Raw genomic sequence first — 72089 nt, 5'->3', positions numbered from 1 at the left:
GTCTGCATAAAAGCTTTTTAGATCTGATTTTTCACTTCGTGAAAACTCAGATCCGACAGTATATTCTAACACAGAGGCGTTCCCATGGTGATGGGGACGCTTCAGGTTAGAATATACTAAATGAACTGTGTACATGACTGCCCCCTCCCTCCCTTGTATTTAACACATTGGTGGCCAGTGCGGCCGGCCCCCCTCCCTCCCTTGTATTTAACACATTGGTGGCCAGAGCGGCCGGCCCCCCCTCCCTCCCTTGTATTTAACACATTGGTGGCCAGTGCGGCCAGCCCCCCCTTCCTCCCTCCCTTGTATTTAACACATTGGTGGTCAGTGCGGCCGCCACCCCCTAATTAAAATGACCGACCCCCCATCATTGGTGGCAGCAGAGAGTTCCGATCGGCGTCTCAGTTTATTCGCTGGGGCTCCGATCGGTTACCATGGCAGCCAATACGCTACTGCAGTCCTGGCTGCCATGGTTACTTAGCAATTTTAGAAGCATTATACTTACCTGCGATGTCTGTGACCGGCCGGGCGCTCCTCCTACTGGTAAGTGAAAGGTCAATGCGGCGCATTGCTTATAGCACAGACCTTTCACTTACCAGTAGGAGGAGCGCCCGACTTTACATTGAAAGTCAAAGGGGGACGGAGCCATTTGCAATTGCACCATATTGTGTCAACGTCAAACGGATCCGTCCCCATTGACTTGCATTGTAAGTCAGGACGGATCCGTTTGGCTCCGCACGGCCAGGCGGATACCAAAACGATTTTTTTTTCATGTCCGTGGATCCTCTAAAAAACAAGGAAGACCCACGGAAGAAAAAACGGTCACGGAACAACGGAAATCTGTTTTGTGGACCGCAAAAAAAACCGGTCGTGTGCATGAGGCCTTATTGAGAACACATGTAGAATGGGTTGTATCATTGCATAAAGTAATGTCTGAAAATCATCCTATGTATATTAATTCCTAAACTTCTTTTTCCATTACACATACAGTGTATACAGTTGCAAGAAAAAGTATGTGAACCCTTTGGAATGATATGGATTTCTACACAAATTGGTCATAAAATGTGATCTGAAGTCACAACAATAGACAATCACAGTCTGCTTAAACTAATAACACACAAAGAATTAAATGTTACCATGTTTTTATTGAACACACCATGTAAACATTCACAGTGCAGGTGGAAAAAGTATGTGAACCCTTGGATTTAATAGCTGGTTGAACCTTCTTTGGCAGCAATAACTTCAACCAAACGTTTCCTGTAGTTGCAGATCAGATGTGCAGAACGGTCAGGAGTGATTCTTCACCATTCCTCTTTACAGAACTGTTTCAGTTCAGCAATATTCTTGGGATGTCTGATGTGAATCTCTTTCTTGAATTCATGCCACAGCATCTCAATCGGGTTGAGGTCAGGACTCTGACTGGGCCACTGCAGAAGGCGTATTTTCTTCTGTTTAAGCCATTCTGTTGTTGATTTACTTCTATGCTTTTGGTCGTTGTCCTGTTGCAACACCCATCTTCTGTTCAACTTCAGCTGGTGGACAGATGGCCATAAGTTCTCCTGCAAAATGTCTTGATAAACTTGGGAATTCATTTTTCCTTCGATGATAGCAATCCGTCCAGGCCCTGACGCAGCAAAGAAGCCCCAAACCATGATGCCCCCACCACCATAATTCACAGTTGGGATGAGGTTTTGATGTTGGTGTTCTGTGCCTCTTTTTCTCCACACATAGTGTTGTGTGTTTCTTCCAAACAACTCAACTTTGGTTTCATCTGTCCACAGAATATTTTGCCAGTACTGCTGTGGAACATCCAGGTGCTCTTGTGCAAACTGTAAACGTGCAGCAATGTTTTTTTTGGACAGCAGTGGCTTTCTCTGTGGTATCCTCCCATGAAATCCATTCTTGTATAGTGTTTTACGTATCGTAGATTTTCTAACAGGGATGTTAGCATATGCCAGAGACTTTTTTAAGTCTTTAGCTGACACTCTAGGATTCTTTTTCACCTCATTGAGCAGTCTGCGCTGTGCTCTTGCAGTCATCTTTACAGGACAATAGACAATTTGTCTTACCGTGGACTGATGAACAGCAAGGCTTTTGGAGATACTTTTATAACCCTTTCCAGCTTTATGCAAGTCAACAATTCTTAATCGTAGGTCTTCTGACAGCTCTTTTGTGTGAGGCATCATTCACGTCAGGCAATGCTTCTTGTGAAAAGCAAACCCAGAACTGGTGTGTGTTTTTTATAGGGCAGGGCAGCTGTAACCAACACCTCCAATCTTATCTCATTGATTGGACTTCAGTTGGCTGACACCTCACTCCAATAAGCACTTGGAGATGTCATTAGTCTAGGGGTTCACATACTTTTTCCACCTGCACTGTGAATGTTTGCATGGTGTGTTTAATAAAAACATGGTAACATTTAATTATTTGTGTGTTATTAGTTTAAGCAGACTGTGATTGTCTATTGTTTTGACTTAGATGAAGATCAGATCACATTTTATGAACAATTTGTGCAGAAATCCATATCATTCCAAAGGGTTCACATACTTTTTCTTGCAACTGTATACTGCAAAAATTCAAGCTACAAAAGTTGGATGCATGCTCCAGTTCTCATGTGCTTCTCCACAGCCCTGTCACTAATTCTATCTACTCTACTCCTAATGACAGAGGAAATATATCTAAAATAATAGGAATGTGTCAATTTTCTCCATTATAACATTTGCCGGTTCAGCTGCACATGATATTCAGTGTGTACACACAATTACATTGCTCTGAAATAAATCAATTAGGGTCGAGCAGTAGCGGGCAAACCCTGTAAGCTGTGAAGTGGTTAGTGCAACAATCAATAAGGTGGAACATATTCATGAAACTGTGACAAGAGCGGGAGATACAGAGGTGATCATGACCAATTAGAATGCACTGTTAATCATTGTCCTTGGTGTCAATGCTTTACACTAGGGCAAATTGGCTGGAAAAAGATGACGTTTGCCAGAAAAACAAGGATTTTAGAATACCGAGGAAGCTGTGCAAGAATAAAAATAACAGCTTGGTGCTTTTTTTAAGCTTTTCTAACAGAAGGATGGGAAGTAATGGAGGGAATATTATTTGATTTTAATCATTTTCTCATCCATCACTTTACATTTTATTCAACTAAATGTTTTTGTATCTGCAAAATCTGCTTTGCGACACAATAAAACATCTTACAAGGGTGTATGTATCACAGAGGCAGCCCTAGGACAAAGGGGACCTATTCCAAGTTGGTCTTATTGGTAAGGTGAACTAGTGATGGACAAATGTTTGCGGCAGACTTCATTGACTTTAATGGCAGGCGAACCTGAAGAATCTTCAGGTCAAATTTGCAGCCACCAAATGCTTACTAGAAGTGCACAAATAGTCCCACAACATGGACGGTGACATACCAGAGGGTATTATTGGCAAAAATTCCCACAAAAAATATGCATTTTAATCAGGGGCCATTTTTATGCGTCTGAGAAACTCTCAAAAATGTGCCCTGCTGAAGTCTAGAAAAATTTGGTTTTAGGCCACGGGAGTACAGGCCCCAAAAAGACAGAAGAAGCCTTTTTTGCCGCTGTTTATATATAAGACAGAGACCATTCTTTGTTCTGTGTTGTGGCGGATATGTGTGGGCTGGCATGAGGAAATTCAATTACATGTGGTCATCACAGGTGTTTAATTCCTCCGAGATCCATGCCTAATTCATTTTTATAAATGTAAGGTAGTCCACACTGTCGTGAGCTAGGCAAGTGCGCTTATCGGTCACGATCCCCCCTGCTGTGCTAAATGTCCTTTCAGACAAGACACTTAATAAGGGGCAAGCCAAGAGTAAAATGGCAAATTTTGCCAGCTCTCCTAACAGGTCAAGCCTTCACACCCAGTAGTCCAGGGGTTCTTCGCTTCTCAGAGTGTCCACATCGGCCGTTAACCCGATGTAGTCCAACACCTGTCGGACTAGGCGTTCCCTGAAGCTGGATCCAGATCTCATATCCGAAGTGACCAACACATCTTCAAACCGCCCTCTTCTTGCAGGCGCGGAAAGATTGGTACCCGCGGAAGGGGGTCCCGCTTCAAACACTGGAGCATGAAGGTCCCCATTTGCACTAAATTGTAAGCGGTGGAGCGCCCTGGCTCCCTTAATCAGTATTTTGTGGAAGAAAGTGTATCGCAGGCCTCAATAAATATTTGGTGGAAACAGGTATATCATAGTGTTGAGCATGAATATTCGAAAATCAAAATTTTATTGCGAATATCAGCACTTAGAGAATTTGTGAATATTTTGAATTTAGTGCTATATATTCGTAATGATGAATATTCTTATTTTTTATTTTAATTTTTTTACATTGTACACATCAGGTGATCAGCCCTACCTTTTTCTAGCTTGTGGGACAATGAGAAGGCTTTGTCACAGCTTAGCAATATCCCTAGCACACAATAGAAAAGTTGCCTACCCCTTAGTTTAAAGGAACCTTCCCAGCAGCTATTTTCTAAAGTTTATTGCAGTTATGAAAGAGACAGCAGTGTCATTGCTGTGCTCTGTGCTTTGTTGAATTACATTAGACAGTTAACTTTTATACAGTATATATAATTCAGATAGTTAGGGGGAGATAGTCAGTGTAGGTTAGATTGATCTATAGCAGAGGTGCACAACCTGCGGCCCGGGGGCCACATGCGGCCCTTGATACCATTCTGTGTGGCCCCCAACCATCTGGTAACAGACATGTATGCCTATGTCTGGTGGCTGCTCACATGTATTTTTCATGTATTTCTCCCATTAGATGGAAGTCCAGGAAGTGTAACCAGACATTAATGGTATATAATGTGTGTTCAATATGCCATAAGTACAATATTTCAGTTGTTAATACACGTTTAAATTTTAATTTCGGCCCTCGTCATTGGTTCAGTCTGGCAATGTGGCCCCCAACCAGGAAACGTTGTGCACCCCTGATCTATAGTGTAGCTTATAGGTTCCAGTGCGGGGTGTTAGGCAGTGTAATAGGTTCATCTTGTACATCGTCTTATTATCTTTTGGGAGTCACCTATGTCATTTTCCCGTCAAAAAATGACTTGCTGGTTGATTAAAAGTAACTTTAAGTCAAAATTTGCCAGGGGTATGAATAATTATGGGCAGCACTGTATATGCACAGCTAGAGTCATGAGCTTAATACTTGTTCTCGATAAGTCAACTACACATTTCACTTAGATTTTCTGTTAAGAGTGGAGGAGGAGCTGAGCTTTGGGAACTTAAAATATGGTTTGTATCCCCCCCCTCCAATAAAATGTGAGTGATGTGGTGATTTGTAACATACAGGATGTCAACTGATGAATGGTGGCCTGCTTTTGGCCTGTATTGAGAGTCATGCTCTAGTTCAGAGTGAGTCGGCTGAGGGATTTATGAGATGCTCCATTGAAAGGGGTCAAGAAATTGTCACCTAAGAGAGAAGTTGCAGAGCATGCTTGAGAGAATGCCAGGAATTCTTACCACTGAGCCAAAACATCTGGTCCCATTTGAACCTGTTTGTATACAGCAGCCCAACGATCAGCTAGTCTGAGGAGTGAAACTGTGGGAAATCAGCTACTGAACTGTAATTTTATGTATTTTGTACCATACCTTCTGATTCTAGAGTGAATTGTAACTGGCATCCTGTATTTATGCACCCATATGGAGTAAAGCCTGCTTGTGTTTGCGGTATACTGACTTCTTATCTCCACACTGTTGCTGTACCTTAAATATATCTGCTATTTTGTGGAGAGAACCCCATACCCCATCCTGAAGGACCCCAAAAATTTCTATGCCACAGAGATACAGAAACTGGTGCCTGACAAGATCCAGTATAGAGGAATTGCATTGATATTGGTGCCCACAGGCATCTGTAGGACTCTATCCCATTATACTGAGTCAAAGCAGAACCCCAGTATTCACTTTAAAAAGCAGCAAGGGTGTATGGATATTGCTGCACAGGATCTGCAAGTCCCCTTCCTTTGTCCGTCAATGTAGAAGTTGAAAAGAACAAATAAAGCAGGCGGAAATGAGTATCAGACCGGGGAGGCAGAAACAGCAGCAGAGTCAGCAATATTAGACATTACTATAAGAGATAATGGATGTTATTCTGAAGTTAAGCAAGCTGGGTCAGTAATAGAGAATGTAAATCAATTAGCTCAGAACAAATGGGAGACAGAAAGCTGAATGAGAAAAAAGGGATAAAAGGGGTTATCTGGCAAGCACGAAAAAAACCAAAAACATGTGATTAGTAGTCTAAACTGACCCATTCCTGTTGCAGCCAGTTATGGATTATTTATCTTGTGTCATATAAACCCACTCTTCTTGCTTTCCTCAGCACCACAGCTATCTCCTTCCACACACATGCCTCCCTACTCTCATTGTCAGGACAGCCCCCTTGCAGTGAGGTGCCAACACAAGGAGGGTGGAGTAACTCTTGGTCCCTCAGTCATGTGATACGGGGCTGTGACTTTATGAGGTAGTAGGAAGGTACAACACTTACAGTGTTACGTGACAAAAGGCTGTTGTGTAGGGATGAGCGAACCCGAACTGTAAAGTTCGGGTTCGTACCGAACTTTAGGATTTTGGGACCCCGCCCCGAACTGAACATTTCAGTGAAAGCTCGGGTTCGGGTTCGGTGTTCGCCGCTTTCTTGGCGCTTTTTGAAAGGCTGCACAGCAGCCAATCAACAAGCGTCATACTACTTGCCCCAAGAGGCCATCACAACCATGCCTACTAATGGCATGGCTGTGATTGGCCAGAGCAGCATGTGACCCAGGCTCTATATAAGCTTGAGTCACGTAGTGCTGCACGTCACTCTGTTCTGATCAGTGTAGGGAGAGGATGCTGCTGGACTTGTGATTTCAGGGAGAGCATAGGAGAGAATCTAACTCAGCGATTTACAGACAAATAGTTGTGTGGGTGCAGGGCACTATCGTTTTACCCTGCCCTGAGCTCATTGACTAAAAAATACTTTTATAATTCTGTTAGTTAGGTGGGTGGTGGCGGCGGCCATTTTATGCATGCTCAGTGCACCAGCACTGCATCTGAGCTTTTGGGACATTGCAAATCACAATTTTTTGGGGGCAACTACAACATCCGGATTCGTCAGTGTGCAATTTAAGGTAGAAATACACTCATCATTTTGTGGGGTTTGAAAAACAGACTTTATTTTCAAAAAACTGTATTTTCCAGATCTGCAAGTGTTAAATTCAGGTTTAATATCTACAGCTTTCATATTCTGTTAGCAAAAAAAGACTTTTTTGGCAATCTACAACATCTGTATTAGTCAGTGTGTAATTTAACCACCTCCGGACCGCTGTACGCACAGACGCGTCCTGGAGGTGGTTGTTTCATTCCGAGTGGACGCGCCGGCGCGTCCTCTCGCGAGACGCGAGATTTCGGTCACAGCCGGCCCGCGCATGCGCATCGCGGGCCGGCAAATGTTCGAGGAGAATTGCATCAGCAACCTGCCAGCCAATTATCGTCGCTGGCAGGTTGCTGATTTTTAAAAATCGAATCACAAGCCATATAACAGATCATATTAGTAAATATGATCTGTTATATGGCTTGTCTGCTCCTGTGCTGGTCCTTTTCGTCGGTTGGATCCAGCACAGGAGAAGACTGAACTGTGAGTACACCAAACACTACACCTTAGCCCCAGATCACCCCCCTGCACCCCAATTAACCCTTTGATCACCCCTTTGATCGCCCCTGTCAATCACTAGTGAAAGGAAAAAAAGTGATCAGTGTAAACTGTCACTTTTTTATTTTCACTGGTATTGACTGTTAGGTTTTAGGGATAGTTTAGGCCCCTTGGTTAGGTAGTTAGCGTCAGTTAGCGCCCACCCCACCGCACCGCAGTCACTTTTATTCGCTGATTAGCGTATCGCTAATCAGCATTTGTACTTTTATAGTATCTGTAAGTGATCAAAACTGATCACGGTCAGATCTATAATAGTATTAGTGTCACTTTAGTTCGCCCTCCACCCAAAACGCAGTGTTTGCCCGATCAGGCCTGATCGGTCGCCCACATGTGCGTTCACCCACGCCCGCCCCTCCTCAGTGACAAAAAATTATTATTTTTTGATCACTGCACATTCACTTTACACGCACTGCGGAGATAAAAAAATCAGTTTTGATATTTTTTATCAACCGCAGCGGCCTCCGGTACTTCGCTAGCCTCCCCTTTGTAAGACAGGTTTGCTTTTTTTCTTGGGTAGTCTCAGGGAATACCCCTAAATTTAGTAGTCCAAAATGTCAAACAGGGGGTATTCTTCTGAAGAGGCCTACAGGATTCTGACCCAGTCGGATGAGGAGTGGGAACCCTCATCTGACGAATCTAGCGGGTCAGAATATGAACCTGTGGAAAGCAGTGGCTCTCTGACCCAAAGTTCGGACGAGAAGGTGGAGGTCCCTGGCAGCACCAGGCGTACCCGGCCCCGTGTCGCTAGACCACAGGTTACGCAGGATCCGCTTCAAGAGCAGCAGAGTGGGGCTGTCGCTGCCGGATCACGTGGTGAGGCATACACCAGCAGCGCAGCCCTTACTGGACCTAGTACCAGCACTGCCGTACAACCTGGTGAAGTAGCGAGCACCAGAAGGGCAGTTGAAGCTGGTACGGTGGCACGTGCAGTAGTTACCCCGTCACAGCCACCGCGCAGACAGGCCCGTAGAGCCCCTAGAATCCCTGAGGTGCTGGCAAACCCTGATTGGCAGTCACCAACTTCAGCCGCACCTGTAGTTCCCCCTTTCACCGCCCAGTCTGGAGTTCGGGTTGAGACGGCTCAAATCGGTTCGGCCCTGGGATTTTTTGAGCTGTTCTTGACTGCGGAGCTCTTGGACTTAGTCGTGGCAGAGACAAACCGGTATGCCACACAATTTATAACCGCAAACCCGGAAAGCTATTATGCCCAGCCTTTCCGGTGGAAACCAGTCCAAGTTTCCGAACTTAAAATTTTTCTGGGCCTTCTCCTCAACATGGGCCTGACAAAAAAGCATGAATTGCGGTCATATTGGTCCACGAACCCAATTCATCACATGCCCATGTTCTCTGCTGCTATGTCCAGGACACGATTTGAGACCATCCTGCGTTTTCTGCATTTTAGCGACAACACCACCTCCCGTCCCAGAGGCCACCCAGCTTTTGACCGGCTCCACAAAATTCGGCCCCTCATAGACCATTTCAACCAGAAATTTGCAGATTTGTATACCCCTGAGCAAAACATCTGCGTAGACGAGTCCCTAATACATTTTACCGGGCGCCTTGGCTTCAAACAATACATCCCAAGCAAGCGTGCCCGGTATGGGGTCAAATTGTATAAGCTCTGTGAAAGGGCCACAGGCTATACCCACAAATTTCGGATCTATGAGGGAAAAGATCAGACCCTGGAGCCGGTCGGTTGCCCTGACTACCTGGGGAGCAGTGGGAAGACAGTCTGGGACTTGGTGTCACCCTTATTCGGCAAGGGGTACCATCTTTATGTGGACAATTTTTACACAAGTGTGGCCCTCTTTAGGCATTTGTTTCTAGAACGGATTTGCGCCTGTGGCACCGCGCGAACTAGTCGCGTGGGCTTCCCCCAACGGCTTGTAACCACCCGTCTTGCAAGGGGGGAGAGGGCTGCCTTGTGTAACGAAGAACTGCTCGCGGTGAAATGGAGAGACAAGCGTGACGTTTACATGCTCTCCTCCATTCACGCAGACACAACAATCCAAATTGAAAGGGCAACCCGTGTCATTGAAAAGCCCCTCTCAGTCCACGACTATAATGCGCTCATGGGAGGGGTGGACTTCAATGACCAGATGTTGGCTCCCTATTTAGTTTCCCGCAGAACCAGACGCTGGTATAAGAAGGTGTCTGTATATTTAATTCAATTGGCGCTGTATAATAGTTTTGTTCTCTACAGTAAGGCTGGGAGAACAGGATCCTTCCTCAAATTCCAGGAAGAGATCATCGCGAACCTCCTTTACCCAGGAGGTTCCGTGGCCCCATTCACCAGTGTAGTTAGCCGTCTACACGAGCGACATTTCCCCAGTGTCGTTGCTGGTACCTCAACCCAACCGCCACCCCGAAAAAAATGTTGTGTCTGTAGCAGGAGTGGAATAAGGCGTGACACCCGCTATTTCTGTCCTGACTGCCCTGACCACCCTGCCCTATGCTTAGGTGAGTGTTTCCGGAAGTACCACACACAGGTACACCTAGCATAGGGATTGCATCTCACAGGACAGGCACACGGGGCTATTAGGGACCTTTTACTCACAGCTGCTGCAAACCTCTCCTTTCACCTGGGATAAAGTGCATAACGTACTTCGCCACATCTTTGGGCGATTTGCGCTTTGCACATTGTCCCATGGGGAAGGAGAGGTTTGTTCTATAAAGGTAAAAAAAACTAAACAAAAAAAAAATTACCGGTAAGTAAAAAAGTTTAAAAAGTTTAAAAAAAGTTAATATGTTCTGTTCTAAAGTTAATAAAGTTATTGCGTTGCGGCCTGGTTTTTTTTTTTTTTTTTTTTTTTTTTTTACCTTTTAGGTGGACCAACCGATCGACTAGCTGCAGCACTGATGTGCATTCTGACAGAAGCATTGCGCTGCTGTCAGATTACACGTAAGTCGGTGTATGCGGCGCTGCAAGACGAGATTTCTCCTCTGCAGTAAAAGATACGTTTGCCGAGGCATATGAGCTGAGGAGGTGGCGGTGTTCATATACTTTGGCAAACACTTTGTATATATATAAAAAAAAAAATCCCGGCAATGATTTATTCATCCACATCGATTGATGTGAATGGAGAAATCGGGTTTGCCAGGGCATACGAGCTAAGTGGGTATGGATGTTGGGCGGAGCTCCTATGTCCTGGCAGACGCCTTTCCCCTCCTTTTTCTTTTTTTGGCAGAGATTTTTTCATCCACATTGATCGATGCGAATGAAGAAATCTGTGCCGTTCATTTTTTTCTTTCAGCCCTGAGGCTGAACGGAAAAAAAAAATCTCATTACCTGTATGCTCAATATAAGGAGAATAGCAGAAACTCCTAATGCTGGGCATACATGTAATGATTGCGGAGACCCTCAAATGCCAGGGCAGTACAAACACCCCACAAATAACACCATTTTGGAAAGAAGACACCCCAAGGTATTCGCTGAGGGGCATATTGAGTCCATGAAAGATTGAAATTTTTGTCCCAAGTTAGCGGAAAGGGAGACTTTGTGAGAACAAAATCAAAAAAATCAATTTCCGCTAACTTGTGCCAAAAAATTTTTTTTTCTATGAACTCGCCATGCCCCTCATTGAATACCTTGGGGTGTCTTCTTTCAAAAATGGGGTCACATGTGGGGTATTTATACTGCCCTGGCATTTTAGGGGCCCCAAAGTGTGAGAAGAAGTCTGGTATCCAAATGTCTAAAAATGCCCTCCTAAAAGGAATTTGGGCACCTTTGCCCACCTAGGCTGCAAAAAAGTGTCACACATCTGGTATCTCTGTATTCAGGAGAAGTTGAGGAATGTGTTTTGGGGTGTCTTTTTACATATACCCATGCTGGGTGAGATAAATATCTTGGTCAAATGCCAACTTTGTATAAAAAAAATGGGAAAAGTTGTCTTTTGCCAAGATATTTCTCTCACCCAGCATGAGTATATGTAAAATGACACCACAAAACACATTCCCCACCTTCTCCTGAGTACGGAGATACCAGATGTGTGACACTTTTTTGCAGTCTAGGTGGGCAAAGGGGGCCACATTCCAAAGAACACCTTTCGGATTTCACAGGTCATTTACCTACTTACCACACATTAGGGCCCCTGGAAAATGCCAGGGCAGTATAACTACCCCAGAAATGACCCCATTTTGGAAAGAAGACACCCCAAGGTATTCCGTGAGGGGCATGGCAAGTTCCTAGAATTTTTTATTTTTTGTCACAAGTTATTGGAAAATGATGATTCTTTTTTTTTTTTTTCATACAAAGTCTCATATTCCACTAACTTGTGACAAAAAATAAAAACTTCCATGAACTCACTATGCCCATCAGCGAATACCTTGGGGTCTCTTCTTTCCAAAATGGGGTCACTTGTGGGGTAGTTATACTGCCCTGGCATTCTAGGGGCCCAAATGTGTGGTAAGGAGTTTGAAATCAAATTCTGTAAAAAATGACCTGTGAAATCCTAAAGGTGCTCTTTGGAATATGGGCCCCTTTGCCCACCTAGGCTGCAAAAAAGTGTCACACATCTGGTATCTCCGTACTCAGGAGAAGGTGGGGAATGTGTTTTGGGGTGTCATTTTACATATACCCATGCTGGGTGAGAGAAATATCTTGGCAAAAGACAACTTTGTATAAAAAAATGGGAAAAGTTGTCTTTTGCCAAGATATTTCTCTCACCCAGCATGGGTATATGTAAAAAGACACCCCAAAACACATTCCCCACCTTCTCCTGAGTACGGAGATACCAGATGTGTGACACTTTTTTGCAGCCTAGGTGGGCAAAGGGGCCCATATTCCAAAGAGCACCTTTCGGATTTCACAGGTCATTTTTTACAGAATTTGATTTCAAACTCCTTACCACACAAACTCCTTACCACTCCCTATAATGCCAGGGCAGTATAACTACCCCACAAGTGACCCCATTTTGGAAAGAAGAGACCCCAAGGTATTTCGTGATGGGCATAGTGAGTTCATAGAACTTTTTATTTTTTGTCCCAAGTTAGTGGAATATGAGACTTTGTAAGAAAAAAATAAATAAAAATAAAATCATCATTTTCCGCTAACTTGTGACAAAAAATAAAAAGTTCTATGAACTCACTATGCCCATCAGCGAATACCTTAGGGTGTGTACTTTCCGAAATGGGGTCATTTGTGGGGTGTTTGTACTGTCTGGGCATTGTAGAACCTCAGGAAACATGACAGGTGCTCAGAAAGTCAGAGCTGCTTCAAAAAGCGGAAATTCACATTTTTGTACCATAGTTTGTAAACGCTATAACTTTTACCCAAACCATTTTTTTTTTTTACCCAAACATTTTTTTTTTATCAAAGACATGTAGAACAATAAATTTAGAGCAAAATTTATATATGAATCTCGTTTTTTTTGCAAAATTTTACAACTGAAAGTGAAAAATGTCATTTTTTTGCAAAAAAATCGTTAAATTTCGATTAATAACAAAAAAATTAAAAATGTCAGCAGCAATGAAATACCACCAAATGAAAGCTCTATTAGTGAAAAGAAAAGGAGGTAAAATTCATTTGGGTGGTAAGTTGCATGACCGAGCAATAAACGGTGAAATTAGTGTAGGTCAGAAGTGTAAAAAGTGGCCTGGTCTTTCAGGGTGTTTAAGCACTGGGGGCTGAGGTGGTTAAGGTAGAAATACACCCATCATTTTCTGGGGTTTGAAAAACACACTTTCTTTTTTTTTTCTCAAAAAACAGTATTTTCCAGATCTGCAAGTGTTAAATTTAAGTTTAATATATACAGCTTTCATATTCTGTTAGCAAAAAAAAGACTTTTTTGGCAATCTACAACATCTGTATTAGTCAGTGTGCAATTTAAGGTAGAAATACACCCATTATTTTCTGGAGTTTGAAAAAAACACTTATTTTTTTTGCAAAAAACAGTATTTTCCAGATCTGCAAGTGTTGAATTCAAGTTTAATACAATTACAAAATATACAAATATAAAAAACACTATTTTCAGGCCTTGCAGCATCAGCACGTGTGAAATTACAGGCTTGAATACTGCTGTCAAATTCAGTTTTTAAACAAACACTCATTTGGGCGCAAAAAATTTAGTTGGCAGCCTTTGATGCAGATGTCATTGTGAGATACACCCTTAATACATTTGGGTTACATTCAGAGATTTTAAATACCGCCATTTTGTGCACCAATATTGAATTCAGGCCTACACTGGTTCAGTCCCTGTGAGATACCCCCTCTACATACATGGGTTTGAATTAGGCATTTGAAATACAGCCATTTGAAATACAGCCTTTTTGTGCAAAGATATATTTACTGCAGGCCTACACTAGTTCAGGGCATGTGTGATCCCCCCCTATACATACAGAGGTTTGAATTAGGCATTTGAAATACAGCCTTTTTTGCAAATAAATCTTTAATTGAGGCCTAGTCTGGTTCAGGTCGTGTGAGATACACCCTTTACATACTGTCGTTGTTTTCTACTATTAATTAAACACCCATTTAGGGCAAGATCCTAAATTCAAAAAATATGAGGAAAGCGTCAAATAAGGGACGTGGCCCAGGTCGTGGTGCTGCTGGTGGAGCTCCTGTTGCAGGGAGAGGACGTGGTCGATCTGTGCCAGCTACACGCACAAGTGAAAGCCCTTCCTCAGGTGCGAGTAGGCGACAAAACCTGCATTTGGTCAGGCCTAATGCTGCTCTATGAATGGTGAGGCATGAGCAAGTACAGGCGATAGTAGATTGGGTTGCTGACAGTGGATCCAGTTCCTTAACATTGTCTCCCACCCAGTCTCCTGCTGAAAGACCACAGTTGGCACCTGCAGCTGATGTCCATCAGTCTTTCACCTCACCCCCTTGCAAATCAGCCAAGCAGTCTGAGCCCCAAGTCATGCAGCAGTCTCTTTTGCTTTTTGATGACTCTGTTAGCAGGGTTTCCCAGGGCCATCCACCTAGCCCTGCCTCAGAAGTGGAAGAGATTGAGTTCACCAATGCCCAACCATTTATCTTTCAAGATGAGTACATAGGAGGACCATCACAGCACGTCTCGGATGATGACGAAACACAGGTGCCAACTGCTGGGGCTTTCAAAAGTTTGCAGACCGACAAGGAAGTCAGGGGTGAAGACTGGGTGGAAGATGAAGTGGAGGACGATGAGGTTCTCGACCCCACATGGAATCAAGGTCATGCAAGTGACTGATGTAGTTCGGAGGAAGAGGCAGTGGTCGCACAGAGCCACCAGCACAGTAGAAGAAGGAGCAGGGTGAAAAAGTGGAGTGGCCATACTCTAGACAGTACGCCTCCTACTGCCCACCGCAGCAAGGGACCGAGCACACCAAAGCCAGCTCCAAGGATTTTTCCGGCGTGGCAGTTCTTCAGACAATGTGCTGACGACAAGACACAAGTGGTTTGCACGCTGTGCAATCAGAGCCTGAAGCAAGGCATAAACGTTCTCAACCTGAGCACAACCTGCATGATCAGGCATTTAAGTGCAAAGCACAAGCTGCAGTGGAGTAGACACCTCAATAACCAAGAAAGGTCTCTGGCTCCTCCTGCTTCCTCTTCTGCTGCAGTCGCGGCCTCTTCATGCACCTCTGGAGTGACAGTGCCACCTGGAACCCCGAAAACAGAGGATCTGCCAGCAACACCAACACTTGGGTCACCAAGCATCTCCACAATGTCCCACGGAAGCGTTCAGCTGTCCGTATCCCAAACGCTGGAGAGGAAGAGGAAGTACCCCCCTACCCAACCGCAATACCTAGCCCTGAATGCCAGCATTTCTAAATTGCTTGCCTTTGGAATGCTGTCATTCCGTCTGGTGGAGACGGATAGTTTTAAAGGCATAATGGCGGTGGCTGTCCCACAGTACGTCGTGCCCAGCCGCCACTACACTGCACTGCGCAACGCCATCTGTAGCATGGTGCACCTGACTACGGATACGTGGACCAGTAAGCACGGTCAGGCCATTATATCTCCCTAACAGCACACTGGGTAAATGCAGTGGCCACTGGGCCTGAGGCAAATAGCAGTTCGGCGCATGTCCTTCCACCACCGAGGATTGCAGAGCGCTTCAGTATGCCTCCTGTTGCTTCCTCCTCCTCCTACTCTGCTTCCTCATCCTCTACCAGCTCCTCATCCGTTCAGCGTAACACCTTCACCACCAACTTCAGCACAGCCAGAATCAAACTTATCTGTTTGGGGGACAAACCCCACACCGCGCATGAGCTATGGACGGGTCTTGAACAACAGACCGATGAGAGGTTTGTGCCAGTCAGCCTCAAGCCCCACCTGGTGGTGTACGATAATGGGCGAAATCTCGTAGCAGCTCTGGGACTAGTCGGTTTGACGCCCATCCTTTGCCTTGTGCATGTGCAGAATTTGGTGGTGCAAAGATTCCTTAAAAATTACCCCGACATGTCAGAGCTGCTGCATAAAGTGCGGGCCGTGTGTGCACGCTTTTGGCGTTCTCACCCTGCTGCTGCTCGCCTGTTAGCGCTGCAGCGTAACTTCGGCCTTCACGCTTACCGCTTCATATGTGACGTGCCCACAAGGTGGAACTCCACCTTGCACATGCTGGCCAGACTGTGCGAGCAGCAGCAGGCGATAGTGGAGTTTCAGCTGCAGCACGCACGGGTGAGTCGCTCGGCGGAACAGCACCACTTCACCACCAATGACTGGGCCTCCATGCGAGACCTGTGTTCCTTGTTGCACTGTTTCGAGTACTCCACCAACATGGCAAGTGCCGATAACGCCTTTCTCAGCGTTACTATCCCACTTCTATGCCTCCCTGAAAAAACGCTCCTGGCGATGATGGAAGAGGATGTGGCACAGGAGGAGGAGGGGGAAGAGGGATCATTTCATAGGGTTTCCGGCCATTCATTCCCAAGCGGATCCGAGGGTGGGTTCCTGCACCCACAAACAACAATTGTCCAGCCAGGGCACAGTTCTGGAGGATGAGGAGGTGGAGGAGGAGGAGGAGATGCAGGAGGCGGAACCATGTTCACAGCAGGGTGGCACCAGACCAGCTCATGGCCATCACTGGTGCGTGTGTGTGGGGATACAGAGGACACAGATGATACACCTCCCACAGAGGACAGCTTTTCGTTGCCTCTGGGCAGCCTGCACACATGAGCGATTACATGCTGCAGTGTCTCCGCAACGACCGCTGAGTTGCCCACATTCTAACTTGTGCTGATTACTGGGTGGCCACGCTGCTGGATCCCCGTTACAAAGACAACGTACCGTCCTTAATTCCGTCACTGGAGCGTGATCGTAAGATGTGCGAGTACAAGTGCACGCTGGTAGACGCGTGTCACCGCCAGCTCTCTGAGAAGATCTGGCAGACGTTCTTCTATACCTCTTGCATGATGTTCTTTGTTTTGGTTTCACTTTGTCATCTCCTTTTCTTCTCCCAGCTGTCACCTATTTACACTAATTGCCTCCATTTATATTCCCTCCCATAATGCCTCACTTTGCGGTTTATACTACTTCCTGGATTGTGTTCACTGCTGGAGGCTGCTTCTGCTGATTCCTCAGATAAGTCTTTTTCCTTTATTTGTGTTTCATTGCTGGCTTGATTCTAGGTGACCCTGACTCCGTCCGTATTAAGTGCAGGGAGCCGGTGGTTGTGTCCCCTCACTATTATAGGGTTTTCAGGTGTCACACAGTCTAGGTACGAGGACATGCAATCGTCTACCATAAAGACCTTTGCATGGGCATAGCAGAATTTTTATTGTTTTAATAGTATAAATCAGTCAAATGACAAACATAAATCAGCAATGAATACAATCATAATAAAGACATTAATATAGGCATATGGTATTAAAGCATACCCATAAGGCACATATCTGAAATACGTTTTGCAAACAGTAATAAATTAACATAAAGAAAAAGTTAACAAAAATTAAACCATATATGTGGGCTTAATTAAGACTGAGTAGAATTTTTAGCTACCAATGTGGATCAACAAAGTACAAATAGCCAAGAAAACTTCTAGTTGTAAAGGGTAGGCAGAAGGGGAGGAAGTGGGATAAGGGGGAAAGAGGGGATTAAGGAAAACCTATAAATTTCTTCCATGGAGACCAAATAGCCAGGAAAGCGGAACGTGTATGTGTTTCCCAGTGGGAGAGTTCTTCTAATCTAAATATCTGGTCGACCTTTTGTACCCATTTGGCTTCCACAAGGGCTTCAGTAGAGAGCCAGGTAGACGCAACTAGGATTCTGTGATAGGAGAAAGGATTGCGCTGCAAGAGAGAATTCTTTTAAATGTTCCTATTATTTTCTCTTTCTTACATTCGGAAAAATCTTCAGTTAGATGGACCACATTCAATCATAGATTTTCAACAGATGCATGGAAACCTAAAATGCAGTGAAAAAAACGCACTATGGTGTAGTATGTTCAGACACCTGTCGCATCAGATGTATGCGATATACTCACAAGGATCACTTGTAATGCGCATAGAGAGAGACCGTTGTGCCTTCAGTCAAGGAGCTCAGGTTGTAGGGCAGGCCACGACCAGAAGCCGTCAATTCAGAAGATCTTTGTCTGAACTAGGATCCTACCAGGAGAGCGTCACTCCAAGATATCACCCGTCTCACACTTCCATAAGGCTCAAAAAAGGAAGGAAGGCGCAAAGATGGTGAAGTATGTACCAGTGGTTGCAATTGAAAAGGGTTTATTGTACTTACAAAAAACACAGGAATAAAATTGTGTTAAAAATAATGTATGCTGCCCGACCCGGGTTTCGCCATAATGCTTCGTCTGGGGCGTTAATTGTTGAGTGGAGACAGCTGAATTTAAGTTCACACAAGGTACCTCCCTTCTGGCGTGCGGCACCGTGACCTCTCAACATATTTTAACATATTTTAAAACATTTCATTGTAATACATAAAAAGGGGGTGGTAAAAGAATTACCAGGTTCAAACTACACATATATAAAATCAGACATCAACATAAGGACCCAATGACAAGAATATAGCAGTTGCAAAACCTATAATCCTATCTTTTAAAAAAAAAAAATATATATATATTTTTTTTCCCTTGGTACTCAAACTATACAGGCATTAACATCACATTCTATATTCAACCCCTGAGGTTGAATCGTATTAAGCAGATACATCCACTCTACCTCCCTCCTATTTAAAATTGCGACAAAATCTCCTCCACGTACTGGATTGTGGACTATCTCGATCCCAGTAAAACGCAAACCCCTAGGATTTTTTTCATGATGGATTTTAAAATGCAAAGAGACACTGTGTGACTCGAGTCCCTTTTTTATATTGCAGATGTGTTCCTGAACTCGGGTCTTGAGACTCTGTGTGGTTTTAAATTGGAGGGAAGTAGAGTGGATGTATCTGCTTAATACGATTCAACCTCAGGGGTTGAATATAGAATGTGATGTTAATGCCTGTATAGTTTGAGTACCAAGAAAAAATAAATAAATAAATATATATATATATTTTTTTAAAAGATAGGATTATAGGTTTTGCAACTGCTATATTCCTGTCATTGGGTCCTTATGTTGATGTCTGATTTTATATATGTGTAGTTTGAACCTGGTAATAATTTTTTTTTTCCTTTTCTTTTTACCACCCCCTTTTTATGTATTACAATGAAATGTTTTAAAATATGTTAAAATATGTTGAGAGGTCACGGTGCCGCACACCAGAAGGGAGGTACCTTGTGTGAACTTAAATTCAGCTGTCTCCACTCAACAATTAACGCCCCAGACGAAGCATTATGGCGAAACCCGGGTCGGGCAGCATACATTGTTTTTAACACAATTTTATTCCTGTGTTTTTTGTAAGTACAATAAACCCTTTTCAATTGCAACCACTGGTACGTACTTCACCATCTTTGCGCCTTCCTTCCTTTTTTGAGCCTTATGGAAGTGTGAGACGGGTGATATCTTGGAGTGACGCTCTCCTGGTAGGATCCTAGTTCAGACAAAGATCTTCTGAATTGACGGCTTCTGGTCCTGACCTGCCCTACAACCTGAGCTCCTTGACTGAAGGCACACCGGTCTCTCTCTATGCGCATTACAAGTGATCCTTGTGAGTATATCGCATACATCTGATGTATGATCGAATGTGGTCCATCTAACTGAAGATTTTTCCGAATGTAAGAAAGAGAAAATAATAGAAAAGAATCCTCTCTTGCAGCGCAATCCTTTCTCCTATCACTTTATCTAACAGACTTTTACCCACATTGTCTTGGGATCTGCAGCGCTTGAGTGGACCTATTTCCTATACAGAGACTTTGTGCTTTTATTCTATTTGCAACTAGGATTCTGGCAGCAGCTAGGGGTATGAGAATTAATGATCTATCCTTTTTGCTAATCATATTTAAACCTAAACTGAGAAGGGTTAGGTCTGGGGAGCACTGTAGGGAGGTGTCACAAATGTGGTCGCACACACTATCTGATCCCCCGATCCTTCCTTGGGGGAGCAAGTGCATGCATGCCTCCGGGTGTCCCACTTCCAGATGCCGTAGTGACATTTTATAATGGCATCTGGAAGCGCAAAATGTGTCTGCTATTTAAAACAACAGGCTATGCCGCCCACTGTGCTTGCGAGCTGATGCCATCTTTAAAGACCTGCTCTGCACAGTACATCTACGGAGCCACAGGAGCCACATCAGGCTTGTTAGGGGTGTATCTATAGAGGGTGCCCAAAAGCACCTCTGCCATGTGAAACCAATATTATAAATGGCACAAGGTAGATGGGGACCACGTTCAAATTATGCATTATTGTACAGGACCCATAAAGGAATTAGCCCAATATTCATCACCTACCCACATGATACAGATATGTCCTTCTCTTACCTTACCTTACTTCTTACTTTACCTCTTGGCTAAATATATCCCGAGATGTATAGGGTAAAAACCAATTTTCAAACACATATGATTTCGCAATATTCTGTCACAAGATGTCTATGTAAAATCTTGTCTGTGTTGCCACCCAATTGTTATGATGTGGTTTGTAGGTAAGGGTGGAAATATCTAAATGAATGAATGCTGGTTGTCTAACCTCAGTGAACCCCAGCAATCACAGGAAGGGTGACCCTCATTTCCTCTTTGTGAAAGGAGCAGTACTGCCAGATATTCAAGAATCCTGCTATTGCAATGACTCATGAGGGGAGAATGGGAGTGGTTATGATGTTGATGGTGATGGTCATGGTACTCACTGTGGCTTTATCCTTTTCCTTCACTCATAGGACCATCACAATCAAGAGGAGGCACACCTAGATGTTAAAAAGCAGCAATTGTTTCCCCTGAGGCATACCCTGGGTAGAGTCTCTGGACTGATGGAAGATGGAGTACCCTTGGATTTGCTGTGAGGGTAAAAGACAGGAGAAAGGCAGTGGAGCATACTTGAACAAAACTAGGAGTACTTACTGAAGTACAACACTAAAAATACTTCCACAGAAGATGGTGGCACAAGTAAGCAATTCCATAAAAATCAGACTAATTCAAAGGTACTTTAAGAGTTCCATTTGGAATTACTAAGCTAGAAAGCTAGAGGTGCAATTTCTTCTGCAATGTCAAACGGGGGTATGTGTTGTTTTGAGGTTAGTCAGTGGCAGCTCATCAGCAACCCGTGTCACATACTTAGGCCCTTTGAACTGGCCACCAGATGTGTCGGTAGGGACAACTGCAGCATGAACAATGTCATCCCCCTGATATTTATCTCAGAGCAGGCACTCACGTTGATGCAACAAGATGCGGCAGAAGAAGAACAGCTTATGCATCTTACTGATTGCCGTATAGCTGTTGGGACCCACACAAAGTCCAATGGATGAGGAATTAGAGGATGAGGCACTACCATTGGAATAGGAGCAGCCGAAGGACTAGTCGCTTGTGTAGAAAGACCAGGATGATGATGATTACAAAACCGGCCATGATGAACAACCATCTCATTGGGGCATAACCAGAAAGAAGTGGATCCTTGGGCATGCTAGCTAGAGCGCCAAGCTGTTTGCTTAGGGAATGACAGGTGTATCCTGTTTCATAGGTACTTTAGAACATTTACTGCATGTTAATATACTTAGACATGGTGGGCAGAATTTGATTTTTAAATGCAAGCTCAGGTATTGAATATATATAGTAGTGTGTACACTGTTTTAGGGGATTAATGCAAATAACCCTGTTGCATACCGAGCTGCTGCACGATTGCTTTCTTTGCTTTTTCTTGCTGAAGCGGTAGTGCATTTACCTTGTTTATATGTGGATTGTTGTGAATCCAGGGGTTCACTGGTGTTCCTAGGGGTCAAACTTGCCTGAAGCTGACTTAGGCTACTTTCACACTAGCGTTTAAGTTTTCCGGTATTAAGTTCCGTCATAGGGGCTCAATACCAGAAAAAAATGCTTCAGTTTTGTTTCCATTCATTGTCAATGGGGACAAAACTGAACTGAGCATAACGGAATGCTCCAAAATGCATTCCGTTCCATTTAGTTGCGTTCCCATACCGGAGAGCAAACCGCAACATGGTGCAGTTTTCTTTCTGTCCTGGGATGCGGAGCAAGACGGATCCGTCATGACCCCCAATGCAAGTCAAGGGGGACGGATCTGTTTTCTCTGACACAATCTGACACAATAGAAAACAGATCCGTCCCCCATTGACTTTCGATGGCGTTAATGTTAAAGATAATATAACCGGATCTGTTCATAACAGATGCAGATGGTTGTATTATGAGTAACGAAAGCGTTTTTGCTGAACCCTGCCGGATCCAGCAAAAACGCTAGAGTTAAAGTAGCCTTAAAGAACTGGAAATTTCTACTTTGGCAGCTTATCGGGCTCAGACTGCTCATTAAGGTCTCTTTAACATGTCACATTGACTTTAATGTTTTTATTTACACATCAGTGGTTTTCCATGGACTGTGGGTCAGTGGTTACAACATGGAAAAATGCCCTACTGTGTCCATGATTACAGATCCCTCACAGACATTATAGTTTATGGGTCCTTGAAAACCATGGACACAACACAGATACCATCTGTGTTTGGGCCATATTTTTTTTGGACCTTTGGTAGGAGATGCTCTGGATACCAATTTCCAGCCTAGCAGTGTCTGCCTGGAATATGGATGACACATGGAGAACAAAACGTTAGGATGGACCAAAGTTGGATCCTTCACAGATATCTTCATGATTGAACCACTGTTGTAATGGATGTCATCATGGACATCGACATGTAAAAGAGACCATACTGACTTTACAAAGGGGAGGCCAAACCCAAAGTCTTAACTGACGCCTTCTTTCTGGAAAGTATCTGGAATAACCCTTGATTCAGCTTATATCCTATGCAGATAGCATAAGACAGTATAAAACACATCATTACATTACACATCACAATTTATAACTTCCAGTTTTAATCGCTAGCAGTGGCCGAGTGGGTCACTGCACTCTTGTGATAGCTGGGGGTCCCAACAGTCATACACCCCCAGTGATCATACTTTTTCCCCCCATTTTGTGGAAATAAATATTGGCTGTGGGTCTCCGAGCCTGGTTCTACAGTATATAAAAGTGTTGGAAATAATACATTATTTTTAATAATAAAAGCATACTAAATGGAAATCTGGCACGGGTGGTATACTGCCAATCTGCTGCACAGACCATAATCCTCAATAACTCAATGGTAAAAACCTCAGGCTTTACACTTTCTTTAAAAACACTTCCAATATCTTTAAAACACAGAGATGCCTGGAGTGTGGTCTAGTAATAATAATCTGTTCCAATTTCTCTAAACTGGTTTCCATAGCAATTCGGCTTTACACCGGCTTGTAATGCAGTACTGTAATTATTTGCAGCAATTCCTGTGTAATAATATGCTGCGATATAGAATTGTACATTTCACCTTCTCTCTGGAAACCCATATACAATATCAACCCTTATATTTAATAATAAAAAGCTGCATTCTGTGATACGGTTTTCTATAGTGCAGCACATTTCTGTCATAATTTCCTTGCATCCTTTTACAATAATTGACCATTTGAGGCGAATTTCAGCTTTTATCATATCCTCTAGAGTCTATAGTGATCACAGACTACTGCATTAGTCCACTATTTGCCAGCAATGTACACTATGTGACCGTCTAATGCTTAGTCTTCCAGAAAGGATAGGATTTTTTGGGCGTCACAGATTTGCATACATGATTTATTATAAAAGAATGAATTCATCATCCTCCTTCAGTCCTTCATCATCCTCCTTCAGTCCCATGCGCTGGATTCTTCTATATGAGCGAGAGAATAATACTCCATTGAGTTCACATACAGAATGCCAGGAAAGCAGACTTGCGCAAGCAAAACATGTCACTTATCATAAGAATGTCATTCTAGATGCTATTCAGGGTCTATGGAAAGATAGAGTTGGGAAATGTAATGTCTGACTGTTAGGTCTATACCGAATTTGAGTGGTACAGAGCCATAGGGACTAGTGATGATCAAGCATGCTTGGCCAAACACCTGTTTGGCTCGAGCATCTCAATGCACGGCACATGGCGGTACTCGGCCGAGTACCGCATGTGCTCGAGCGACATGCTCGAGTTTCCTCCAGGCACGTTTCTTGGCAGGTAAGTGATGCCCTCACTGTAATGCCAGTAGCCATGTTGGCTACTGGCATTACAGTGATTGCCTGGTGCGAACGCGCCATCGGGTGCTATATAGCACCTGATGACACATGTTCGGCTCATTCTTAGTCAGGGAGAGAAGAGCATAGGAAGGGACAGGCAGTGTAGGGAGTGTAATTGAATATTTTTTTTGTACAAAAACTTTTCAGAGACCCAAAAGTCCTTGTAAGGACTATTATGTGTGACAGCAGCAATATATATTTTAAGCGCATACTGCCCAACATACCGTGTAATAGGCCGATGTGGACAGTTACATTATTCACGTCACAGCTCTTGTGTAAATTGTGCGCATCCCTAAAATATCAGTGACATCCAGTGTACTTTTCCGTAGACGGTGTCCGCTATGGACAGTTAAATTATCCGCTCCACATCTCCTGTTTAAAGTGTGCGCATCCCTAAAATATCAGTGACATCCAGTGCAGTTTTTCAGTAGATGGTATCCACTTCTGACAGTGACCTGACCAGGCCCACATCTGCTGTGTAACGTGTGCGCTTAAATTTTTTTTCTGTGGCATAAAATTACATTTTTCAATAGACGGTGTCCTCTTCTGACAGTGACCTGACCAGGCCCACATCTGCTGAGTAACGTGTGCGCTTCTAAAAAAAAATTGGGGACATAAAATTACATTTTTCAATAGACGGTGTCCTCTTCTGACAGTCCAGAGTGGGTAATTTGCGTGCCCTCGCTTGCCTTCCCTGGATGTGGTAGCAGTTTCTCAGGCTCCCTCTCCGGAATCGAATATTGATTCCCCGTTACCCGTTGTCACCATGTTTGGTGCATAAAAGAACATTGAAAGTTGATAGGGAAGAAATCCAAATGGATCATCGATGTCACGGGGACGTGCGATCAGGCAGAAGTTATCTAGAGTCAACAAAGCGGCAGCAGGCCCTTGCCCATAATGTTTTTGATGGTCAGCTCACCTGTATGCCCTCAACGATAATTTTTTCGATGGTCAGCTAAGCAGCAGGCACTCTCGCATAAGAGTCTGGTCAACACAATCCTCACCACCGGGGGTCACGTAACTAATTAGCACGGAGGGATCTTGTTGGTTATCGGAATTAACCAGACAAATCACTCTACCAACTCACAACGGCCATGCACCACCACCCACAGAATCGAGAAAGAGCTATCAATCTGTAAATCCTTTCCGTGTCCGGGACGAGTGAGATTTGCCGTGTTGAGTCAAATTAAGCCACAGGCTCCACTCCTGGTGGTGCCCTTCCATCAATTAGTTTAAGTTTCAGATTTGCAACCATACTCCCCCCGGAACCCAAAGACTTTGTTTTCCCGGAAGCTGCTTGGCGGGTCATGGGAATAACGCCGCCGGATCTCCTGTCGAATCGTCTTCGAACCCCCGACTTTCAATGTTGATTATCGAAAACATTCTTGGCAAATGCTTTCACTGTGGTTCAGCTTGCACCGGTCCACGAATTTGACCTCTAGCGGCGCAATACGGATGCCACTGGCCATCCCTCTTAATCATGGCCCCAGTTCTGAAAATCAACAACATTTTTGGCAGAACTTGCACTTTATATACAAGTAAATATACAGAAAATTATGTTTCCTAACAATTTTTACTCTAAAATCGATTTAATTTTCAGTTTTGTGCGTATTATTGTCAGTCTGTAAAAGTGGCGTACTACTCGGGCAACATTATTCCTAGCAGCGACCTGGGAGTCTAAGATGCATTCCCGAACCATTTTGGTGGTGTTTCCATCAATTTCTGACATTTTCCTATGAACTAGGCACCCTCCCCTCTTCAGAGCAGGAGGTACCTGGTTTAATGCTCGGGTTCTCCCATTGACTTCCATTATACTCGGGTGCTCGGTCGAGCACCCGAACATCCTGATGTGTTCGGCCCGAGCCCCGAGCAGCCGAGCACTACGGTGCTTGATCAACACTACTGATGACCTATCCTCTGGATAGATAATCAATATCTCATCCGGTCCAACGCTTGCAGTAGCACCGCAGCCTTCTCTCAGTTCACCAAGCACAGTGCCGTACATTGTATAGCGGCTGTGATTGGTATCGCATTTCAGCCACATTAATTTCAATGGGTTGAGTTGCGCCTAGGCCATGTAACAGATGAATGGGACATCACATGGCCTAGGTTAAGCTGTGACAAAGTCGAAGCGCTACTGCGTTCAAAGGTGCTTTCTCAAACAGCTGATTGGCGGGGGTCCTGGATTTTGGACCCCCATCAATCAGATATTGATGAGCTGTCCAGAGGTCATCAGTTATAAAAGTCTATGAAACCCCTTTATAAAAAAATCAGGTTCCACTGATTTTCTTCACTTGTGAATTATTTGTTGTTATTATTGTATGAATTGTATATGTACAATGTTTGAACTAACTGAGTATGACTAAATCTTGTATAGCTTCTTATTATTTTCATGTTTTTGCCATTAGGAACACTTCACTTCAACCTTTTGACTTGTGTTGATTAAAAGAGCCTGGAAAAGGCCAAACAATATCCAGAAACATGTTTCAAAAAATCTATTGTGCTTTCATATCATTACTATGGTGGAAACAAGCCCTTGAGGTTAGAACAGCTAAGAGCTCTCAAACTGTACTCCACATATTTTAAATCAGCATGCTGTGGAAAATCATAGGTCTGTATCTGAGGGTCCGGTATTTTTGTCTGATATAATCTCTTTCATATAGAAGTGTATCTTACCATGAATAATGCTCTACTTACAGCCACCTGGAGTACATGAGACGTAAAAAAAAAACATGCATAGTCTGTCCGTGTCTCTGATATGAACATCAAATACAGCACATTAAGCTAAGAATGTTTTATACAAATATTAACTCTTGTGTGAAAGGTAATAGTTAAGGAATGTATAATCTTCACAATCACAAAAATGCTCTAAATCAGAGGACTATAAAAGGTGGGGACCAATGCAATTATCTGTAACATGATCCTACGTCCACCTAGCATGTACTATATATAATACTGGTTTCGGACTATAAAGCAGAGAGGCCTTTGGGACTCATCAATCCCCAGGCACCAGAGCCTAGATTCAACTGCACCTTAGCATCCCCTGTGTTAGAATAGCAAAATGAAATAATATGTATATTGCCAAACCCTGTGTACAAACCTCACCTACATGGATCATATGAAGACTATCATATATTGGCAATGACTAAACTCTTATTTACAAAGAACAACAGTAACAGGCTCAGTAAAAAAAATCATAAGACAGTACTGATTTAACCCCTTTCCAACATCCACTGTACATATATGATGGATGGCAGGTCTTTAAAGAAGGCGATGAGAAGGCATCAAAACCAGCGGGTGTAGACAAGTCTGTGATAGGAGACAACTCTGATCACAGACATTTAACCTCTCAAATGCTATGGTTAATTACAACCACAGTGTCTAAGAGGTCATTTAGCGAAAGCTCCCTCGCAACAATATCACAGGAGCCATTTATTTGCTTCGGCAGCCTGGAGCCTGCCTTAATAAAGATCATATTAAGCCCTGACTGTGGGTTAATGATAACAGTGATTTTCCATTAGACTTGCAAATTGTAAACCATTGCAATCTGTAATATAAGCGATCTAACAATCGCTTATAGCCCTCCCAGGGACACTAAAAATAAAGGTAAAAAAGTTTCAAACAAAAAAAATGGTATGCAAAAATATGTAATTGTTAAATTTCAACCCCCATCCATATTTCAAAATGGATGTCTTTAAAGAAGGCGCTGAGCCGATCACTAAGGTACTGTCTTTAATTTCGACCACAGCCTCTGAAATGGCGTAAGCATAGACAGGCTGTCTAGACCTTGACCAGATATATGACAAGGGCTTAGACTGGGTCATAAATGTGGTGCAGGTACAGACACTTTGCTCTGACTCTATAACAGCTATTCTGCGGCTTACTTAGATTTTTATGCCACAATTGTGGCCCTGCCTTCTTTCCCATGATGAAGCTCCAGCCTTTTCCACCCTGCCCCCTAGTTAACCATTTAAGAAAAGAGTGTAGAAACCTTAGATGCGCCATGTTTTAGACAGATTTTTGGCGCAGACATGTCAATAAATTTTGAGCCAGTTTGTTTCAGTGGAGGAGGCTGAAAGATGTATTTGGCCACAAGCATCCTCTGCATCTAGGTGGTGTGGCTTAACCAATAGTGTTGATCACGGATATTCAAATTGCAATTTTTTTATCTTGAATATCGGCACTTCGAGAATTTGGGAATATTTAGAATATAGTGATATATATTCGTAATTTCGAATATCCAAGATTTTTTTTAAATCAGTAGACATGATCCCTCCCTGCTTCTAGCTTGTGGGCCAATGAGAAGGCTGCAATATATTTGACTTAAGGAGTAGTGTTGATTGCAAATTTTCGTAATGCTAATTTTTATCACGAATTTTACAATTGCCGATTTCCGCAATCGAGAAAATAATGACTGGAGATAACAAATTCTCGAATTTGCGAATATATGGCGAATATTTGCCCAAATATTTGCGAAATATCACGAATTTGAATATTGCCCCTGTCGCTCATCACTATTAACTAATAACAAAATCACACAGAACTTTAAAAAAAGGGCATTTTAGTGATTGGCACATACGATACTCAGCATTTACCAATGAAATGCGAATGTATTTTAGCTTTAAATGTATATGGAATTGTTTTTTGTTTGTTTTTTATTAAAAGTGGTGCTCTGTTTATCTTTTGCAGCCTGCATGTTTTCTCCAACTTTGCAGGATGCTCTGTGCTGTTTGTTCAGTGTGAAATCCATCAGGCGAGTTCTCTGGCAGCTTAGCCTATAGCCCCTCACTTTGTTCTCCTGAACACAGACTATTCAAATGCTTGACTGATGGATTTCATACTGAACAGGACTGAGCAGCCTGCAATGTATGAGCGTATATGCAGGCTTTAAAAGAAGACATGCAGAGTCATTTTTTATAAAAACAATTATAATTATTTTATCCAAAAATATATGCAATTTAGTAAATCAAATTCCCCCAAAGGTGTTGAAAGCCTTATAACGAAACTGAATTACAAAAGTCACATGCCAGTCCTTCCTGAGTTGGTGTAGCTACCTGTAACATGGACTCACCTACATATCCATCCTGTCTTCCAACAAGATAAAAAAACAAAAAAACACTTTGGCAGCCAAAAGGTTCTGTAAATGTACAGTAACAAAATTATTGCACATTACAATTCACTTTAAAATACTTTAACCACAAATATGACTTATAACAAAACATACAATGCCAGAGCTCTCTGCATACTAGTACAGGTATAGGTACAGACATTAAAGTTCCTCTGTCACCCATCCTGTCAGTGCATTGCATGGACAGCCCATTGATTTACATGAGATCCATGCTTCATTTCACCTGTGGTGGTGCTGCAGGTCAACTGAGCACTTTCCCCTACAGGTCTCATCTGATTTTAAGGTTGATATTAGTTTCCTCTAGGTACTCTGGTTCTTCCTACACTCCAAAAACATACAGATTGGTAAATTTGGAAATTATGATAGTTTTCCAATCCATTCCATTGTTTCACTTGACACTTCTCTTAACCCCTTCAGGACGCAGCCATTTTTCACCTTAAGGACCAGGCCATTTTTTGCAAATCTGACTTGTGTCACTTTATGTGGTAATAACTTTAAAACACTTTTACTTATCCAAGCCATTCTGAGATTCTTTTCTCATCACATATTGCACTTCATCACAGTGGTAAAATTGAGTCAAAATATTTCATTTTTATTTATTAAAAAATAAAAAATTTACCCAAAATTTGGAAAAATTAGCAAATTTCCTCCAAAAATAGTTATTACTTTACATTTCCTGTATGTCTACTTCATGTTTGGATCATTTTGAAAATGACATTTTAATTTTTGGGACGTTAGAAGTTTAGAAGCAAATCTTAAAATTTTTAAGAACATTTCCAAAACCCAATTTTTTCAGGAGCAGTTCAGTTATGAAGTCTGGGGCTTTCATATTAGAAACCACCCATAAATCACCCCATTCTAGAAACTACACCCCTCAAGCTATTCAAAACTGATTTTACAAACGTTGTTAACCCTTTAGGTGCACCACGAGAATTAAAGGAAAATGGGAATTCAATTCAAAAATTTCAATTTTTTTTTAGCAGATTTTAAATTGTAATCTGTTGTTTCTGCAAGACATCAAAGGTTAACAGCCAAACAAAACTCAAAATCTATTACCCTGAATCTAGAGTTTACAGAACCACCCCATGTGTGCTCAAAAACTGATGGGTGCACAGCAGGCTTCAGAGTGGAAGGAGCACCATATGACTTTTGGAGAGCGGATTTAGCTGAAATGGTAATTGGGAATTATGTTGCACCCCCTAAAGGGAACCCGACATTGAAAACCGCAAAAACGAGGCTCTAGGGGTGCCAGAACATAAAAGGAAATTGAAGAAATGCCCCATTAAAAAAAATGTATGACACATTTCAATGTATTTATCTAGGGTATAATGGGAATTTTGAAGGTTTTTGTTTTTAATTTTTTTTTGGGGGGGGAGCTATTATTGGATTGCCAAATGGAAAAATGCTAAACTGAAAATGTCTTCCAATGGATTAATTAAGAAATGAATGAAATGTACTTTCCAATGCAGAGGCCCGGTTTAGAGGGGCAGGTCTGATAGTAGTGAGTGGTGTCTTTCCTAATCCTTCTAACCGAGCAAACTCGACACCTTTTTTGGGGTCGCCTTTTTTTTCTGTGGGTGGAAGTTCTCCAGGGAAATGCTGCCCATGTATTTTTCTTGAGACCCCAGAAGCATTGCTGACTGAAATACTGCCCTCTCCCTTCCTGAACGCCAAAAATCCATTTTTTTTATTATTTTTTCCTGAAATTCCAAGAAGGTCTCCCCATGACCTGCTGTTCTATGGATGACAAAGGCATTATTTAGTGACACTTGGGTTAGGTACACAGCTAATTTTTTATACCACACCTTAGATTTTCTTAAGGCACTGTAGGGCTGTAGTACCAGGTCTGGAAGATCCACTCCGCCCATGAACTGGTTGAAATACTGGATACACACAGGCTTGGTGTTCTGCTCTGGGACTGGGTGGACTGATTTGCATGGATGGTAGTTAACACAAGAACATCCCGTTTGTTCTTGTATTTTAGCAACATCAAATTTTCTGAGCAAACAGCGCTGCTTTCACCGCAACACACTGGTCTATAAACATCTGGTCTATAAACCATTTAGGGAGCCCTTTTTGATTTCGTCTAATTGTGCCACATGTGCCTATGCCTCTGGCAGCAAGGCACTTCAGAGGAGGGACACTATTGTAAAAGTTGTCCAAATATAGATGGTATCCGTGGTCCAACAGCGGTTGGACTAAATCCCATACTATCTTCCCACTTATACCCAGAACCGGGGGACAATCGGGTGGCTCAATATTTGAATCTTTTTCCACGTAAGTACGAAAGTGCAGTGTATACCCGTATACACTTTCACAGGCCTTACACAAATTCACGCCATACCTAGCCCTTTTATTGGGCAGGTACTGGCGAAAATGTAATCGGCCTTTGAAGTGGATCAATGATTCATCCACTGAGAGGCATTTTTGGGGGGTATATACTTGACCAAATTTGGAATTGTAGTGGTCAACCACTGGCCTAATTTTAAAGAGTCTGTCATAACTGGGGTCCCTTGGGAGTGGGGATACATTATTATTGCTGAAGTGTAGAAATCTTTGAATAGCTTCGAAACGGGCCCGGGGCATGGCAAGACAGTAAAGAGGGGTGTGATAAAGAATATCTTTGTTCCAATACTAACATATTGTTGTATTTTTATAATGCCCATTCTTAGGAGAAGTCCCCAAAACTTTTGCATTTCAGTCGAGTCAGTAGGGGTCCATTTGTGGGGCCTTGAAAGATAACTGTCTGGATGAAGCGTACAAAATAAGGACATAAAAAATAATAATGGTGTCCAAACTAAATGAAGTAATTACTAAGAAAACAGACCCCTAAAAACATTAGATTTTAATTAACTCAATTCCTAAAATACGGACCTACAGATAAAAGTTACCCAGGGGGAAAACCGAGTGCCCAATTAATCAAACCAGGTACAATATATATCAAATATCACTAGATACCAAATATCACTGAATACCAAAAAATGTTACCAAAACAAAACATGAAGTAAGGGGCAATTGCCAAGAGGCAAAGAGGCAGAGGGGGGGCTTGGGTCTTATTCTCTCCCTACACCGACCCTACTGTAGGCTTAGCCCGGAGACAATCCCTAATGGTCGGGCTTTACCAGGCTTGTGCCTAGGCCTGATGAGCCCTAACCGTCCCTACCACGTGGGACCTAAAACACAAATTTCTCCAACGCGTTATTCCTAATTTGGGTTCTTCAGGGGGCTGGAAAAGATTAGATGAGTGGTCAAAACAGGATAACAAGAGATAAAAAAAATACATATATATAGTACTTATGTTAGACAGTCCGTCAGGCGCATACTCAGGGACCTCTCATGTTATCCAACTGGATAGTAAAGGATACTACATGTGGGAGGGCCCCATGACATGTATCTCCTGTGCTGCAAGGGATGGTGCAGGAGCCAACTGTCTGGATGGGAGGCAATAAATTCCTCTGCATATACACTGCCTGTCCCAAAAAAATGGCGCCACCAAAAAAAAAAAAAAGGTAACACACTATAATATTTCGTTGGACCGCCTTTAGCTTTGATTACGGCGCGCATTCGCTGTGGCATTGTTTCAATAAGCTTCTGCAATGTCACAGGATTTATTTCCATCCAGTGTTGCATTAATTTTTTACCAAGATCTTGCATTAATGATGGTAGAGTCTGACTGTTGCGCAAAGCTTTCTCCAGCACATCCCAAAGATTCTCATTGGCGTTAAGGTCTGGACTCTCTGGTAGCCAATCCATGTGTGAAAATGATGTCTTATGCTCCCCGAACCACTCTTTTACAATTTGAGACTGATGAATCCTGGCAAATCTTGACTGATCAGACCACATGACCTTCTTCCATTGCTCCAGAGTCCAATCTTTATGCTCCCTAGAAAATTGAAGCCTTTTTTTCTGGTTTGCCTCACTGATTAGTGGTTTTCTCATGGCTACACAGCTGTTCAGCCCAATCCCTTGAGTTCCCATCGTATTGTGCGTGTGGAAAGGCTCTTACTTTGACTATCAAACATAGCCCTGAGTTCTACTGTTGTTTTTCTTCGATTTGATTTCACCAAACATTTAAGTGATCGCCGATCACGATCATTCAGGATTTTTTCCCCCGCCACATTTCTTCCTTGAATACGATGGGTCCCCACTATCCTTCCAGTTTTTGATAATGCGTTGGACAGTTCTTAACCCAATTTTAGTAGTTTCTGCAATATCCTTAGATGTTTTCTCTGCTTAATGCATGCCAATGATTTGACCCTTCTCAAACAGACTAACATCTTTTCCATGACCACGAGATGTGTCTTTCGACATGGTTGTTTAAGAAATGAGAAGCAACTCATTGCACCAGTTGGGGTTAAATAACTAATTGCCAGCTGAAAGATAATCGCCTGTGCAGTAATTGTCCAATAGGAGGCTCATAACTATTTGCTTAGTTAAATCCAGGTGGCAACTTTTTTTTGGACAGGCAGTGTATATTTGTTTGCTCCACCATCAAGTTAATTACCGTATTTTTCGCTTTATAAGACGCACTTTTTCCCCCCCAAAAGTGGGGGGAAAATGGCAGTGCGTCTTATAAAGCGAACACTGCCATGTTTACTTTGGTCACGCTGATACATCGCAAGCCGCAATGTATCAGCGGGGTGGGAGGAGGGGACGGAGGCTGGCAACATTCGCGGCGGGGCCCGATGCAGTCACTGTACTGTAATACATCGGACCCCGCTCACGGTAATTCTCACATGTAAAGTCTATAATCTTCAAGCAGTGTCTCTGCTTTAAACTAGGGCAATCCTCTGTAGTGCAACTCACTATGAAAGCGGCAGGCAGAGCGGCAGCGTAACCTCGCAATTCTCACTCATTCATGGGAAGGAAGTGGGAGGAGCATTAATGAGTGAGAATCGCGAGGTTACGCTGCCGCTCTGCCTGCCGCTTTCATAGTGAGTTGCACTACAGAGGATTGCCCTAGTTTAAAGCAGAGACACTGCTTGAAGATTATAGACTTTACATATGAAAACGGCTTCATTACACTCTGCTTTCTTCTATACCAGTACTCACTATGAAAGCAGCGGTCCAGCCGGCGCGTGACGTCACTCACTCGGTCATTAATGAAGCTGGCAGGAGCGTGACTGACTGAGTGAGTGACGTCACGTGCTGGCCAGACTGCTGCTTTTATAGTGAGTACTGGTATAGAAGAAAGCAGAGCCATTAAAAGATTTTACATATAAAGTCTACTGTGTGCCCTGTGGTGTAATGGGGGTCACTATTCACACAGGGACAATATACTGTGACACATGATACTGTGACCAGCATAAGATCATATTATGCTGGTCACAGTATCATATGTGTCACAGTATATTGTCCCTGTGTGAATAGTGACCCCCATTACATAAGATGCTATATATGATGCTACATCCCCCGTAGTAGTGCGTCACCCAAAGGTCCCCCATAACAGTGCGTCACCCACAGGTCCCCCCATAACAGTGCGTCACCCACAGGTCCCCCCATAACAGTGCGTCACCCACAGGTCCCCCCATAACAGTGCGTCACCCACAGGTCCCCCCATAACAGTGCGTCACCCACAGGTCCCCCCATAACAGTGCGTCACCCACAGGTCCCCCCATAACAGTGCGTCACCCACAGGTCCCCCCATAACAGTGCGTCACCCACAGGTCCCCCCATAACAGTGCGTCATCCACAGACCACCATTAGTTCAAAACCCCTCCAAAAGCACACCATTAGTTCAAAACCCCTCCAAAAGCACACCTTTTGGTTCAAATATTTTTTTTCTTATTTTCCTCCTCAAAAATCTAGGTGAGTCTTATCATCAGGTGCGTCTTATAAAGCGAAAAATACGGTAGGTCATCAGTGAGGAATAATTTGAAAAAATTAATGTCACTGAAACCTGTGGTATCTACATTGATGCCTGGAGTGGCTGTAAATTCAGGCACCTGGGGCATATATATATAGTTATCTGTGGGGATCTAACTTGAGTGACAGGTGTCTTGACGGAAAGGCTGGAGTGACAGGTGTCTTGACGGACAGGCTGGAGTGACAGGTGTATTGACGGACAGACGGGAGTGAGAGGTGTCTTGACGGACAGACAGGCTGGAGTGACAGGCGTCTTGATGAATGGACAGGCTGAAGTGACAGGTGTCTTGACGGATGGACAGGCTGGAGTGATAGGCATCTTGACGGGTGGACAGGCTGGAGTGACAGGCATCTTGATGGACGGACATGCTGGAGTGACAGGTGTCTTGACGGATGGACAGGCTGGAGTGACAGGTGTCTTGAAAGACGGACAGGTGGAAGTGACAGGTGTCTGGACGAGGTGATGACAGGACTAGACAGGACTGATCTGTCACTGACTGGGGCAAATCAGTCACTGAAGGGATTAATTATGTGTGAGTCAGGGGATGAGGCACAGAACTGATGATGACAGATGACAGCTAATGACAGATGAGGCACAGTACTGATCTGTGTCACTGATTGGGACACAAAAGAGTGGAAAATATTACACTATTTAAATCCCACGGGTGCATTATAATTAATACATAACCTTTATTATAAATTGACTAAAATTGCTATATAAATAGGTGTCTATATTAAAATTGTGCAAAACCACATTAATCCGCAACACCACTAGAGACTAGGGATGGGGGCTATGATACTGGGTCTCTTAGATCTATTTTGCCCTGCCAAACCTAAAGTCCTATGCTAGCTAACTATCCCTCCTTGTCCCTACGCTGCGAGAGTGACTGCCCAGCTTCGCCAATTGCTAAGGTAAGGACCTTAATGCTAATCAATGATAAAATGTACACAATAAGTCCCTAGTACATAAAAAAGTAAGGGACACAAATGTCAATACAAATAATTGTCCACAAATTGTCCAAGCTACATAGATAGGTAGGGGACACAAATGTCAATACAAGAAATTGTACACAAATTGGCCCTACTCGTTTCATTTGTTACAAACCAACTCATCAGGGGACTTATCAATTCATAAGTGCCTCATTGTAAAGACACAAAGTATCACATTTGATTGCTCCTACCCAGATTGGCGATGGTCATTCGACCCAATCCTGGATTTATATTATATTCAGTACATAGTCATGCAAACCCAAACGAGGCTAGAATATATTAGCATTAGCTCAATGATAATTCAAACATCAAAAAAGCTGTGAGATACTTAGCTCTCCTCCTCATATGTGGGTGAACATAGAGTGGAATCAGCCTCTTGCGTGTGGCAGCAGTACAGACAGAGTCCACCGATCCCGCCACCCTGAATCACATGACTCGTCACGTGATCGGTCAGATGCTTTGGCCGAATGACGTTCAAGTCACATTACCGGAGTGAGATGCGCAAGTGATCTCTATGCGCATCTCCACCGGTCACAGTGCAATGGGGCGGTAAAATGGCGGGGAAGGGGAGGCGATTAGGGCAAAACACCCTTCTTCACCTCCACACCCATTGAACTTTGAAATATAGTAAAGTGCTCCCTGTCCGTATGGTGGCGATCCACGGAGCACTAGGGCTTAGATTGGCAAGGGTAAAAAAGTCTAACTGATGGGACATCTCCCATTATTTTGCAATGATGAATATCTTATATCCTAAGCAGTCCGATATAATAGGACATTTCACATAATTCTCTATACCATATTCACAGTATCACATTGTCAAATTATTCATGTTTTATTCTCAAAGGTCAGCTCATCAACATCATTTCATATTTCTTTACCCTAACTACATATATAGATGGATGGAAATATGTGAACCAATGATGAAACAATACAATCTATTGGGGCATGTCACATCAAAGTACACACCCCAATCACCATATCATATTTGTTCACATTATTCTTAAGACTGAGACCCTTAGTCAATTGTCTCACAAATCATAAATATATGTATAGTTACCGTATTTTTCGCTTTATAAGACGCACCTGATTATAAGACGCACCTAGGTTTTTGAGGAGGAAAATAAGAAAAAAAATATTTTGAACCAAAAGGTGTGCTTTTGGTGGATTTTGAACTAATGGTCTGGGGATGACACTGTTATGGGGCTCTGTGGATGACGCACTGTTATGGGGGATCTGTGGATGACACACTGTTATGGGGAAGATCTATGGATGATGCACTGTTATGGGGGGAATCTGTGGATGATGCACTGTTATGGGGGGATCTATGGATGATGCACTGTTATGGGGGATGTGTGCTGTGAAACATAGGGCCATGAGGGAGGCCAGCATAAGATGCTATATGTGTGGGTGACACACATATAGTATCTTATGCTGGTCCCCCTCATGGCCCTATGTTTCACAGCATTACAGTACTTTATTCTTTGTATGTAAAATATTAATTTAATCCTGAATCAATCGCTTTCCTTTTGATAAACTAGCTGACACTGATATATCGCCGGCCGCTATGCTGCACAGTGTGGCCGGCAATACATCAGTCACAGTGTGGGGAGGGAGGAGGGGCTTGAGGCAACTCACAGCGGGGCCCGGTGAAGTCACTGTAGTACACCGGGCCCCGCGCACAGAAATCTCTTTGTATGTAAAATCTTCATTATTCCTTTATACCGTAAATCGCTCCCCTTTTGATAAACTTTACTAGCCTAATCGCCTGCATCAGTACTCACTATGAATGTAGCGTGCGGTCCCTCCGGCGCATGACTTCATCCTGCTCCTGCTTCATTAATGAAGTGGGAGGAGCGTGACGTCAGTCACATGCCGGCCGGACCGCACGCTACATTCATAGTGAGTACTGAAGCAGGCGATTAGGCTAGTAAAGTTTATCAAAAGGAGAGCGATTTACGGTATAAAGGATTAATGAATGATTTTACATACAAAGAGACTTCTGTGCGCGGGGCCCGGTGTACTACAGTGACTGCATCGGGCCCCGCTGTGAGTTGCCTCCAGCCCCTCCTCCCTCCCCGCACTGTGACTGATGTATCGCCGGCCACACTGTGCAGCATAGCGACCGGCGATACATCCGTGTCAGCCCTGTAAAAAAAGTCAACCACCGTTTTATAAGACGCACTGTTATTTTCCCCCCTCTTTTGGGGGGAAAAAGTGCGTCTTATAAAGCAAAAAATACGGTAGATATAGCAGCCATATAGCAGTTGCTCATTAAGACCCGTTGGCTGCATTGTACGTAATTCAAAAATCCACCAGGTCTCTCTTTGCATGATTTTTTTGTCCCAATCACCCCCTCTCATTGGGGGGGACACAATTTCAATACCCATTAATTTGATTCCTGAATAAATTCCCCCATGATGGCTTTCAATATATTTGGCCACTGAGGTGTCTCTACTGTGTCGCATATCACCCAGGTGTTCACCAATATGACTCCTTAACTCCCGAGTAGTCTTGCCCACATATTCCAGGCCACATCCACATGTCGCTTTGTTGATGACTCCCCTAGACCGACAGTTGATAAACTGTCTGATTATGTATCTCTTTTGGGTGACATAACTCCTGAATTCTCATCCCTGGGTGATATGTGCACATGCCACACAACCACTACAGTGATAGCACCCCCATATCAGGCGAAGCCAACTTCCTCCTGTGTTTTTAGATGGATCGCTGAAGTAGCTATTGACTAACCGGTTTCGTGGCTATGTCCCCTCTGATATGTAATCTGTGGGGTATTCAAAATGGCATAATTAATATCAGGATCCAATTGGAGAATCCCCGAGTGTTTTAGAATCACTTCTCTAATCTCCTTGGCTGCTCCATCATAAGTGGCAATCAAGCGTATTAAATTAGCCACATTCTGTTTTTTACGAGGATATAAGAGTTCAGTTCGATTACCTTTTCAAGAAACCTTTCTTTGAGGTCCCCCGCTTGCTGTTTGAAATCCTATAAGGATGAGCAATTTCTCCTAATCCTGATATATTGCCCAGTAGGGATTCCCTGTTTTAGGGGCTGCAGGTGATGGCTGTCCCACCTTCACAATGAGTTCGTAGCAGTGGGTTTCCTATATGTTTTAGTTTGTATTTCACCCCCAGGCCCTCTTCTGATCTAGTATTGTCTATTAGTTCTGAAGTGAATCTCAGACCTATATCATTCGTGTTAATGGCTAGCATCAGGTCATCAAAATCATCCCTTTCTCCTTTCCAGAAAACAAAGACATTGTCAGTGTATCTGGCCCACATAACAATACCTGAGCTAAATGGAATCGGTGGTTCCCCGAATACAATATTCTTCTCCCACCAGCCCAGGAACAAATTTGCATACAATTGAGCATAAGGGCTCCCCATTGCAGTGCCCCTTATCTGGTGGTAAAAGATCCCATCGAACAGGAAGTAGCTCGGTGTCAATGTCAATTCAAGTAGACTCAGCACAAACTGATTATGTGCCTGAAACTGACACCCTCTGGTATTCCGAAATTCCGTCACTGCCCTCATCCCTTGATGGTGTGGTATCGAAGAGTACAGGGCCTCATCATCAATTGACCCCAGGAGTGTTTCCTCCTCAAGAAAGACTCCCTCTAAGCGACCCATCAGGTCCCCTGTGTTCCTCACATAGGAGGGCAGGGTCTTCACAAACGGTACCAAAATTGAATCAATGTAAATTCCAGCATTTTGGCTCAGGCTATTAAGGCCTGACACAATTGGACGCCCCATTAATGTGGTACTCCCCTTTGTAGACCTTTGGTAAACTGTAAAAAATCTCCACTGTAGGATGTTTACGTTGAATAAAATCAAACTCATCATCGGAAATTAAACCCTCACTTTTGGCTGCCCGCAAGATAGTCATCAATTTCTTTTGATATAGTGAAGAAGGGTCCGACTTAAGCTTCTCATACGTTTCCTTATCCTGTAAAAGGTTCAAACACATTCTTTTATGATGACAATGTTACCTCCCTTATCTGAGGGTTTGATAACTTTATTTATTTCCAAAGAAGACACAGCCGTAAACTCCACCTTCGTGCAATTAAGTTTACATTTATTGAGTGTCAGATTTTCTAACTCACAGGAAACCCGATTCACAAAGACGTCTATGCAGGAGGGGTCTCCATAAACGGGCCTTTTCCTTCTTGAGGGACACTTTCCCCCAGACTATATAGGATACGCACATCCTGCAAAATGTCTACTTGTATACCCAGTTCCTTAAATTCTCTTTTATTCAAGAGCTGAAAGTGTTTCCGCCATCTCAGCTTCCTTGCAAATAAATTGAGATTTTTCACCCAATTAAACAAATTAAATGATGAAGCTGGTACAAAGGAGAGGCCCCTACCAAGCAGATTCATTTAGTTGATAAATTTAATATCTGGCTGGATTGATTGGGGGTGTCAATTGGTGGGGAGGGGATTTGGGTGGATTGCGCGTTCTCAAATGGTATGAGCTTCCTTCCAAAAAATGTGAACAAATATGATATGGTGATTGGGGTGTGTACTTTGATGTGACATGCCCCAATAGATTGTATTGTTTCATCATTGGTTTACATATATCCATCCATCTATATAAACGTACAAAATAGAGCAGCAGTTGTTTATTCACCCAATGGTGTAGCGATGTTTCGGCTCTATCCCAGAGCCTTTCTCATCCATCTATATATGTAGTTAGGGTAAAGAAATATGAAACAATGTTGATGAGTTGACTTTTGAGAATAAAAAATTAATAATTTAACAATGTGATACTGTGGTATAGAGAATAATGTAAAATGTTAAGTCGGACTGATTAGGATATAAGATATTCATCCTTGAAAATAATGGGACATGTCCCATTATTTAGACTTTTTTACCCTTGCCAATCTAAGCCCTAGTGCTCTGTGGATTGCCACCATACAGACAGGGAGCACTTTACTATATTTTAAAGTTCAATGGGTATGGAGATGAAGGAGGATGTTTAACCCTAATCACCTCCCCCTTCCTGCCCCTTTACCGCCCCTTTACCGCCCCATTGCACTATGACCGGTGGAGATGCGCATAGAGATCACTTGCGCATCTCACTCCGGTCATGTGACTTGCAAGTCATCCGGCCAAAGCACCTGACCGGTCACGTGACGAGTCACGTGATTCAGGGTGGCGGAATCGGAGTCCCAGGCGGCTGTTTCAAAAATCCCCATTGTGGACGCCGGCTGTACCGCTGCCACTCACAGGAGGCTGATTCCACTCTATGTTCACCCACATATGAGGAGGAGAGCTAAGTATCTCGCGTTTTTTTTTGATGTTTTAATTATCATTGAGCTAATGCAAATGTATTCTAGCCTCGTTTGGGTTTGCATGACTGTGTACTGAATACAATATAAATCCAGGATTGGGGAGACTAATAGTGTTGATCGAGCACCATAATGCTCGTGTGCTCAGGGGCTCGGGCCGAATACATCGGGATGCTCGGGTTCTCTACCGAGCACCCGAGTATAATGGAAGTTAATGGGAGAACCTGAGCATTAAACCAGGCACCCCCTGCTCTGAAGAGGGGAGGGTGCCTGGTTCATAGGAAAAGGTCAGAAATTGATGGAAGCACCACCAAAATGGTTCAGGATCTGCATAGGGAGGATGTCTGAATGCATCTTGTACTCCCAGGTCCCTTCTGGGAACGATGTTGTCCGAGTAGTACGCCACTTTTACATACTGACAATAATACGCACCAAACCGAAGATAAAATTGATTTTAGAGGAAAAATTGTTAGGAAACATTCTTTCCTGTATATTTACTTGTATATAAAGTTCAACTGCTGCCAAAAATTACAAGGAAGAGGCACTCCGATACAACCTGTATATCACATAAAGGAGGGCTTCATTCACATTGTGGTACAATTGTTCATGTAGTGGGACTCCTACACTCATAAAACCTATGCACTAAGTGAAAAGGGCTGCCAAAAATTACAAGGAACCGGCACTACAATACACCCTTTGTTACACATAAAAGGAGGGCATCATGCACAGCCTTGAAAAAATATGATTAATGGCCTGCTGGTGACCCTTAAAAACATTTGGAGCAAGGGCCTGCTGATCTGACCATCTAAAACATTATGTGCGAGGGCCTGCTGCCGCTTTGGTGACTCTAGATAACCTGGGGTCGATCGCACATCCCCGTGACGGCGACGATACATTCGGATGTCTGCTCTATCAACTTTCGATGTTATTTTCAGCCCAAACCATGTAGACCATGGGTAACTGGGGAATTATGGTTTAATTCCAGAGAGGGAGCCTGAGAAACAGCTACGGCTACCACATCAAAGCAAGATATGAGACACCAAGAGAAAATGCACCAAACAAATAAGCTACTGACTATACTGGGAAGTCATAAATGCAGGTATTAAAAAGCTGAGACTTTCGCCAATATGTTCCGGTCAGGAAAATATCGGAGCCCTTCATGCACCACGTCACGGTCACTCAGCATGGCAAAGGGTTCCTACCACTACTCTGACTATGGTGTGAACAGGGTCTGAGGGTGATGGAATCCAGCTCACAGCAAAGCTTCCACACAACTGCCCAGCAAGGATACTGGTGCAATGTGAACAAGACCATACTGTGAGCCACACCCATATCAGACCCTGTGAAGGAGGTATAACAGGTGTAAAAGAGTGTTAGAATGCCAGGTAAAGGCACACACACTACAAATCAAACAAAACAGAAACACCAAAAAAATAGTGGCAATTTTGGAGGAGCTGCTCAGCCCCTGACACGGTGGCGTGTCTAGATTGGGGGAGCAGCCCAGCCGCATGTGGACCGCAATTATCGACTATCCCCAGCAAAATATGCATACAATGGAGGACGTCGGCGCGGTCCACATGCACCACAAGGACAAGCTACAGGGAATGTAGCAAAGCATCATATGAGACACCAAGAGAAAATGCACCAAACAAATAAGCTACTGACTATACTGGGAAGTCATAAATGCAGGTATTAAAAAGCTGAGACTTTCGCCAATATGTTCCGGTCAGGAAAATATCGGAGCCCTTCATGCACCACGTCACGGTCACTCAGCATGGCAAAGGGTTCCTACCACTACTCTGACTATGGTGTGAACAGGGTCTGAGGGTGATGGAATCCAGCTCACAGCAAAGCTTCCACACAACTGCCCAGCAAGGATACTGGTGCAATGTGAACAAGACCATACTGTGAGCCACACCCATATCAGACCCTGTGAAGGAGGTATAACAGGTGCAAAAGAGTGTTAGAATGCCAGGTAAAGGCACACACACTACAAATCAAACAAAACAGAAACACCAAAAAAATAGTGGCAATTTTGGAGGAGCTGCTCAGCCCCTGACACGGTGGCGTGTCTAGATTGGGGGAGCAGCCCAGCCGCATGTGGACCGCAATTATCGACTATCCCCAGCAAAATATGCATACAATGGAGGACGTCGGCGCGGTCCACATGCACCACAAGGACAAGCTACAGGGAATGTAGCAAAGCATCATATGAGACACCAAGAGAAAATGCACCAAACAAATAAGCTACTGACTATACTGGGAAGTCATAAATGCAGGTATTAAAAAGCTGAGACTTTCGCCAATATGTTCCGGTCAGGAAAATATCGGAGCCCTTCATGCACCACGTCACGGTCACTCAGCATGGCAAAGGGTTCCTACCACTACTCTGACTATGGTGTGAACAGGGTCTGAGGGTGATGGAATCCAGCTCACAGCAAAGCTTCCACACAACTGCCCAGCAAGGATACTGGTGCAATGTGAACAAGACCATACTGTGAGCCACACCCATATCAGACCCTGTGAAGGAGGTATAACAGGTGCAAAAGAGTGTTAGAATGCCAGGTAAAGGCACACACACTACAAATCAAACAAAACAGAAACACCAAAAAAATAGTGGCAATTTTGGAGGAGCTGCTCAGCCCCTGACACGGTGGCGTGTCTAGATTGGGGGAGCAGCCCAGCCGCATGTGGACCGCAATTATCGACTATCCCCAGCAAAATATGCATACAATGGAGGACGTCGGCGCGGTCCACATGCACCACAAGGACAAGCTACAGGGAATGTAGCAAAGCATCATATGAGACACCAAGAGAAAATGCACCAAACAAATAAGCTACTGACTATACTGGGAAGTCATAAATGCAGGTATTAAAAAGCTGAGACTTTCGCCAATATGTTCCGGTCAGGAAAATATCGGAGCCCTTCATGCACCACGTCACGGTCACTCAGCATGGCAAAGGGTTCCTACCACTACTCTGACTATGGTGTGAACAGGGTCTGAGGGTGATGGAATCCAGCTCACAGCAAAGCTTCACACAACTGCCCAGCAAGGATACTGGTGCAATGTGAACAAGACCATACTGTGAGCCACACCCATATCAGACCCTGTGAAGGAGGTATAACAGGTGCAAAAGAGTGTTAGAATGCCAGGTAAAGGCACACACACTACAAATCAAACAAAACAGAAACACCAAAAAAATAGTGGCAATTTTGGAGGAGCTGCTCAGCCCCTGACACGGTGGCGTGTCTAGATTGGGGGAGCAGCCCAGCCGCATGTGGACCGCAATTATCGACTATCCCCAGCAAAATATGCATACAATGGAGGACGTCGGCGTGGTCCACATGCACCACAAGGACAAGCTACAGGGAATGTAGCAAAGCATCATATGAGACACCAAGAGAAAATGCACCAAACAAATAAGCTACTGACTATACTAGGAAGTCATAAATGCAGGTATTAAAAAGCTGAGACTTTCACCAATATGTTCCGGTCAGGAAAATATCGGAGCCCTTCATGCACCACGTCACGGTCACTCAGCATGGCAAAGGGTTCCTACCACTACTCTGACTATGGTGTGAACAGGGTCTGAGGGTGATGGAATCCAGCTCACAGCAAAGCTTCCACACAACTGCCCAGCAAGGATACTGGTGCAATGTGAACAAGACCATACTGTGAGCCACACCCATATCAGACCCTGTGAAGGAGGTATAACAGGTGCAAAAGAGTGTTAGAATGCCAGGTAAAGGCACACACACTACAAATCAAACAAAACAGAAACACCAAAAAAATAGTGGCAATTTTGGAGGAGCTGCTCAGCCCCTGACACGGTGGCGTGTCTAGATTGGGGGAGCAGCCCAGCCGCATGTGGACCGCAATTATCGACTATCCCCAGCAAAATATGCATACATGGGAGGACGTCGGCGCGGTCCACATGCACCACAAGGACAAGCTACAGGGAATGTAGCAAAGCATCATATGAGACACCAAGAGAAAATGCACCAAACAAATAAGCTACTGACTATACTGGGAAGTCATAAATGCAGGTATTAAAAAGCTGAGACTTTCGCCAATATGTTCCGGTCAGGAAAATATTGGAGCCCTTCATGCACCACGTCACGGTCACTCAGCATGGCAAAGGGTTCCTACCACTACTCTGACTATGGTGTGAACAGGGTCTGAGGGTGATGGAATCCAGCTCACAGCAAAGCTTCCACACAACTGCCCAGCAAGGATACTGGTGCAATGTGAACAAGACCATACTGTGAGCCACACCCATATCAGACCCTGTGAAGGAGGTATAACAGGTGCAAAAGAGTGTTAGAATGCCAGGTAAAGGCACACACACTACAAATCAAACAAAACAGAAACACCCAAAAAATAGTGGCAATTTTGGAGGAGCTGCTCAGCCCCTGACACGGTGGCGTGTCTAGATTGGGGGAGCAGCCCAGCCGCATGTGGACAGCAATTATCGACTATCCCCAGCAAAATATGCATACAATGGAGGACGTCGGCGCGGTCCACATGCACCACAAGGACAAGCTACAGGGAATGTAGCAAAGCATCATATGAGACACCAAGAGAAAATGCACCAAACAAATAAGCTACTGACTATACTGGGAAGTCATAAATGCAGGTATTAAAAAGCTGAGACTTTCGCCAATATGTTCCGGTCAGGAAAATATCGGAGCCCTTCATGCACCACGTCACGGTCACTCAGCATGGCAAAGGGTTCCTACCACTACTCTGACTATGGTGTGAACAGGGTCTGAGGGTGATGGAATCCAGCTCACAGCAAAGCTTCCACACAACTGCCCAGCAAGGATACTGGTGCAATGTGAACAAGACCATACTGTGAGCCACACCCATATCAGACCCTGTGAAGGAGGTATAACAGGTGCAAAAGAGTGTTAGAATGCCAGGTAAAGGCACACACACTACAAATCAAACAAAACAGAAACACCAAAAAAATAGTGGCAATTTTGGAGGAGCTGCTCAGCCCCTGACACGGTGGCGTGTCTAGATTGGGGGAGCAGCCCAGCCCAGCCTCATGTGGACCGCAATTATCGACTATCCCCAGCAAAATATGCATACAATGGAGGACGTCGGCGCGGTCCACATGCACCACAAGGACAAGCTACAGGGAATGTAGCAAAGCATCATATGAGACACCAAGAGAAACATATGACCGGAACATATTGGCGAAAGTCTCAGCTTTTTAATACCTGCATTTATGACTTCCCAGTATAGTCAGTAGCTTATTTGTTTGGTGCATTTTCTCTTGGTGTCTCATATGATGCTTTGCTACATTCCCTGTAGCTTGTCCTTGTGGTGCATGTGGACCGCGCCGACGTCCTCCCATGTATGCATATTTTGCTGGGGATAGTCGATAATTGCGGTCCACATGCGGCTGGGCTGCTCCCCCAATCTAGACACGCCACCGTGTCAGGGGCTGAGCAGCTCCTCCAAAATTGCCACTATTTTTTTGGTGTTTCTGTCTTGTTTGATTTGTAGTGTGTGTGCCTTTACCTGGCATTCTAACACTCTTTTGCACCTGTTATACCTCCTTCACAGGGTCTGATATGGGTGTGGCTCACAGTATGGTCTTGTTCACATTGCACCAGTATCCTTGCTGGGCAGTTGTGTGGAAGCTTTGCTGTGAGCTGGATTCCATCACCCTCAGACCCTGTTCACACCATAGTCAGAGTAGTGGTAGGAACCCTTTGCCATGCTGAGAGACCGTGACGTGGTGCATGAAGGGCTCCGATATTTTCCTGACCGGAACATATTGGCGAAAGTCTCAGCTTTTTAATACCTGCATTTATGACTTCCCAGTATAGTCAGTAGCTTATTTGTTTGGTGCATTTTCTCTTGGTGTCTCATATGATGCTTTGCTACATTCCCTGTAGCTTGTCCTTGTGGTGCATGTGGACCGCGCCGACGTCCTCCATTGTATGCATATTTTGCTGGGGATAGTCGATAATTGCGGTCCACATGCGGCTGGGCTGCTCCCCCAATCTAGACACGCCACCGTGTCAGGGGCTGAGCAGCTCCCCCAAAATTGCCACTATTTTTTTGGTGTTTCTGTTTTGTTTGATTTGTAGTGTGTGTGCCTTTACCTGGCATTCTAACACTCTTTTGCACCTGTTATACCTCCTTCACAGGGTCTGATATGGGTGTGGCTCACAGTATGGTCTTGTTCACATTGCACCAGTATCCTTGCTGGGCAGTTGTGTGGAAGCTTTGCTGTGAGCTGGATTCCATCACCCTCAGACCCTGTTCACACCATAGTCAGAGTAGTGGTAGGAACCCTTTGCCATGCTGAGTGACCGTGACGTGGTGCATGAAGGGCTCCGATATTTTCCTGACCGGAACATATTGGCGAAAGTCTCAGCTTTTTAATACCTGCATTTATGACTTCCCAGTATAGTCAGTAGCTTATTTGTTTGGTGCATTTTCTCTTGGTGTCTCATATGATGCTTTGCTACATTCCCTGTAGCTTGTCCTTGTGGTGCATGTGGACCGCGCCGACGTCCTCCATTGTATGCATATTTTGCTGGGGATAGTCGATAATTGCGGTCCACATGCGGCTGGGCTGCTCCCCCAATCTAGACACGCCACCGTGTCAGGGGCTGAGCAGCTCCTCCAAAATTGCCACTATTTTTTTGGTGTTTCTGTTTTGTTTGATTTGTAGTGTGTGTGCCTTTACCTGGCATTCTAACACTCTTTTGCACCTGTTATACCTCCTTCACAGGGTCTGATATGGGTGTGGCTCACAGTATGGTCTTGTTCACATTGCACCAGTATCCTTGCTGGGCAGTTGTGTGGAAGCTTTGCTGTGAGCTGGATTCCATCACCCTCAGACCCTGTTCACACCATAGTCAGAGTAGTGGTAGGAACCCTTTGCCATGCTGAGTGACCGTGACGTGGTGCATGAAGGGCTCCGATATTTTCCTGACCGGAACATATTGGCGAAAGTCTCAGCTTTTTAATACCTGCATTTATGACTTCCCAGTATAGTCAGTAGCTTATTTGTTTGGTGCATTTTCTCTTGGTGTCTCATATGATGCTTTGCTACATTCCCTGTAGCTTGTCCTTGTGGTGCATGTGGACCACGCCGACGTCCTCCATTGTATGCATATTTTGCTGGGGATAGTCGATAATTGCGGTCCACATGCGGCTGGGCTGCTCCCCCAATCTAGACACGCCACCGTGTCAGGGGCTGAGCAGCTCCTCCAAAATTGCCACTATTTTTTTGGTGTTTCTGTTTTGTTTGATTTGTAGTGTGTGTGCCTTTACCTGGCATTCTAACACTCTTTTGCACCTGTTATACCTCCTTCACAGGGTCTGATATGGGTGTGGCTCACAGTATGGTCTTGTTCACATTGCACCAGTATCCTTGCTGGGCAGTTGTGTGGAAGCTTTGCTGTGAGCTGGATTCCATCACCCTCAGACCCTGTTCACACCATAGTCAGAGTAGTGGTAGGAACCCTTTGCCATGCTGAGTGACCGTGACGTGGTGCATGAAGGGCTCCGATATTTTCCTGACCGGAACATATTGGCGAAAGTCTCAGCTTTTTAATACCTGCATTTATGACTTCCCAGTATAGTCAGTAGCTTATTTGTTTGGTGCATTTTCTCTTGGTGTCTCATATGATGCTTTGCTACATTCCCTGTAGCTTGTCCTTGTGGTGCATGTGGACCGCGCCGACGTCCTCCATTGTATGCATATTTTGCTGGGGATAGTCGATAATTGCGGTCCACATGCGGCTGGGCTGCTCCCCCAATCTAGACACGCCACCGTGTCAGGGGCTGAGCAGCTCCTCCAAAATTGCCACTATTTTTTTGGTGTTTCACATCAAAGCAAGGCAGCATGCGCGCAAATTTCCTATTACTTATAATTAGGTGAGGGCCTGCAGGTTATTTGACCCTATAAAAGATTTCAGGTGCGGGCCTGCTGGTGAGCTGACCCTGTAAAAAATTATATGCGAGAGCCTGCTGGTGAGCTGACCCTGTAAAAGATTTTAGGTGCGGGCCTGCTGGTGAGTTGACCCTCTAAAAGGTTATAGTTGAGGGCCTTCAGGTGAGCTTACCCTGTAAAAGATTGTAGGTGAAGGCCTGCTGGTGAGCTGACCCTGTAAAACATTATATGCAAGGGCTTGCTGGTGAGCTGAACCTCTAAAACATTATATGCGAGGGCCTGCTGGTGAGCTGACCCTCTGAAAAATTATATGCGAAGGCCTGCTGGTTAGCTGACCCTGTAAAACATTATATGCGAGGTCCTGCTGGTGAGCTGACCCTGTAAAACATAATATGCAAGGGCCTGCTGGTGAGCTGACCCTGTAAAACATCATATGCAAGGGCCTGCTGGTGAGCTGAACCTCTAAAAAATTATATGCGAGGACCTGCTGGTGAGCTGACCCTGTAAAACAGGCATGCTCAACCTGCGGCTCTCCAGCTGTTGTAAAACTACAACTCCCACAATGCCCTGCTGTAGGTTGATAGCTTTAGGCTGTTTGGGCATGCTGGGAGTTGTAGTTTTGCAACAGGTGGAGGGCCGCAGGTTCAGCATGCTTGCTGTAAAACATTATATGCGAGGGCCTGCTGGTGAGCTGACCCTTTAAAAAATTATATGCGAGGGCCTGCAGCTGAGCTGACCCTGCAAATCATTATATGCTACAAATAAGTATGTGTTTATATGATGGAAGAGGAGAATGAGGATAAGAAAAGGAAGATTGTGGTGGAAGGGTTGCATGGGAATACAGTGTATTCAGTACATTATAAACACCACATTTATGTTTATCAGCTTTCCTCTGGTGGAGTCGAGAAGTCTTGGTCAATTCAGGCCTTGTTCATTTTTATAAGAGTCAACCTGTCAGCATTTTCAGTTGACAGGTGGATACGCTTATCCGTTATAATGCCACCAGTAGCACTAAATACCCGCTCAGACAAAACGCTGGCGGCAGGGCAGACCAGCACCTCCAAGGCGTAGATCGCCAGTTCATGCCATGTGTCCAGTTTGGACACCCAGTAGTTGTAAGGCACTGAGGGATCATTAATGAGATTGACACGGTCTGCTATGTACTCATTCACCATCTTCCAAAATTTTTCCCTCCTTGTGACACTAGGCTGCGCATCAGGGTGAGGTTGCTAGCGGGGTGTCATGAAACTGTCCCAGGCTTTGGAGAGTGTTACACTGCCTCTGTTGGAACTGTTGTGTGTTTCCCTTGTCTCCCCTCCTCGGTTGGCCAAAGAACTACAGACTGTGCAACCAGCGTTGTCAGATGGAAATTTTTGGAGCAAATTTTCAACAAGGATCGTCTGGTATTGCACCATTTTGCTCGTCCTCTCCACCAGAGGAATGAGAGATGAGAAGTTCTCTTTGTAGTGGAGGTCGAGAAGGGTGAACAACCAGTAATCTGTGTTGTTTAAAATGCGTATAACGCGTGGGTCGTGGGAAAGGCAGCCTAACATGAAGTCAGCCATGTGTACCAGAGTACCAACAGGCAATACTTTGCTGTCGTCATCAGGAGGATCACTCTCAATATCCTCCTCCTCTAACTCCTCTTCTGCCCACCCACGCTAAACAAATGGAATTAAACTTCCATGGGTATTAACCTCTGTAGCGGAGGCAACCATCTCCTGCTCCTCCTCCTCTTCATTGTCCAATTTGCGCTGAGAAGACGAACTGAGGGTAGTCTGGCTATCAACCTGTGTAATGTCTTCCCCAATTTCCACCTCTTCCACATGTAAAGCGCCCGCCTTCATTGTGAGCAGCGAGTGTTTCAGTAGACACAGAAGTGGGATGGTTACGCTGATAATAGCGTTATCGCCACTCACCCCATGTGTTGATTCCTCAAAGTTTCTTAAAGCCTCACAGAGGTCAGACATCCATGCCCACTCCTCGCTTGTGAATAGCCGAAGCTGACTGGAAATGCGACAACCATGTTGCAGCTGGTATTCCACTACTGCCCTCTGCTGCTCACAAAGCCTGGTCTACATGTGGAACGTGGAGTTCCAGCGTGTGCTTACATCGCACAATAGCTGGTGAGCTGGCAATTTCAAGCGCTGCTGCAGCATTGACAGAACGGCTGAAGCTATCGATGACTTGCGGAAATGTGCACACATGCGGCACACCTTTACCACCAAGATACGGCCATTATCAGACACAACCATGCCTGGTTGTAGGTTGAGTGGTGAGAGCCACAGCTCCGTCTGGTCTCTTTTCTTCTGCCACAGCTCTGCGGTGGTGTGATGTTTGTCCCCTAAGCATATCAGCTTCAGTTCGGCCTGTTGCCGCTTCCCCACTGCAGTGCTACACTGCTGCCAGCTACCGACTGATGACTAACTGGTGCTGCACACGGATAAATCTGCGGTGGAAGTGGAGGCAGAGGAAGAGAAGTGGGGTTTGGAGCCACTAACATAGGTGCTGGATGAAACCCTGATCGGTGTAGGCCCTGCAAGTCCTTGGCATTGGTAGCACCTGTGCTATCCCAGGGTATGACTCGCTCCCGGCCTCCACAACATTCATCCAGTGTGCTGTCAGGGAAATGTAGCGTCCCTGGCCGATTGCACTTGTCTATGTGTCTGTGGTTAAGTGGACCTTCCCAGTAACTGCGTTGGTCAGGGCATGTGTGATGTTTCGGGACACATGTTGGTGTAAGGCGGGCATGGCAAACCTTGAAAAATAGTGGCAGCTGGGGAATGCATAATGCGGGACCGCCGCCGACATCAGTGTCCACAAGCCTAATTGGCAACATTTTCAGGGCCAGTAATTTGGAATGCTGGGCATTTAGTGCTATGGCCTGTGGGTGGGTGGCTGGGTATTTTCGCTGGCGTTCAGAGGCCTTGGGTAAGGACATTTGGATTCTGCACTGGGACATGGAAGTGGATGTGGTCGCTGTTGGTGATTGCGAAGGTCCAGGTGCAGGGCGGGAGGCATCCGGGCCTGCGCCTTTGACAGGGGATTGGTCAGCACTTAACATAGGGGAAGAGGAGGCAGTGGTGTGACCTGCAGACACATATTGTGGACCCAGGCGTTCGTCCAACTTATTACGGTGCTTGGATGCCATGTGGCGGGTCATGCTGGTGGTGGTGAGGTTGCTAGTGTTCACGCCCCGACTCATTTTCGTATGGCACAGGTTGCAAACTACTATTCTATTGTTGTCCGCACTTTCCTCAAAAAAGCACCATACTGCGGAACATCTACCCCTTGGCAAGGGAGATTTCCGCAAGGGGGTGCTCCAGGGAACAGTTGCGGGCCTGTTTGGTGTGGCCCGCCTTCTCCCTTTTGCCCCCCCACTGCCTCTTTCAACCCTCTATACTGCTGTCCTCGCTCGGCTTTCCACCTTCGAAGTTTGTGTCAGTGACCTCATTTTCCACCACCTCCTCTTCCACTTCCTAACTCTGATCATCCTTCTAATTTGTCGACCTAACCTCAACCTCAGTGATTGACAATTATGTCTCATCCTCTTCATCAACCTCTTGAGACAATAATTGCGGTTGACTCATTGGCAACTGTGTCTCATCATCATCCACCTCATTAAACACTAATTGCTGCTCCTCACCGTCATGTTCTTGTGACTGTGGATGCTCAAGAGGTTGGGAATCAGGGCACAAGATCTCATTTCCCTCTTCAAACATGCTTGGCGAGAGGGTCAAATCAAGTAATGGCGATGAAAAGAGGTCATTTGAATATCCGAGTGTGGGATCACTTGTTTGGCCAGACTGTACATGGTGGGAGGAAGGAGGATCAGGATTAGGATTGTGTTGACCAGACTCATGGCTACTGAGACTGGACTTGGTGGAAGACAGGGTGGTGCTTAAACAACTAGAAGCATTATCTGCTGCAATCAAGAGGGTTGTCCTGTGCCGCCCTGCAAACTGGGACATGAAGTTAGGTATCATGGATAATTGTTTTTCTTGTGCTCTGGCAGCAGGCACAGTTTCTCTACGCCCAGGGACCACAGCCTCTGATTGCACCATCAGCACCACTTCCCCGTCCCTTACTGCTCGCCGTCTTCATTTTAAAAGTGATATATGCTTGACAGTATGTCACATGTACAGTAGCGTAGATTTTAGAAGTGTATGCGCAAACATTTTTACTAAGGTATTTGTGATTTGGAAACGTTATACAGGACAGGTACCACAGGTAATGTCATTGTTTGCAGTGTCTACGGAAAAAGGTAGACTGGTTGTCATTGATGTTTTAGGGATGCGCATACTTTAAACAGGAGATGTGGTGCGGTTAAATTAACTGTCCGCAGCGGACACCGTCTACGGAAAAGTACCCTGGAATGTTACTGATATTTTAGGGATGCGCACACTTTACGCAGGAGATGTGGCGCAAATAATTTAACTGTCCGCAGCTGCCTATTACACAGGATGCGCTAAAAATGTATATTGCTGCTGTCACGCACAATAGTCCTTAAAAAGACTTTTGGATCTCTGAAAAGTTTTATTGTATAAAAATCTTCCTATTACACTCCCTACACCGTCTGTCCCTTTCTTTGCATATTAATGTGGTTTTGCACAATTTTAATATAGACACCTATTAATAGGGACATTTTAGTCAATTTATAATAAAAGTTATGTATTAATTATAATGCACCCGTGGGATTTAAATAGTGTAGTGTTTTCTGAATTTGGGTCACCCTCAGCTATCTTAGCAGTGACCACTGCTGAATTGGTTGTGTGTACATTGATTTTTGATTGAGTAGGGCATGGCAGGGTTCCTCACGACTGGTTTGGACAAAAATCAATGGCTCCAGGAAGCGAGTGATGTGTTCTCGGAAAAAAACATTGATTCCAAAAAAGTATGTACCATCTTTCTAGGCTGCATTTAAGGAACTGACAAAAACCTATAGGGAGTAAATCTCACCGTGGTGGCAAGTGCAGTCCTTAGAAAATTACATTAAGCATAAAATAGTCCCTAGGGGGCTCAGGATTACCCTCACTTTGGCAAGTAGGTGCAGGAATCCCACACTAATGAGCAAATTGGAGGAGGAGGCCACTAATAGTTCCCTCTGCCTCATGCACCTACTTTTGAAGGAGGAGAGGGTCACCCTGGCCTCTTTGGATAGTACACTGAGGGGACAGATAGACCTAATTCAAAAGTTTGGACAGGAACCTGAGTTAGGTACAATTAAAAAATACCCTAGAGAATTATCAGTATCACTTGAAAGAGCGTAAACACCATTAGTTCAACCATGATTTGCAGGACTTTAGGGAGAAACGGGTTTATACATCCATAGATCGCAATACACTTCTTAAGAAAAAAGACTCAGACGTGACTTCAATTGATACAGATTTCTCAAAAGGGGAGAAAGAGAGAGGGGGGGACAGAGGAGTAGAGGAATAGGGAGAGGACGCCAGAGGGGAAGCGGTCCACAGGGCAGCATTTTTTGGAAGGAAACTCATACCAGTTGAGAACGCGCAATCCACCCAAGTCCCCTTCCCACCCATTGACACCCCCAATCAATTCAGCCAGATATAAAATTTATCAACTAAACCCTTACAGGCAGCAGAAATAAAGCTGCTTGGTAAGGGACTCTCCTTTGTACCAGCGTCATTTAATTTGTTTAATTGGGTGAAAAATCTCAATTTATTTGCAAGGAAGCTGAGATGGAATAAAAGAGAAAGATTGAATAAAAGAGAAAGTAAGGAACTGAGTATCCCAGTTTTTTTTTTGCCGGATGTGCGTATCCTATATAGTCTGGGGGAAAGTTTCCCTCAAGAAGCAAAAGGCCCGTTTACGGCACTAAAAAACTAAAGTTGTCGCATGCCACCAATGGGAGACCCCTCCTGCATAGACGTCTTTGTAAATCGGGTTTCCTGTGAGTTAGAAAACCCTACACTCAATAAATGTAAATATAATTGCACGAAGGCGGAGTGTAAGGCTCTGTCTTATTTGGAAAGAAATAAAGATCTAGTTATCAAACCCTCAGATAAGAGAGGTAACATTGTCATCATGGACTCGGCGCAATATAAGGGAATGTGTTTGAACTAGAGTTGAGCGAACACCTGGATGTTCGGGTTCGAGAAGTTCGGCCGAACTTCCCGGAAATGTTCGGGTTCGGGATCCGAACCCGACCCGAACTTCGTCCCGAACCTGAACCCCATTAAAGTCAATGGGGACCCGAACTTTTGGGCACTAAAAAGGCTGTAAAACAGCCCAGGAAAGAGCTAGAGGGATGCAAAAGGCAGCAACATGTAGGTAAATCCCCTGCAAACAAATGTGGATAGGGAAATGAATTAAAATAAAAATTATAAAAATAAAAATTAACCAATATCAATTGGACAGAGGTCCCATAGCAGAGAATCTGGCTTCACGTCAGCAGAGAATCAGTCTCTTCATGCCATAGCAAAGAATCTGGCTTCATGTCAGCAGAGAATCAGTCTCTTCATGCCATAGCAGAGAATCTGGCTTCATGTCAGCGCAGAATCAGTCTTCATGTCATAGCAGAGAATCAGGCTTTACGTCACCCACCACTGGAACAGGCCACTGTCACATATTTAGGCCCCGGCACCCAGACAGAGGAGAGAGGTCCCGTAACAGAGAATCTGGCCTTATGTCAGCGCAGAATCAGTCTTCATGTCATAGCAGAGAATCAGTGTTGAGTTTTGGAGTACCGCACTCCTGTTTGGTTCACTGGTGCCTGCAAGGACTTATTCAGTCGCACTATAATAGTAAGAAGATTGCAGCACACAGTTTGTCTTGTTGCTATTAAGTTTTAATTTTCACATTATTTTCATCACATAATTAGAGTTCCGGTGCAATAATCACAGCTGTGATTATTGCACCGGAACTCTAATTATGTGATGAAAAAAATGTGAAAATTAAAACTTAATAGCAACAAGAAAAACTGTGTGCTGCAATCTTCTTACTATTATAGCAGAGAATCAGGCTTCACGTCACCCACCACTGGAACAGGCCACAGTCACATATTTAGGCCCCGGCACCCAGACAGAGGAGAGAGGTCCCGTAACAGAGAATCTGGCCTTATGTCAGCACAGAATCAGTCTTCATGTCATAGCAGAGAATCAGGCTTTACGTCACCCACCACTGGAACAGGCCAGTGTCACATATTTAGGCCCAGGCACCCAGGCAGAGGAGAGAGGTCCCGTAACAGAGAATCTGGCCTTATGTCAGCACAGAATCTGTCTTCAAGTCATAGCAGAGAATCAGGCTTTACGTCACCCACCACTGGAACAGGCCACTGTCACATATTTAGGCCCCGGCACCCAGGCAGAGGAGAGAGGTCCCGTAACAGAGAATCTGGCCTTATGTCAGCACAGAATCTGTATTCATGTCATAGCAGAGAATCAGGCTTCACGTCACCCACCACTGGAACAGGCCACTGTCACATATTTAGGCCCCGGCACACAGACAGAGGAGAGAGGTCCCGTAACAGAGAATCTGGCCTTATGTCAGCGCAGAATCAGTCTTCATGTTATAGCAGAGAATCAGGCATCACGTCACCCACCACTGGAACAGGCAACTGTCACATATTTAGGCCCCGGCACCCAGACAGAGGAGAGAGGTCCCGTAACAGAGAATTTGGCCTTATGTCAGCGCAGAATCAGTCTTCATGTCATAGCAGAGAATCAGGCTTCACATCACCCACCACTGGAACAGGCCACTGTCACATATTTAGGCCCAGGCACCCAGACAGAGGAGAGAGGTCCCGTAACAGAGAATCTGGCCTTATGTCAGCACAGAATCTGTCTTCATGTCATAGCAGAGAATCAGGCTTCACGTCACCCACCACTGGAACAGGCCACTGTCACATATTTAGGCCCCGGCACGCAGACAGAGGAGAGAGGTCCCGTAACAGAGAATCTGGCCTTATGTCAGCGCAGAATCAGTCTTCATGTCATAGCAGAGAATCAGGCTTCACGTCACCCACCACTGGAACAGGCCACTGTCACATATTTAGGCGCAGGCACCCAGGCAGAGGAGAGAGGTCGCGTAACAGAGAATCTGGCTTCATGTCAGCACAGAATAAGTCTTCATGTCATAGCAGAGAATCAGGCTTCACGTCACCCACCACTGGAACAGGCCACTGTCACACATTTATGCCCCAAGACCCAGACAGAGGAGAGGTTCATTCAACTTTGGGTTGCCCCGCAATATAATGGTAAAATTAAATTAAAAATAGTATTGAATGAGGAAGTGCCCTGGAGTAGAATAATATATTGTTAAGGGGAGGTAGTTAATATCTAATCTGCACAAAGGATGGACAGGTCCTGTGGGATCCATGCCTGGTTCATTTTTATGAACGTCAGCTTGTCCACATTGGCTGTAGACAGGCGGCTGCGTTTGTCTGTAATGACGCCCCCTGCTGTGCTGAATACACGTTCAGAAAAAACGCTGGCCGCCGGGCAGGCCAGCACCTCCAAGGCATAAAAGGCTAGCTCTGGCCACGTGGATAATTTGGAGACCCAGAAGTTGAATGGGGCCGAACCATCAGTCAGTACGTGGAGGAGTGTGCACAGGTACTGTTCCACCATGTTAGTGAAATGTTGCCTCCTGCTAACACGTTCCGTATCAGGTGGTGGTGCAGTTAGCTGTGGCGTGTTGACAAAACTTTTCCACATCTCTGCCATGCTAACCCTGCACTCAGAGGAGCTGGGCGTGACACAGCTGCGTTGGCGACCTCTTGCTCCTCCTCTGCCTTCGCCTTGGGCTTCCACTGGTTCCCCTCTGACATTTGGGAATGCTCTCAGTAGCGCGTCTACCAACGTGCGCTTGTACTGGCGCATCTTCCTATCACGCTCCAGTGTAGGAAGTAAGGTGGGCACATTGACTTTGTACCGGGGATCCAGCAGAGTGGCAACCCAGTAGTGCGCACACGTTAAAATGTGGCCAACTCTGCTGTCGTTGCGCAGGCACTGCAGCATGTAGTCGCTCATGTGTGCCAGGCTGCCCAGAGGTAAGGACAAGCTGTCCTCTGTGGGAGGCGTATCGTCATCGTCCTGTGTTTCCCCCCAGCCACGCACCAGTGATGGGCCCGAGCTGCTTTGGGTGCCACCCCGCTGTGAACATGCTTCATCCTCATCCTCCTCCACCTCCTCCTCATCCTCGTCCTCCTCGTCCTCCAGTAGTGGGCCCTGTCTGGCCACATTTGTACCTGGCCTCTGGTGTTGCAAAAAACCTCCCTCTGAGTCACTTCGAAGAGACTGGCCTGAAAGTGCTAAAAATGACCCCTCTTCCTCCTCTTCCTCCTGGGCCACCTCCTCTTCCATCATCGCCCTAAGTGTTTTCTCAAGGAGACATAGAAGTGGTATTGTAACGCTGATAACGGCGTCATCGCCACTGGCCATGTTGGTGGAGTACTCGCAACAACGCAACAGGGCACACAGGTCTCGCATGGAGGCCCAGTCATTGGTGGTGAAGTGTGTCTGATCCGCAGTGCGACTGACCCGTGCGTGCTGCAGCTGAAACTCCACTATGGCCTGCTGCTGCTCGCACAGTCTGTCCAGCATATGCAAGGTGGAGTTCCACCTGGTGGGTACATCGCATATGAGGCGGTGAGCGGGAAGGCCGAAGTTACGGTGTAGCGCAGACAGGCGAGCAGCGGCAGGGTGTGAACGCCGGAAGCGCGAACAGACGGCCCGCACTTTATGCAGCAGCTCTGACATGTCGGGGTAGTTGCGAATGAACTTCTGCACCACCAAATTCAGCACATGCGCCAGGCAAGGGATGTGCGTCAAACCGGCTAGTCCCAGAGCTGCAACGAGATTTTGCCCATTATCGCACACCACCAGGCCGGGCTTGAGGCTCACCGGCAGCAACCACTCGTCGGTCTGTTGTTCTATACCCCCCCACAACTCCTGTGCGGTGTGGGGCCTGTCCCCCAAACATATGAGTTTCAGAACGGCCTGCTGACGTTTACCCCGGGCTGTGCTGAAGTTGGTGGTGAAGGTGTGTGGCTGACTGGATGAGCAGGTGGAAGAAGAGGAGGAGGAAGCTGAGTAGGAGGAGGAGGAGACAGGAGGCAAAGAATGTTGCCCTGCGATCCTTGGCGGCGGAAGGACGTGCGCCAAAGAGCTCTCCGCCTGGGGCCCAGCCGCCACTACATTTACCCAGTGTGCAGTTAGGGAGATATAGCGTCCCTGGCCGTGCTTACTGGTCCACGTATCTGTGGTTAGGTGGACCTTGCCACAGATGGCGTTGCGCAGTGCACACTTGATTTTATCGGACACTTGTTTGTGCAGGGAAGGCACGGCTCTCTTGGAGAAGTAGTGGCGGCTGGGAACAACATACCGTGGGACAGCAAGCGACATGAGCTGTTTGAAGCTGTGTGTGTCCACCAGCCTAAATGACAGCATTTCATAGGCCAGTAGTTTAGAAATGCTGGCATTCAGGGCCAGGGATCGAGGGTGGCTAGGTGGGAATTTACGCTTTCTCTCAAATGTTTGTGAGATGGAGAGCTGAACGCTGCCGTGTGACATGGTTGAGATGCTTGGTGACGCAGGTGGTGGTGTTGGTGGTACATCCCATGTTTGCTAAGCGGCAGGTGCCAACGTTCCTCAAGAGGCAGAGGAAGAGGCCGAGGCGGCAGCAGCAGCAGCAGAAGAGGCCGAGGCGGCGGCAGCAGCAGAAGAGGCCGAGGCGGCAGCAGCAGAAGAGGCCGAGGCGGCAGCAGCAGAAGAGGTAGCAGGGGGAGCCTGAGTGACTTCCTTGTTTTTAAGGTGTTTACTCCACTGCAGTTCATGCTTTGCATGCAGGTGCCTGGTCATGCAGGTTGTGCTAAGGTTCAGAACGTTAATGCCTCGCTTCAGGCTCTGATGGCACAGCGTACAAACCACTCGGGTCTTGTCGTCAGCACATTGTTTGAAGAAGTGCCATGCCAGGGAAATCCTTGAAGCTGCCTTTGGGGTGCTCGGTCCCAGATGGCGGCGGTCAGTAGCAGGCGGAGTCTCTTGGCGGCGGGTGTTCTGATTTTGCCCACTGCTCCCTCTTTTGCTACGCTGTTGGATCGGTCTCACCACTGCCTCTTCCTCCGAACTGTGAAAGTCAGTGGCACGACCTTCATTCCATGTGGGGTCTAGGACCTCATCGTCCCCTGCATCGTCTTCCACCCAGTCTTGATCCCTGACCTCCTGTTCAGTCTGCACACTGCAGAAAGACGCAGCAGTTGGCACCTGTGTTTCGTCATCATCAGAGACGTGCTGAGGTGGTATTCCCATGTCCTCATCATCAGGAAACATAAGTGGTTGTGCGTTAGTGCATTCTATCTCTTCCATCCCTGGGGAAGGGCTAGGTGGATGCCCTTGGGAAACCCTGGCAGCAGAGTCTTCAAACAGCATAAGAGACTGCTGCATAACTTGAGGCTCAGACAGTTTCCCTGATATGCATGGGGGTGATGTGACAGACCGATGGGCTCGGTTTTCATGCGCCATCTGTGCGCTTTCTGCAGAAAACTGGGTGGGAGATAATGTGAACGTGCTGGATACACTGTTGGCCACCCAATTGACTAATGCCTGTACCTGCTCAGGCCTTACCATCCTTAGAACGGCATTGGGCCCCACCAAATATCGCTGTAAATTCTGCTGGCTACTGGGACCTGAGGTAGTTGGTTCACTAGGACGTGTGGCTGTGGCAGAACGGCCACGTCCTGTCCCAGCACCAGAGGGTCCACTAACACCACCACGACCATGTCCACGTCCGCGTCCCTTATTAGATGTTTTCCTCATTGTTCCCGTTCACCACAATTTTGAGAATGGCAAATTTGGGAATAGTTTTTCAACCCAGAACAAAAAATGTGCTTTTACGGTCACTACAAATAACTTGACCAGCTAAAACAGTACAGATTTGGTTGAATAGAAATGTGAGGCCTGTTTTTTTTTGCGCTGTGTGACAGGTATAGGTTTAATCACAGAATTAGACTTCTATCTGCACGGTAGCGTGTGTCTTAGGTTTTTCTGAATGACACTATCAGCACCTTCAATGTAAGATATCCTTTTTGGGATAGATTTCAAGTAGGCCTCATATAGCAGAAACTAGTTATTTTGAGAATGGCAAATTTGGGAATAGTTTTTCAACCCAGAACAAAAAATGTGCTTTTACGGTCACTACAAATAACTTGACCAGCTAAAACAGTACAGATTTGGTTGAATAGAAATGTGAGGCCTGTTTTTTTTTTGCGCTGTGTGACAGGTATAGGTTTAATCACAGAATTAGACTTCTATCTGCACGGTAGCGTGTGTCTTAGGTTTTTCTGAATGACACTATCAGCACCTTCAATGTAAGATATCCTTTTTGGGATAGATTTCAAGTAGGCCTCATATAGCAGAAACTAGTTATTTTGAGAATGGCAAATTTGGGAATAGTTTTTCAACCCAGAACAAAAAATGTGCTTTTACGGTCACTACAAATAACTTGACCAGCTAAAACAGTACAGATTTGGTTGAATAAAAATGTGAGGCCTGGTTTTTTTTGCGCTGTGTGACAGGTATAGGTTTAATCACAGAATTAGACTTCTATCTGCACGGTAGCGTGTGTCTTAGGTTTTTCTGAATGACACTATCAGCACCTTCAATGTAAGATATCCTTTTTGGGATAGATTTCAAGTAGGCCTCATATAGCAGAAACTAGTTATTTTGAGAATGGCAAATTTGGGAATAGTTTTTCAACCCAGAACAAAAAGTGTGCTTTTACGGTCACTACAAATAACTTGACCAGTTAAAACAGTACAGATTTGGTTGAATAGAAATGTGAGGCCTGTTTTTTTTTGCGCTGTGTGACAGGTATAGGTTTAATCACAGAATTAGACTTCTATCTGCACGGTAGCGTGTGTCTTAGGTTTTTCTGAATGACACTATCAGCACCTTCAATGTAAGATATCCTTTTTCGGATAGATTTCAAGTAGGCCTCATATAGCAGAAACTAGTTATTTTGAGAATGGCAAATTTGGGAATAGTTTTTCAACCCAGAACAAAAAATGTGCTTTTACGGTCACTACAAATAACTTGACCAGCTAAAACAGTACAGATTTGGTTGAATAGAAATGTGAGGCCTGTTTTTTTTGCGCTGTGTGACAGGTATAGGTTTAATCACAGAATTAGACTTCTATCTGCACGGTAGCGTGTGTCTTAGGTTTTTCTGAATGACACTATCAGCACCTTCAATGTAAGATATCCTTTTTGGGATAGATTTCAAGTAGGCCTCATATAGCAGAAACTAGTTATTTTGAGAATTGCAAATTTGGGAATAGTTTTTCAACCCAGAACAAAAAATTTGCTTTTACGGTCACTACAAATAACTTGACCAGCTAAAACAGTACAGATTTGGTTGAATAGAAATGTGAGGCCTGTTTTTTTTTGCGCTGTGTGACAGGTATAGGTTTAATAACAGAATTAGACTTCTATCTGCACGGTAGCGTGTGTCTTAGGTTTTTCTGAATGACACTATCAGCACCTTCAATGTAAGATATCCTTTTTGGGATAGATTTCAAGTAGGCCTCATATAGCAGAAACTAGTTATTTTGAGAATGGCAAATTTGGGAATAGTTTTTCAACCCAGAACAAAAAATGTGCTTTTACGGTCACTACAAATAACTTGACCAGCTAAAACAGTACAGATTTGGTTGAATAGAAATGTGAGGCCTGTTTTTTTTTTGCGCTGTGTGACAGGTATAGGTTTAATCACAGAATTAGACTTCTATCTGCACGGTAGCGTGTGTCTTAGGTTTTTCTGAATTACACTATCAGCACCTTCAATGTAAGATATCCTTTTTGGGATAGATTTCAAGTAGGCCTCATATAGCAGAAACTAGTTATTTTGAGAATGGCAAATTTGGGAATAGTTTTTCAACCCAGAACAAAAAGTGTGCTTTTACGGTCACTACAAATAACTTGACCAGCTAAAACAGTACAAATTTGGTTGAATAGAAATGTCAGGTCTATTTTTTAGGCGCTGGGTGACAGGCTCAACTTGCCCCTGATGTAGTATATGGCCAAAAAATAACCACACTATTGATGGTTAACCTCTTAAGGACACATGACGTACCGGTACGTCATGATGTCCTGGTACTTAAGGACACATGACGTACCGGTACGTCATGTGTTGTTCCGATCACTGCCGCCCGGCCGGCAGTGATCGGAACCCGGTGCCTGCTCAAATCATCGAGCAGGCACCTAGGCTAAATGCGCGGGGGGGTCCCGTGACCCCCCCATGTCGGCGATCGCGGCAAACCGCAGGTCAATTCAGACCTGCGGTTTGCTGCGATTTCTGCAGTTTCTGATCCCTGCGGTCCCTGACCGCGGGGATCAGAAACTTTAGTATTCCTAAAATAGATCTGTATCGATCCCCCTGCACCCCCCGAGTGATTTTAGCCCGGTGGGAGGTGCAGGGGGAGGGTTGCGGGCAGTGCGGGCGGTGCGGGAGGCGGGCGGTGCGGCAGGCGGGATCGCGATCCCCCGCCCGCCTCCCCTTGTATAATCGTTGGTTTCTAGTGGGTATACCAGGGTGCCAGCACATTGCTGGCACCCTGGTATAAACGGCTGACATCTGCGATGCGATGTCAGCCGTTAACCCTTTCCATACAGCGGTCCGTACGGACCGCTGTATGGAAAAGGTTAACAGCGCAGGGAGCTCCCTCCCTCTCCCATCGGGGGGCTGCTGTGCCTTTGCAGCCCCCCGATGGGAGAGGGAGAGAGCCCCCAGAGAGCCCCCCTCAGCCCTGTGCTTACCCTTCCCCGTCTGCGCAGTTCTGAGCAGACGGGGAAGGTTCCCATGGCAACAGGACGCCTCTCAGGCGTCCTGCTGTCCATGGTGCTGAACAGATCTATGCTGAAAGCATAGATCTGTTCAGTGTAAGTAAAATACAGTACAGAACAATATATATTGTACTGTACTGTATTATACAGACATCAGACCCACTGGATCTTCAAGAACCAAGTGGGTCTGGGTAAAAAAAAAAGTTAAAAAAAGTGAAAAAAAAGTAAAAATCAAAAAACACATTTATCACTGATTAAAAATGAAAAAAATAAAATTCCCTACACATGTTTGGTATCGCCGCGTCCGTAACGACCTGATCTATAAAACGGTTATGTTACTTTACCCGAACGGTGAACGCCATAAAAATAAAAAATAAAAAACTATGATGAAATTGAAATTTTGCCCACCTTACTTCCCAAAAAAGGTAATAAAAGTGATCAAAAAAGTCGCATGTACGCCAAAATAGTACCAATCAAACCGTCATCTCATCCCGCAAAAATCATACCCTACCCAAGATAATCGCCCAAAAACTGAAAAAACTATGGCTCTTAGACTATGGAAACACTAAAACATGATTTTTTTTGTTTCAAAAATGAAATCATTGTGTAAAACTTACATAAATAAAAAAAAAAGTATACATATTAGGTATCGCCGCGTCCGTATCGACCGGCTCTATAAAAATATCACATGATCTAACCCCTCAGATGACCACCGTAAAAAAATTAAAATAAAAACGGTGTAAAAAAAGCCATTTTTTGTCATCTTACGTCACAAAAAGTGTAATAGCAAGCAATCAAAAAGTCATATGCACCCCAAAATAGATGCCAATCAAACCGTCATTTCATCCCGCAAAAAATGAGACCCTACTTAAGATAATCGCCCAAAAACTGAAAAAACTATGGCTCTTAGACTATGGAGACACTAAAACATTTTTTTTGTTTTAAAAATGAAATCATTGTGTAAAACTTACATAAATAAAAAAAATAGTATACATATTAGGTATCGCCACGTCCGTGACAACCTGCTCTATAAAATTACCACATGATCTAACCTGTCAGATGAATGTTGTCAATAACAAAAAATAAAAACGTGCCAAAAAATCTATTTCTTGTTACCTTGCCGCACAAAAAGTGTAATATAGAGCAACCAAAAATCATATGTACCCTAAACTAGTACCAACAAAACTGCCACCCTATCCCGTAGTTTCTAAAATGGGGTCACTTTTTTGGAGTTTCTACTCTAGGGGTGCATCAGGGGGGCTTCAAATGGGACATGGTGTAAAAAAAAACTGTCCAGCAAAATCTGCCTTCCAAAAACCGTATGGCGTTCCTTTCCTTCTGCGCCCTGCCGTGTGCCCGTACAGCAGTTTACGACCACATATGGGGTGTTTCTGTAAACTACAGAATCAGGGCCATAAATAATGAGTTTTGTTTGGCTGTTAACCCTTGCTTTGTAACTGGAAAAAAAATATTAAAATGGAAAATCTGCCAAAAAAGTGAAATTTTGAAATTGTATCTCTATTTTCCATTAAATCTTGTGCAACACCTAAAGGGTTAACAAAGTTTGTAAAATCAGTTTTGAATACCTTGAGGGGTGTAGTTTCTTAGATGGGGTCACTTTTATGGAGTTTCTACTCCAGGGGTGCATCAGGGGGGCTTCAAATGGGACATGGTGCCAAAAAAACAGTCCAGCAAAATCAGCCCTCCAAAAACCAAACGGCGCACCTCTCACTCTACGCCCCGCTGTGTGCCCGTACAGTAGTTTACGGCCACATATGGGGTGTTTCTGTAAACAGCAGAGTCAGGGCAATAAAGATACAGTCTTGTTTGGCTGTTAACCCTTGCTTTGTTAGTGGAAAAAATGGGTTAAAATGGAAAATTAGGCAAAAAAATGAAATTCTCAAATTTCATCGCCATTTGCCAATAACTCTTGTGCAACACCTAAAGGGTTAACAACGTATGCAAAATCAGTTTTGAATACCTTGAGGGGTGTAGTTTCTTAGATGGGGTCACTTTTAGGGAGTTTCTCCTCTAGGGGTGCATCAGGGGGCTTCAAATGGGACATGGTGTAAATAAACCAGTCCATAAAAATCAGCCTTCCAAAAACCATACGGCGCACCTTTCACTCTACGCCCCGCTGTGTGGCCGTACAGTAGTTTACGGCCACATATTGGGTGTTTCTGTAAACGGCAGAGTCAGGGCAATAAAGATACAGTCTTGTTTGGCTGTTAACCCTTGATTTGTTAGTAGAAAAAATGGGTTAAAATGAAAAATTAGACAAAAAAATGAAATTCTCAAATTTCCTCCCCATTTGCCAATAACTCTTGTGCAACACCTAAAGGGTTAACAACGTATGCAAAATCAGTTTTGAATACCTTGAGGGGTGTAGTTTCTTAGATGGGGTCATTTTTGGGTGGTTTCTATAATGTAAGCCTCGCAAAGTGACTTGAGACCTGAACGGGTCCCTAAAAATTGAGTTTTTGTAAATTTCTGAAAAATTTCAAGATTTGCTTCTAAACTTCTAAGCCTTATAACATCCCCAAAAAATAAAATATCATTCCCAAATCAATTCTAACATGAAGTAGACATATGGGGAATGTAAAGTCATCACAATTTTTGGGGGTATTACTATGTATTACAGAAGTAGAGAAACTGAAACTTTGAAATTTGCAAATTTTTCCTAATTTTTTGTTAAATTAGGTATTTTTTGGTGCAAAAAAAATAATTTTTTTGACTTCATTTTACCAGTGTCATGAAGTACAATATGTGACGAAAAAACAATCTCAGAACGGCCTGGATAAGTCAAAGCGTTTTAAAGTTATCAGCACTTAAAGGGACTCTGGTCAGATTTTCAAAAAATGGCCTGGTCCTAAGGTGTAAAAAGGCTGTGTCCTTAAGGGGTTAAATGCACTTGGGTGACACAGGCTCAGCCTGCACCAGATGTAGTATATGGCCAAAAAATAACCAGACTGTTGATGGTTAAATGCACTTCGGTGACACAGGCTCAGCCTGCAGCTGATGTAGGATATAGCACAAAATAACCACACTATTGATGGTTAAATACACTTGGTGATAGCTTGTGCTGGCGCACCACAAGCCACAAAATGGCCGCCGATCACCCCAGAAAAAAAGTGATCTAAAAACGCTCTGGGCAACCTCAAAAAAGCGAGCAAGTCGATATTAGCACTTCAATGATCCACAGCTGCAGATCGATCGCAGAAGAGTTAATCTGCCTAATCTCGCCCTAACGTCGCAGCTGCAACCTCTCCCTATGCTTTAATCAGCAGAGTGACGTGCAGCGCTACGTGACCCAAGCTTATATAGAGGCTGGGTCACATGCTGCACTGGCCAATCACAGCCATGCCAATAGTAGGCAAGGCTGTGATGGCCTCTTGAGGCAAGTAGTATGACGCTTGTTGATTGGCTGCTTTGCAGCCTTTCAAAAAGCGCCAAGAAAGCGCCGAACACCGAACCCGAACCCGGACTTTTGCGAAAATAGGGTTCGCTCATCCCTAGTTTGAACCTTTTACAGAATAAGGAAACGTATGAGAAGCTTAAGTCGGACCCTACTTCACTATATCAAAAGAAATTGATGACTATCTTGCGGGCAGCCAAAAGTGAGGGTTTAATTTCCGATGATGAGTTTGATTTTATTCAATGTAAACATCCTACAGTGGAGATTTTTTACAGTTTACCAAAGGTCTACAAAGGGGAGTACCACATTAATGGGGCGTCCAATTGTGTCAGGCATTAATAGCCTGAGCCAAAATGCTGGAATTTACATTGATTCAATTTTGGTACCGTTTGTGAAGACCCTGCCCTCCTATGTGAGGAACACAGGGGACCTGATGGGTCGCTTAGAGGGAGTCTTTCTTGAGGAGGAAACATTCCTGGGGTCAATTGATGATGAGGCCCTGTACTCTTCGATACCACACCATCAAGGGATGAGGGCAGTGACGGAATTTCGGAATACCAGAGGGTGTCAGTTTCAGGCACATAATCTGTTTGTGCTGAGTCTACTTGAATTGACATTGACACAGAGCTACTTCCTGTTCGATGGGATCTTTTACCACCAGATAAGGGGCACTGCAATGGGGAGCCCTTGTGCTCAATTGTATGCAAATTTGTTCCTGGGCTGGTGGGAGAAGAATATTGTATTTGGGGAACCACCGATTCCATCTAGCTCAGGTATTGTTATGTGGGCCAGATACACTGACAATGACTTTGTTTTCTGGAAAGGAGAAAGGGATGATTTTAATGATCTGATACTAGCCATTAACAAGAATGATATAGGTCTGAGATTCACTTCAGAACTAATAGACAATACTTTACACTTTTGGATATTGAGATCAGAAGAGGGCCTGGGGGTAAAATACAAACTAAAACATATAGGAAACCCACCGCTACGAACTCATTGCGAAGGTGGGACAGCCATCACCTGCAGCCCCTAAAACAGGGAATCCCTACTGGGCAATATATCAGGATTAGGAGAAATTGCTCATCCTTATAGGATTTCAAACAGCAAGCGGGGGACCTCAGAGAAAGGTTCCTTGAAAAGGGGTACCCTAAATCGGTCTTGAAAAGGGCTTATCAGAGAGCCCTTAAGAGTAATCAAACTGAACTCTTATATCCTCGTAAAAAACAGAATGTGGCTAATTTAATACGCTTGATTGCCACTTATGATGGAGCAGCCAAGGAGATTAGAGAAGTGATTCTAAAACACTGGGGGATTCTCCAATTGGATCCTGATTATAAGGATGCCATTTTGGATACCCCACAGATTACATATCGGAGGGGACGTAGCCTACGAGACCGGTTAGTCCATAGCCACTTCAGCGATCCATCTTAAAACACAGGAGGAAGTTGGCTTTGCCCGATATGGGGGTGCTATCACTGTAGTGGATGTGTGGAATGTGCACATATCACCCAGGGATGAGAATTCACGGGTTGTGTCACCTAAAAGAGATACGTGATCAAACAATTTATCAACTGTCGGTCTACGGGAGTTATCTACAAAGTGACATGTGGATGTGGCCTGGAATATGTGGGCAAGGCCACTCGGGAGTTAAGGAAGCATATTGGTGAACACCTGGGTGATATGCGATACAGTAGAGACACCCCATTAGCCAAATATATTGAAAGTCATCATGGGGGAATTTATTCAGGAATCAAATTAATGGGTATTGAAATTGTGTCCCCCCCAATGAGAGGGGGTGATTGGGACAAAAAAATCCTGCAAAGAGAGACCTGGTGGATTTTTGAATTATGTACGATGCAGCCGACGGGTCTTAATGAGCAACTGCTATATGGCTGCTATATCTAACTATACATATATTTATGTTTTATGAGACAATTGACTAAGGGTCTCAGTCTGAAGAATAATGTGAACAAATATGATATGGTGATTGGGGTGTGTACTTTGATGTGACATGCCCCAATAGATTGTATTGTTTCATCATTGGTTCACATATATCCATCCATCTATATATGTAGTTAGGGTAAAGAAATATGAAACAATGTTGATGAGCTGACCTTTGAGAATAAAACATGAATAATTTAACAATGTGATACTGTGAATATGATATAGAGAATAATGTGAAATGTCCTATCATATCGGACTGATTAGCATATAAGATATTCATCCTGGAAAATCATGGGAATGTCCCATCAGTTAGACATTTTTACCCTTGCCAATCTAAGCCCTAGTGCTCCGTGGATCTCCACCATACAGACAGGGAGCACTTTACTATATTTCAAAGTTCAATGGGTGTGGAGGTGAAGGAGGGTGTTTAACCCTAATCACCTCCCCCTCCCCGCCCTTTTACCGCCCCATCACACTGTGACCGGTGGAGATGCGCATAGAGATCACTTGCGCATCTCACTCCGGTCGTGTGACTTGCACGTCATCCGGCCAAAGCACCTGGCTGGTCACATGATGAGTCATGTGATTCAGGGTGCGGGATCGGCATTCCGGGCGGCTGTTTCAAAAATCGCCATTGTGGACTCTGTCTGTATCGCTGCCACACGCAAGAGGCTCATTCCACTCTATGTTCACCCTCATATGAGGAGTAGAGCTAAGTATCTTGCGGCTTTTTTGATGTTTGAATTATCATTGAGCTAATGCTAATGTATTCTAGCCTAGTTTGGGTTTGCATGACTGTGTACTGAATACAATATAAATCCAGGATTGGGTCAACTGACCGTTGCCAACCTGGGTGGGATCAATCAAATGTAATACTTTGTGTCTTTACAATGGGGCACTTATGAATTGATGAGTCCCCTGATGAGTTGGTTTGTAACCAACAAAACGCGTTGGAAAATTTGTGGAAAATTTCTTGTATTGACATTTGTGTCCCCTACCTATCTATGTAGCTGGGACAATTTGTGGACAATTATTTGTATTGACATTTGTGTCCCTTACTTTTTTATGTACTAGGGACTTATTGTGTACATTTTATCATTGATTAGCAGTAAGGTCCTTCCCTTACCAATTGACGAAGCTGGGCAGTCACTCTCGCAGCGCAGGGACATGGAGGGGCAGTTAGCTAGCATAAGACATTAGGTTTGGCAGGGCAAAATAGATGTAAGAGACCCAGTATCATAGCCCTCATCCCCAGTCTCTAGTGGCGTTGCGAATTAATGTGGTTTTGAACTATTTTAATATAGACACCTATTAATAGCGAAATTTTTGTCAATTTATAATAGAAGTTATGTATTAATTATAATGCACCCGTGGGATTTAAATAGTGTAGTGTTTTCTGAATTTGGGTTACCCTCAGCTATCTTAGCAGTGACCATTGCTGAATTGGTTGTGTGTACATTGTTTAGAGAAGAGTGGAGTTTCGAGACTGAAGGGATTAAAAGGGGTTAAAATATTTGTGTTAAGTGGATTCTGACAAAGCTCCTTCTCTGATCACTTCCCTAACAGGAATTGGGACGATAAGAGAAGGAGAGGACACACAGTACACAAAGTCCCTCCCTAAATAGAGTCAATGCGCTGTGATTGGTCCATCTGCAGTAATGGACCAATCACAGCGATCGCCGGCCGGTGAGCGCTGCGATTGGCTTCCCGCCGGCGTCACTGGTTGCCTAGCAACCACCCTGTGTCGGCAAAACTGAACTGTCAGCGCATCGCTCCGCTGACAGTGTAATCGCATCACATTCCCCCACGTACATGTACGTGATGATGCGGGAAGGGGTTAATAGGGAGGCTGCATACGGTGCAGATTTGTATGCAAACAATCCAAATGAAATCCACAGAAAAAAAAACACAAAAAAGGCAAAGCTGGAATACTGTATTTTTCATGGTTTGTGTGTGTTTTTGTCCAATTTTTGTTGCGGCTTTTCTGTTTGTTGACAACCCCATTGAAGTCTTTGGGGAAAACCACTCTACAGAAGATGCAGAACCACACAAGCACTTGACATTCTGCAGATCTTAACATCTGCAAGACAAGTTAATTTCTACAATGAAGAAAAAGTAAAGTGTTCATGAGATTTGTCAAATTTCAGTCACTTTGCTTGTGCTGTATTATGCTGCTGTTACTCTGGCCGAAAGTTTCAGCAGAAAAAAATGCACGTAATCTGAATTGTTTGTAGGTACCCTAAGGGTCATGTTTTCTTCCAATTAGCCAAGTCCAAGAGCATCGATAAGGTCTGTAAGCACTCCCTACTCTATTCTAACGACCGACTCATTTGCATTTTTAGGCTTATGGCATTTGTTTAGAAATGCAATATGAAGGATGGTTCAATAATTCCT

This window comes from Bufo bufo, chromosome 1 (genome assembly GCF_905171765.1).
Source record: "Bufo bufo chromosome 1, aBufBuf1.1, whole genome shotgun sequence".
Taxonomy (NCBI): Eukaryota; Metazoa; Chordata; class Amphibia; order Anura; family Bufonidae; genus Bufo; species Bufo bufo.
Note: the sequence above shows the minus strand (reverse complement) of the source record.